General features: G+C 40.7%; 1 protein-coding gene and 1 long non-coding RNA gene across 2 annotated transcripts; one reads left to right on the top strand and one right to left on the bottom strand.

The window, feature by feature from the left end:
* Nucleotides 1-26,351: 26,351 nt before the first annotated feature.
* On the bottom strand, nt 26,352-29,181 carry LOC130737973 (uncharacterized). Its single transcript, XR_009019059.1, has 2 exons — nt 26,611-29,181; nt 26,352-26,529 (listed from the first exon to the last, which is right to left on the bottom strand). It is a non-coding gene; the product is annotated as an uncharacterized LOC130737973 (long non-coding RNA).
* Nucleotides 29,182-48,715: 19,534 nt separating this feature from the next.
* LOC130737972 (5'-adenylylsulfate reductase-like 5) lies at nt 48,716-66,225 on the top strand. The gene is made up of 4 exons (XM_057589849.1): nt 48,716-49,090; nt 64,694-64,875; nt 65,195-65,319; nt 65,449-66,225. Exons 1-4 carry the CDS (start codon nt 48,893-48,895, stop codon nt 65,874-65,876), a joined length of 933 nt encoding a protein of 310 aa, XP_057445832.1. The 5' UTR covers nt 48,716-48,892; the 3' UTR covers nt 65,877-66,225.
* The last annotated feature ends 5,864 nt before the right edge of the window (nt 66,226-72,089 follow it).

Here is a 72,089-nt window from a genome sequence, read left to right as displayed (position 1 = left end):
ATATGACTTTTCATACGTTCCTGGATCGATTCGTCGTGGTGTTTATCGACGATATCTTAATCTACTCGAAGAATGCCGAAGACCACGAGGAGCACTTGCGACAAGTTTTACAAGTGCTGAGGGAGAAGGAGTTGTATGCCAATCCTTCCAAGTGCGAATTTTGGCTCGAAGAGGTAAAATTCTTAGGTCATGTGATCTCTAAGGAGGGAATAGCTGTGGACCCAGCAAAGGTGGAGACCGTATTGTCATGGGAACGGCCGAAGACAGTGACGGAGATCAGAAGTTTTGTCGGTTTGGCGGGATACTATCGCCATTTTATCGAGAATTTCGCGAAGATAGTTGGACCTTTGACTCAACTGACGAGGAAGGACCAACCTTTTGCATGGACTGAAGCGTGCGAGACTAGCTTTCAGACGATGAAGGAACGGTTGACGACGTCACCTGTACTCGTCTTACCGCAACCGGAGGAACCTTATGAGGTATACTGTGATGCTTCATATCAAGGTTTGGGATGTGTGCTGATGCAACATCGGAAGGTGGTTGCTTATGCTTCAAGACAACTGAAGGTGCATGAGAAGAATTATCCAACTCATGACTTGGAACTAGCTGCGATCGTATTTGCACTGAAGATTTGGAGGCATCACTTGTATGGATGCAATTTCACTATATTCAGTGATCATAAGAGCTTGAAGTACTTGTTTGAGCAGAAGGAGCTGAACATGAGGCAGCGTCGGTGGATGGAGTTTCTTAAAGATTACGAGTTCACTCTACAATATCATCCTGGAAAGGCGAACGTTGTTGCTGATGCCTTGAGCAGGAAGATGCACATCTCGTCGATGATGGTGAAGGAGCTGCAGCTGTTAGAGCAATTTCGAGATTTGAGCTTGGATGTGAGATTGTCCGAGGGAGAACTGAAGTTCGGGATGATCAGAATTACCAATGGATTGATGGAAGAAATCCGAGATCAACAGTTACAAGATGAGTTTCTGCTCGGGAAAAGGAATTTGGTAAGTCAAGGTAAAGACCCAGAATTCAAGGTAGGAAGTGACAACATCCTACGGTGCAAGGATAGGGTTTGTGTGCCTAACAACCCTGAATTGAGAAGATTGATTATGGATGAAGGTCACAAGAGCAAGTTAAGCATTCATCCTGGAATGAAGAAGATGTACCAAGACTTGAAGATGAATTTTTGGTGGCCAGGAATGAAAAGACAAGTGGCTGAGTATGTAGCCGCATGTTTGACATGTCAGAAGGCGAAGGTGGAACATCAGAAGTCTTCAGGTATGCTACAAAGCTTGGATGTGCCAGAATGGAAATGGGATAGCATATCGATGGATTTCGTTGTGGCTTTGCCAAGAACTCAGAAGGGATACGATTCTATTTGGGTAATCGTGGATCGACTGACTAAGTCGGCTCATTTCGTACCGGTGAGGACTACGTACAACGTGGAGAAACTATCAGAGTTATATATAGCGGAGATTGTACGACTTCACGGAGTACCGACAAGTATTGTATCCGATCGAGACCCGAAGTTTACATCACATTTTTGGGGAGCTCTTCAAGAGGCTTTGGGAACAAGGCTGAGACTAAGTTCTGCTTATCATCCGCAGACTGATGGACAGACTGAGAGAACTATTCAGTCGTTGGAGGATTTGCTACGCGCTTGCGTTCTGGACAACAAGGGGAGTTGGGATACCTTATTGCCATTGATTGAGTTCACATACAACAACAGTTTTCATACGAGCATTGGTATGGCACCGTATGAGGCTTTGTATGGCCGCAAGTGTAGAACACCTTTGTGTTGGTACCAAAACGGAGAAAATCTGTTGGTAGGACCGGAACTTCTGCAACAGACCACTGAGAAGATCAAGCAGATCAGAGAGAAGATGAGGACTTCTCAGAGTAGACAGAAGAGTTATGCAGATCAGAGGCGCAGAACTCTGGAGTTCGAAGAAGGAGATCATGTATTTCTGCGAGTTACTCAGACGACGGGTGTTGGTCGAGCAATCAAGTCAAAGAAGCTTACGCCCAAGTTCATTGGACCGTATCAGATCACTCGTCGAATTGGACCAGTCGCATATCAGATTGCACTACCTCCATTTCTATCAAACATTCATGACGTATTCCACGTGTCACAACTGAGGAAATATATTGCGGATCCGACACATGTTATCGAGCTGGATGACATTGAGTTGAAGGATGATCTGTCTTTCGAGACACCGCCAATTAGCATTGGTGACACCAGGATAAAACAGTTGAGAGGGAAAGAGATCGAGCTAGTGAAGGTCATTTGGAACAAAGACACTGGTGATGCGACATGGGAGCTGAAGGAGAAGATTCAAGAACAATATCCAGAACTATTTACTAACCCTTAAGTTTCGAGGTCGAAACTTTCTTTTTGGAGGGTAGTAATGTAAGGCCCGAGTTTTAGGCTTATGTTAAGTGAATAAACTTTTTATTCACGATTAGGGTTGATGTAATGTGAAGGGAAACCTGAACGAAAGTTTATTAAATGAAATATATTTATGAAGGAGAAAGTTCAGGAAAAGTTCAAGGATTTCATTATGATCGATAAAAGTTATAGCACGAACGTTTTACGCTTAAACCTAGGTCAGAAACCCTAGTATATAGCTAATTTTCACTTTTAGGCACGCTGGCAGTTAATTCCAAAAATCTTCAGAGAAATGTTAGAATTTCTCTTCTTCCATATATAACAATCGTTTCGAGGCGAAACTCTAGGATCTACGAACGTCCGATTCCAATCATCGGAAGTTTGCCGAAACCGAATCCCTGGTATTTCAAAACCCTAGAATTTCCCGACTTTGAGGACTTTATCTATTCAGAGCTTCAAATGAATATTCCACACGCGTACACCCATTTCTCTTGATGATTTCAATCTTTCTTCAGAAGGAAGTTTTCCATTCCGACATTCGAGGCAAAAAGCAACTTATCGGGTAAAATAGTTTTACACCGACTTTGCACCGACTTTGCATTAGTTGCCAAAAATACAAGGAGACATCTTCTTAGCTTGGGAATTCCTTTGCCAAAACCTATCTTAGAATTCATGGTGAATGACGCCGGAAAAATCGGATTCGCGGAACTTTCATTTTCCCGCGAATTTCCACCTTCTATATATAGCAAACAAAGGAAGAAAAAACACAATTTTCCTCCATTTTCTCTCCTCTAAACCGCGGCCAAGAACAAGGAAGAAGGAAGAAGAGTTTTTCTTCATCGTTTGCTTGATCGTCGATCAATCAGTTGCTACTTCAAAGTTTCGAGGTATAGTCGCTAATCCTTACCTCCGATCGCTTTTTCCATAGCTTTTCTGTAGAGTTTTCTGAGCGGATAGTTTATGGGTTTTTGCAAAACTATCCTGAATCTTTCATTTCTGATTCTAAACCTCTTCTATGTATGCCCAAGATCACTTCTGCCGGATTAGATTTTCCGTTATGTCGCCGGAATTCCGCCGGAATCAATTTGAACCTAAAATACCCATTTTATGTAGTTTTTGAGTAAAGTTCCAACCTCTAGGCTGAAAACTATCGCCTTAGCTTAGTGCTAGTAGGATTAGTTGTCATAAACGTCGTTGGTGACGTCCCTGCAAAATTTTATTTTTGGGATTTCAGTTTTGAAAATCCTAAGTTAAAAATCATGACCAAAATACCCCTGCGACAGTTTTTGATCCGATAATTTTTCCGAGTTCAGAATACCCTTAGTTACGGCTTATGAAAGCATAGGAACCAAGTTTGATCGAAGAAAAATCGAACCCTACAATTACCTATAGTGGCCGAGAGCTATAAGGAGGGAGGAGGAAATTTCCTTTTCCGAAAACTTGTCTTTTCGCGCTAGATTATCGTACCTTAGAGTATAGATTACTTCGAGTAACCTTAGTAAGTATCGATAGCTTAGTTTCCGATAGATTCTGATTGATTTTTGTGGTTTTGTTCTAAAGGTGATTTTGAGGAATTTCCTGAGGATCAACACCTTGCTTGTGAAGAAGAGTTTGAAGTTTTGGCTGGAGAACCTTCAAGTGAGGGCTTCTCACTGAATCTCTAGTTAATGCTTAGGGTCGATATTTCGAAATTGTTTACTGTTTATGCACTGAGATTGTGTGTGATTGAAAATGTTTTCTGAGGCTTCGGCTGACAATGTAGATGATTCATCTACTGAATGTTTTTGAAGATTGACTTACATGCTATGTGCTATGTGGGTAATCTAGGATGTGTGGTGCATGCTTTATATGCTAAGTGCTAAGTGTTTATGATGCGATTTATTGATATATGACATGTTGTTGATTGTGATGATTTAAATATGCTTTACACTGAAAATCTGAGATTCTGAATGGTGAGAATAGCGGGCAGGTCATGCCGATTTTATTTTGAGAGTTTTGAGAAAGTTTGATAGGACGAACGAGGTTCGGGCCTTGTATAAGGTTTATGGATCGAGACATTCTCTGGAGTCATTTGGGGATTCGAAGATCCCGAGAACTTATAGGAATTGCGATAAGACTAAAAAGGATATTATTTTGAAAAGAAAATTCATAAGACATTAAACAACCTCTAAATCTTTAAGTAAGGGTAATAATCTCGAAAGGAGGCTTTGGATGAAAATCATAGTATGGAAAACGAGAAGTGTCGTTGGATCCAAGTGTTGAGTCTGTTGTTGTTGTGCTGTTGGAGCAGCGTTGGTTGTTGTGCTGTTGGAGCAGCGTTGGTTGTTGTGCTGTTGGAGCAGCGATGTTGTTGGGCTATCCTGGGGATAAGTCCGGGGAACCGTTAGTTCCCGAGTATGTGATACTCTTGTGCTGTTGGAGCAGCGATGTTGTTGGGCTATCCTGGGGATAAGTCCGGGGAACCGTTAGTTCCCGAGTATGTAATACTCTTGTGCTGTTGGAGCAGCGATGTGTGTTGTGAAGTGTGTCTTTTGTCGCAGAATCGACTTTGCCTTAGGGTAAGATTTTAGAGACTTTAATTTACCTAGAACACGTGGCGACGTGTCGAGTGAGATCGGAGACGTTGGTTGACTAATCATCCTGCATTCATGCAACATTAATGGGGTATTAACACAGGACGTACTCTGGACCTCGTCGGATTCCAAAATGGTCATAAGACCCGGATTTCCGTGATAGAGCGTCTGTAGACGTCTCTTGTAGCAGACCGAAATGGCAGACCTACGGGTTACGGCTGATCTGACTACCGTTGTTGTTGGAGTAAGAGGCACGCGGGCCGAAATGGCACCACCATGGCTGGTGAAGGGCTGATCCGTTGATGTCCATCCGTTCCGGATTGCATATTGGTTGACTGGGTTAACCTGCATACATATCATGCAACATGCATACTAATTTAGTTGTTGAGTGTGATTGCTATTTGATTATCTTACTTGTAACATGCTAAGTGTTTTTATTGCGTTCATGTTATTGTGGAACATGCAACCCTAGGAATGATATCTTTAGCTATAAGCCTAAGTGGCTATCTATTATTTGTACCTATTGGGTTTATTATCTACATAGTTCTTTAGAGTTGACCCTCGCGTCTTCTGTGTGTGTTTTGGCGGACAACGCCTTTTGTCAGATGAACATTGCGGATTGGTTCGCAATGGTCCACCCTTCGGGGGGGATTAGGTACGAGATGATCGACCAGGACGACCCCGGGTCGTGGGTGGTTGACCCCGCGAGCCACCGAGCGACGTATTCGGGGCGTATCATGGAGGACCACGTGGATAGTGGAGGACTCTTGAGGTCAGGAGTGTTGAGGCGATGCTCTATCAGCTTCAACTTGCCACCGGGCGTTCACTGTGGACCAGGTCTTGGAGGAGCACCGCCGCCACCGTCATCTTCAGAGGAGGAGGATCCCTCAGAGGAGATTCCAGTGGGAGTGCCTTCGGCAGGGTCTAGTGCACCCTCCGTTGCGATCATTGATGATCAGGGTTCGGGCCCTAAGCCCGTGAGTCCAGCATCGGAGAGCGTTGCAGGAGCGAGGGGAGGACGGATAGGGTTGATAGACTTGGTCGTTCTGGATTCTGATTCAGACGACGATCATGCTAGCACATAGTTTTGAGTGTTGGTATGAGCTCCTCGAGTTAGGATTAGTGTAGGAGTAGAGTTTTAGCTCTGACAGTCTTGCTTCATTTGTTACTTAGGGGACAGGGTAGATCCGCCTATAGCTTTTTGTGTGGTTTCCTTACGGGAATCACAGAGAGTTGGTTGGACTTAGGAGGTCTTATTTTCAGGCCATTGGGTCAGCTGATTCTCAGTTTTGAGGGATGGTGTTGCGGGCACTTCACCCTTTTCATTTGGTTTGTATATATTGCCTACGGGCATTGCACTTTTCTTTCCGTCACTGGAGGTTACTCGTGACGAGGTTGTTACTTACAGCTGGGGCTGTTTATATATTGTATATTAGTTTTATTACTTTTCGCATTTGGGTTTTATTTAATTCAGTCTTGTCTTAGTTATTATCAAAAAAAAAAATATTCACGTTTTTCCGCATTAAGTTTACTTTTGGTTACTAAAGTGACGCCACCGAAATCGGGGTGTTACAGCAACAAACCCATGTACCCTCCTCTTCTTCTTCTCATGCTCCATCGTCCTCTTCGCCCTCTTGTTCCTCCTCCGCCAACTCCGGCTTGAGTTTCTCATCTAGTAATTTTTCCCTTTCTTTTCAATTTGATTGTTTTTTTGTTGTATTAATGAATTTGATTGCGATTCTGTCTTTAATTTTTTTTTTTTGGAAAAACCAAACATATATTCGAAAATGCAAAGCCTTGAGGTGAAATACAATTGATGAGTGTGGTAGCAAGACCAGCATAGAGAAAGAAAAAGAACGAGAATAGGAGTAAAAGCACAGTTACAAAAAAACGACAATAAAACTAGAAAAAAGGAAAAATAAAAGCACAGAAACAAAATAGAACACAAACAGATCCGCTCCTTCCAAAAACACAAGACACCACCAGGGAGGGCAGAGAAAGCACACAGGCCTAGGACCAAAACAGTAGCAAGACTAAATTGAGCCTATCCAAGCAAACGGGCAGTTGCCCAATTCTTTGCAAGTTTGTCAGCTCTCTCGATGTATTCTCATAGCTCTAATCTAATCCAATTTTGATACCTGAATGAGAACCACCGCGAGATTAGCTCTCCTTATAGCTTCCAACACCGAGCGACGCTTTTCTCCACCACCCCAGCCTCGAACAATCCAGGATCTCAACTTCCGCTCCAATATCACGATCACGGAGGGAACAAGAGGTTGATTTCGTCCACTAGCCCTGGTTCTGCTTGTGAGTCTGATCCTTCAAATTGGAGACCTAGAAGTTTTCCCAAAGCCCAACGCTCTTGTATCGTAACCTTCAACGCACAAAGAGCTTGCTGAAGAAGAAGAAAAAGGAGACGACCTGACAATGTTTGTTGAGGCTCGGGGAAGGGACAAGGATGAATGTTTTCTTGGCCTCCCTCTACCCCTCTTTGGTACTGTTGTTGTTGAACTCACTACAGGAATATTGTCAAGATTATCACTTGCACAAGGACTTGGTAGGGCCGATAGGGAAGACACTTCATTAAACGTATCCAAGCCCAAAGAGTTAACACGTGGGTCGAAGCCCAATAACTCGACAGCACCACAATAGGTTCCCACCGGAACCCTAAGAAGGGAATTAGACAGCCAACTCAATGTATCAAAATTGGGGCCTACAAACTGCCACCAATTGGTCTGGTTCACAGATAAAAGCATTGACCTCCAAAAGATTACATCACCAACAAACCCACGTGCCCTCCCAAAAAGGATATGCTCCAAAGAAATACTGGCACCAGCATCAACCTTAAACACTTTCACCCTATTGTGGTATACCAAAGCAAAGGTGGGAAAAGCAGGTTCTGCTTTCTTCATTGCAGAAGAAAATTTGAAAACACTTCCGTAATGGGAAATTTGAATCTCCATATCCTTGCACATCGAATCACCTACTAGCTCTGAACCTCTTATTTCTCTCACTACTTGTAGGGGCGGCGATTCATAGCTCGATACGTCAGAAGACAGGTCAACATCTGCTTTACTTGAGAAAGACAGGATCGACTCTGGCACCATCGAATCCCCCGTCGACTCCTCCGGTGTGGAAATTTCCGACGATGAAGTGAACCCGGAAATCAGTTCTTGATCTTCATTGATATGGAGTGAAAAGTCGGGGTCCATTTCCACACCAATGTTTACCACTGAATCATCAAGGCGAACTTTGATGACTTTATTCCGAATGGTTGGAACCGAGGAATTGATTAACACCCGAGCTACGTCAAAGCGACTTCCCAGGCTAGTTTCGTCATCCATCCAGACTAGATTTCCCATAGTAGCTGCAATGCCAGAGAAGAAGTTAACGTTCCAGGCTCCTAATGGCACATTTTTTAGAAGCACCCAAATGAGATGTATTTGGAGTTGGCAGCGTTGAAGCAGGGGAGAAGAGATCAAACTTCTGACCCAGGGACTTCCCAGCTCCATGCATAAAAGTTGTTGCATCAGCAGAGTTGGGGAACTCAAGGACCACCTCCTTTGCTCCTAGAGCTCTCACTGAAATCGAGTCAAACCCCTTTGCTATCAAGAAGTTCTTTATCATGGTTATTCTTTGTTCTCCTCTCAGCGTGGCTACAATCATTCTCCCCACCTGTTCTCTATCACTCTCTGATGTGCGGTAGTAATAAGATACATCGTTTAAATCCACCTGGGTTGCTTGGTTGAGCTGGGTTTGATTGAACTGGAGAGCTTTCTGTCGCCAACCCAATCTCTTAACACTGTTTTAAGTGGATGTGGAATTTGCCCATGATACTGACAAATAATGCCCATTCATCCTCTTCTTATGGAAGAGTCTAATAGCAGTAAGAGCATCCTCCTCCGATGCATATCAAACAAAGCCAAACCTTGATTTACGAAAGCTCTTTCTAAATTTCCGAATAAACACGCTTGTCACTCTGCCAGCACCACTAAAAAGTTTCTTTACTTGGCCGTGGTAGGTGTTATCCGACAGGCCATCCACGAAGAGTGAATAGACATTAGCCTTCTGTCGATTTGTCTTGAGCTTTCCCTTCTCCACACTTTTGGTTGAAAAACGCCTCACCGATTCTCCTCCATTATTCTCTCGTTCAGGTATCATCAATGGTGAGTATAACACCCCGATTTCGGTGGCGTCACTTTAGTAACCAAAAGTAAACTTAATGCGGAAAAACGTGAAATATTTTTTTTTTCGATAATAACTAAGACAAGACTGAATTAAATAAAACCCAAAAGCGAAAAGCAATAGAACTAATATACAATATATAAACAGCCCCCGCTGTAAGTAACAACCTCGTCACGAGTAACCTCCAGTGACGGAAAGAAAAGTGCAACGCCCGTAGGCAATATATACAAACCAAATGAAAAGGGTGAAGTGCCCGCAACACCATCCCTCAAAACTGAGAATCAGCTGACCCAATGGCCTGAAAATAAGACCTCCTAAGTCCAACCAACTCTCTGTGATTCCCGTAACGAAACCACACAAAAAGCTATAGGTGGGAAACTACCCTGTCCCGAATGAAACAAATGATGTTCAGAGCTAAGACTCTACTCCTACACTAATCCCATCTCGAGGAGCTCACACTAACACTCAATCCTACATGCTAGCGTGATCGTCGTCCGAATATGAATCCAGAACGACTAAGTCTAGGTACATCCTCCGTCCTCCGCTCGCTATCGCGATGCGCTCCTGTTCCAGCATCCCAACTCTAGTTTCCCCCGAAGGGTGAACCGTCGTGAACTAGTCCGCCAAAGACATCTGACAAAGGGCGTTTGTTCGCCAAAGCACACACAGAAGACGCGAGGGTCAACTCCAAGGAATTATGTAAATAATAGCAAGGATAGATACAGATAATAGGATAGCCACTTAGGCTTTTAGCTAGGGATAACATCCTAGGGTTGCATATCTCATGATGAATATAAACGACGATAAATCACAGTTAACATGCCTCAAATAGAATTAACAAGTATCAAACACACTCATCACTAAGTCAGTATGCATGTTGCATGAAATGATATGCAGGTTAACCCAGTTAACCACATGCATTCCGGAAAGGGATGGACATCAAACGGATCAGCCCTAACACCAGCCACGGTGGAACCATTTCGGCCCGCGTGCCTCTTACACCACACAAAGGTAGCCAGATCAGCAGTAAACCCGTAGGTCTGCCATTTCGGTCTGCTACAAGAGACGTCTACAAACGCTCTACCACGGCATTCCGGGTCTTATGACCATTTTGGAAACCGACGAGGTCCAGAGTACGTCCTGTGTTAATACCTCATTAATGTTGCATGAATGCAAGATGATTAGTCAATCAACGTCTCCGATCTCACTCGACACGTCGCCACGTGTTCTAGCTAAATTAATGTCTCTAAAAGCTTACCCTAAGGTAAAGTCGATTCTGCGACAAAAGACACACTTCAAAACAACACATAGCTGCTCCAACAGCACAACAACAAACGCTGCTCCAACAGCACAACAACAAACGCTGCTCCAACAGCACAACAAACAAACGCTGCTCCAACAGCACAACAACAAACGCTGCTCCAACAGCACGACAACAAACGCTGCTCCAACAGCACAACAAACAAACGCTGCTCCAACAGCACAACAACAAACGCTACACTTGGATCCGACGACACTCCTCGTTTTTCCAAAACTATGATTTGACTTCCAATGCCTTCCTTCGAGGTTGTTATCATTACTTAAAGATTTTGAGGTTATTTAAGGTCTTATGAATTTTCTTTATAAAATAGATTCCATTTTGTCTTATCGCAAGTCTTATACATTTTCGGGATCTCCCAATCCCAAGTCGCTTCCAGAGGATGTCTCGATCTACTAAACAAAATTAAGGCCCGAACCTCGTTCGTCCTATCAAACTTTCTCAAAACTCTCAAAATAAAATCGGCATGACCTGCCCGCTATTCTCACCATTCAGAATCTCAGATTCCAGTACAGAGCATATTTAAATCATCACAATCAACAACATGTCATATATCAATAAATCGCATCATAAACACTTAGCACTTAGCATATAAAGCATGCACCACACATCCTAGATTACCCACATAGCACATAGCATGTAAGACAATCTCAAAAACATTCAGTAGATGAATCATCTACATTGTCAGCCGAAGCCTCAGAAAACATTTTCCAATCACACACAATCCAGTGCATAAACAGTAAACAATGTCGAAACATCGACCCTAGGCATTAACTAGAGATTCAGTGAGAAGCCCTCACCTGTAGATTCTCCAGGACGATCTCCTAACACTTGTTCACAATCAAAGGCTTGCTCCTCTGGGAATTCCTCAAAATCACCTTTAGAGCAAAACCACAGAAATACTATCAGAATCTATCGAAAACTAAGCTATCGATACTTACTAAGGTTACTCGAAGTAATCTATACTCTAAGGTACGATAATCTAGCGCGAAAAGACAAGTTTTCGGAAAAGGAAATTTCCTCCTCCCCCTTTAATAGGTTCGGCCACTTTAGGTAATTAGGAGACTCGATTTTTCTTCAATCAAACTTGGTTCCTATGCTTTCATATGCCGTAACTAAGGGTATTCTGAACTCGGAAAAATTATCGGATCAAAAACTGTCGCAGGGGTATTTTGGTCATGATTTTTAACTTAGGATTTTTCAAAACTGAAATCCCAAAAATAAAATTCGACAGGGACGTCACCAACGACGTTTATGACAACTAATCCTACTAGCACTAAGCTAAGGCGATAGTTTTCAGCCTAAAGGTTGAAGCTTTACTCCAAAAACTCCAAAAATGGGTATTTTAGGCTCAAATTGATTCCGGCGAAATTCCGGCGACATAACGGAAAATCTAACCCGGCAGAAGTGATCTTGGGCGCATAAGGAAGAGGTTTAGAATCAGAAATGAAATAATCAGGATAGTTTTGCAAAAACCCATAAACTATCCGCTCAGAAAAGTCTACAGAAAAGCTATGGAAAAAGCGATCAGAGGTAAGGATTAGCGACTATACCTCGAAGCCTTGAAGTAGCAACTAACGGATCAACGATCAAGCAAGCGATGAACAAAATTATTCTTCCTTCTTCCTTGTTCTTGGCCGCGGGTTTGAGGAGAGAAAATGGAGGAAAATTTGAGTTTTTCTTCCTTTCTTTGCTATATATAAAGGTTGGAAATTCGCGGGAAAATGAAAGTTTCGCGAATCTGATTTTTCCGGCGTCATTCTCCGTGAATTAATAGATATGTTTTGGCGAAAGAATTCCAAAACTAAAATGAGGTCTCTTTGTAGTTTTGGCAACTAAAGCATAGTCGGTATAAAACTATTTTACCCGATAAGTTGCTTTTTGCATCGGATGTCGGAATGGAAAACTTCCTTCTGAAGAAAGATTGAAATCATCAAGAGAAATGGGTGTACGCGTGTACAATATTCATTTGAAGCTCTGAATAGAAAAAGTCTTCATCGTCGAGAAATTCTAGGGTTTTGAAATACCAGGCATTCGGTTTCGGCAAACTTCCGATGATTGGAATCGGACGTTCGTAGATCCTAGAGTTTCGCCTCGAAACGATTGTGATATATGGAAAAAGAGAAGTTCTAACATTTCTCTGAAGATTTTTGGAATTAACTTCCGTCGTGCCTAAAAGTGAAAATTAGCTATATACTAGGGTTTCTGACCTAGGTTTAAGCGTAAAACGATCGTGCTATAACTTTTATCGACTTCAATACGAACCTCAGACTTTTCCTGAACTTTCTCCTTCATACATTTATTTCATTTACTAAACTCTTGTTCAGGTTTCCCTTCGCCATGCATCAAACCTACTGGTGAATAAGAATTTATTCACTTGGTATAAACTGAAAAACTTGGGCCTTACATTACTACCCTCCAAAAAGAAAGTTTCGTCCTCGAAACTTAAGGGTTAGTAAAAAAATTCTGAATATTGTCCCTTGGTCTTTTCCTCTAACTCCCATATAGCACCGTCTGTGTCTTTGTTCCAAATAACTTGCACTAAAGCACTCTGCTTTCCCCTCGATTGTTTCACTCTTCTAGTCCCAATGCTGACCGACGGCGTCTCAAAAGACATATCGTCCTCTAACTCTCTGTTGTCCGGTTCGACCACTTGAATCGGTTCTCCGTTGGAAATAATATTTGTTGGCATTCGTGCAATCGCACAACCTTAACCACTTGCTCCTCTGCCCTTGTTCGTCCAAAATACTGATTAGGAACTCGGTACATCTCTATGTTCCGGATTGAATGCTCAACTTGAGTCTTACTACCTTGTGCATGACAAGACTCATTCTCCTTAATCATAAATTCATCAACCCCTCATAAGCTAATCATCCTCTTGATATCCAACAATCCATTATTGTCGTCTTTGTCCTCAAAACCTTCCTCACTCAAACCAGTTTACACTTACTGAAATCCCTAACGCTTCGCATCAATCGAGATTTATCCTCTAGAAGATCAAATCATAACTATACCTCAAGGGACTTAACTAGTCATTTCGTCATCCGATCCTCCAACCTTCTGAGGTTTAACTACTATCGTAACTGCTATCACCACTACATCCCTTACTCACACATGATTTCCAACTCCCCAAGTCAATCTTAATCATAGGATTCTTATTCAACTGAGCAAAATTCACTTGCTAACTCTATCAAGCATCACCGAAATCCATAACAAAGTTCCATTCACTATTAGACTCTGAGTAGCTTGTCCAACTATGATAACTTCAAGTATTCATCTTAATACTAACAATTTCCTTCTTGTAACTTGATTACCATCTTGTCGATAAACTTCTTAATCTCCCAATCAAATTATGACAAACTTCAAGTCCTATACACTTATGACAAGAATTAATAGACTTAAAACCTAAACCTTTTCCAAGTTTGGATCTCTGATGCTCTGTAGCTCTCCAACATTTCCTAAAAGAATATTCATCTCTTACAACGACAACTCCTTCCCAAAGAAAATCAATTACTTAACACGAACTTTCCTCCCAAATCCGACTAATCCTCGATCAATTCAAATTCATCTTACACATCCTTCTATCAAAGTCCATATCCAGCTGTGATTCCGAAAATCACCCCCTCAATATTAAGTTGATCAGGCCTAATACATCGAAGGTGAAAATCTAGAAAAAGCCCACTGGAACAGTCAATGAGTTCCTATCATCCAGTGGTCGCAAATACCCTGACGTTAAATCTTCAATGATGTCGCTACGGAACTACACACCCTCGACATCATACGTATACTATCCATAATGAATCTCTATGAAATTCATTCTTCAGCTTCTAGCTTCCTTTTAAACGCATCGGTAGAAGACTACTTTCTAGGCTTAGCGTGTCATTCTAAACCTCGTATAACTTCTATAGCTAAAATACGAGTAACAGTAAAGTAAAGTCATAATAGGCGTAGTAACTATAAGGTCAAAGCGTAAACCATATACGTAAGATAGGTGTGTTTGCACACTCTACAAGAAAAATGGAACATATTATACTAGAATGAGAAAGAATGGTTAGAAAGTTACCATCGTTCTTGCGCTCTCCTCTGACAAACCCCTCAGCTCTCTCACCGTCCATGGTGTAAACTCTTGCTTTAGCCGCAGGACGCTTTCCACGAGCAGTGTTCACGGTTGGCTCCGTCTTGGGTGCTCTGCACTGATCGGCAGTGTGCCCCATTTTGTTACAATTGTAGCATTTGGGCCTCGTGTCGGGACAAGCATTGGCATAGTGCCCCGGCTCCCCACATCTGAAACAGGTCGTCTCCTTCTTCAAAGTCTGATCTCCGGAACCTCCAGCAGCACCCGTCATGGGTCTGTAAGATCCGGAAGTAAATCCTCTTCCAGCAGGACGCTGATATGGCCCCCTGCTCTGAAATTTCTCTCTGCTCTGAAAATTTTGAGAGCCCGACCTCATCGGCCCTCCAGTTCCAGCCCGGTTTAGCCTCCGGTCCTTCATCAGTTCCACTTCCGTGGCCTTCTCCACCAACGACTGGAATCGCATGATTCCCAGTGGCCTCACTGAGTCCTCAATATCCGGCCTCAGTCCATTAACGAAACGCTTGCACATGTAGCGCTCGTTCACATGGTCATGGAAGAATTAGAAATGCTTCGCCAAAGATTCCAGCTTCGAAGCAAATTCCGGTACAGACATACCTCCCTGACGGAGTATCAGAAACTGTGACTCCCGCTCATCCCGAGCACTTGTTGGAAAGTATTTCTCCAAGAATGCGTCCCGGAAAGAGTTCCAGTTAATCTCTTCATGGTTGGCTTCCATGATTCCCTTGTTGCCTTTCCACCAGTACTCAGCATCGCCGAGCAACAGATAAGTCGCCATGCCCACCTTGGCACCCTCAACAGTCTGTAGTACGCCGAATATCTTTTCAACCTCCTGGATCCAGAGATCCGCTTTGTCTGGGTCAGTACCACCAGAGAACTTGGGTGGGTTTTGCCTCCTGAAATCATTGAGGCCTTTATTCTGGTCCAGAGTTACTTCTCTCTGGCGCTGATGTTGTTCACGTGCTTCTTCAGCAGCACGCCTCATGGCATTATCGTTTGCTTGCGCCGTCACAGCTTGGGCCATAGTGGCCATCATCTCAGCTAACTGGTTAGTGTTCACCATGTTCTGTTAAGTTAGACAAACAGTTAGTACTCATCATAAGATAGCATTTCCATAACTATACAATATGATTAAGCAATAACTTCAATCAATTTTTAAGCGAAAAATCGCTTGCAGACAATCAATTTTCACTCTTTGCAGAGTCACACAACCTAGCACAGAAGACCTATTCCCCAACAACTCCCGAAAGACTCAACCATGCTCTGATACCACAATATAACACCCCGATTTCGGTGGCGTCACTTTAGTAACCAAAAGTAAACTTAATGCGGAAAAACGTGAAATATTTTTTTTTCGATAATAACTAAGACAAGACTGAATTAAATAAAACCCAAAAGCGAAAAGCAATAGAACTAATATACAATATATAAACAGCCCCCGCTGTAAGTAACAACCTCGTCACGAGTAACCTCCAGTGACGGAAAGAAAAGTGCAACGCCCGTAGGCAATATATACAAACCAAATGAAAAGGGTGAAGTGCCCGCAACACCATCCCTCAAAACTGAGAATCAGCTGACCCAATGGCCTGAAAATAAGACCTCCTAAGTCCAACCAACTCTCTGTGATTCCCGTAACGAAACCACACAAAAAGCTATAGGTGGGAAACTACCCTGTCCCGAATGAAACAAATGATGTTCAGAGCTAAGACTCTACTCCTACACTAATCCCATCTCGAGGAGCTCACACTAACACTCAATCCTACATGCTAGCGTGATCGTCGTCCGAATATGAATCCAGAACGACTAAGTCTAGGTACATCCTCCGTCCTCCGCTCGCTATCGCGATGCGCTCCTGTTCCAGCATCCCAACTCTAGTTTCCCCCGAAGGGTGAACCGTCGTGAACTAGTCCGCCAAAGACATCTGACAAAGGGCGTTTGTTCGCCAAAGCACACACAGAAGACGCGAGGGTCAACTCCAAGGAATTATGTAAATAATAGCAAGGATAGATACAGATAATAGGATAGCCACTTAGGCTTTTAGCTAGGGATAACATCCTAGGGTTGCATATCTCATGATGAATATAAACGACGATAAATCACAGTTAACATGCCTCAAATAGAATTAACAAGTATCAAACACACTCATCACTAAGTCAGTATGCATGTTGCATGAAATGATATGCAGGTTAACCCAGTTAACCACATGCATTCCGGAAAGGGATGGACATCAAACGGATCAGCCCTAACACCAGCCACGGTGGAACCATTTCGGCCCGCGTGCCTCTTACACCACACAAAGGTAGCCAGATCAGCAGTAAACCCGTAGGTCTGCCATTTCGGTCTGCTACAAGAGACGTCTACAAACGCTCTACCACGGCATTCCGGGTCTTATGACCATTTTGGAAACCGACGAGGTCCAGAGTACGTCCTGTGTTAATACCTCATTAATGTTGCATGAATGCAAGATGATTAGTCAATCAACGTCTCCGATCTCACTCGACACGTCGCCACGTGTTCTAGCTAAATTAATGTCTCTAAAAGCTTACCCTAAGGTAAAGTCGATTCTGCGACAAAAGACACACTTCAAAACAACACATAGCTGCTCCAACAGCACAACAACAAACGCTGCTCCAACAGCACAACAAACAAACGCTGCTCCAACAGCACGACAACAAACGCTGCTCCAACAGTACAACAACAAACGCTACACTTGGATCCGACGACACTCCTCGTTTTTCCAAAACTATGATTTGACTTCCAATGCCTTCCTTCGAGGTTGTTATCATTACTTAAAGATTTTGAGGTTATTTAAGGTCTTATGAATTTTCTTTATAAAATAGATTCCATTTTGTCTTATCGCAAGTCTTATACATTTTCAGGATCTCCCAATCCCAAGTCGCTTCCAGAGGATGTCTCGATCCACTAAACAAAATTAAGGCCCGAACCTCGTTCGTCCTATCAAACTTTCTCAAAACTCTCAAAATAAAATCGGCATGACCTGCCCGCTATTCTCACCATTCAGAATCTCAGATTCCAGTACAGAGCATATTTAAATCATCACAATCAACAACATGTCATATATCAATAAATCGCATCATAAACACTTAGCACTTAGCATATAAAGCATGCACCACACATCCTAGATTACCCACATAGCACATAGCATGTAAGACAATCTCAAAAACATTCAGTAGATGAATCATCTACATTGTCAGCCGAAGCCTCAGAAAACATTTTCCAATCACACACAATCCAGTGCATAAACAGTAAACAATGTCGAAACATCGACCCTAAGCATTAACTAGAGATTCAGTGAGAAGCCCTCACCTGTAGATTCTCCAGGACGATCTCCTAACACTTGTTCACAATCCAAGGCTTGCTCCTCTGGGAATTCCTCAAAATCACCTTTAGAGCAAAACCACAGAAATACTATCAGAATCTATCGAAAACTAAGCTATCGATACTTACTAAGGTTACTCGAAGTAATCTATACTCTAAGGTACGATAATCTAGCGCGAAAAGACAAGTTTTCGGAAAAGGAAATTTCCTCCTCCCCCTTTAATAGGTTCGGCCACTTTAGGTAATTAGGAGACTCGATTTTTCTTCAATCAAACTTGGTTCCTATGCTTTCATAAGCCGTAACTAAGGGTATTCTGAACTCGGAAAAATTATCGGATCAAAAACTGTCGCAGGGGTATTTTGGTCATGATTTTTAACTTAGGATTTTTCAAACTGAAATCCCAAAAATAAAATTCGACAGGGACGTCACCAACGACGTTTATGACAACTATTCCTACTAGCACTAAGCTAAGGCGATAGTTTTCAGCCTAAAGGTTGAAGCTTTACTCCAAAAACTCCAAAAATGGGTATTTTAGGCTCAAATTGATTCCGGCGGAATTCCGGCGACATAACGGAAAATCTAACCCGGCAGAAGTGATCTTGGGCGCATAAGGAAGAGGTTTAGAATCAGAAATGAAATAATCAGGATAGTTTTGCAAAAACCCATAAACTATCCGCTCAGAAAAGTCTACAGAAAAGCTATGGAAAAAGCGATCAGAGGTAAGGATTAGCGACTATACCTTGAAGCCTTGAAGTAGCAACTAACGGATCAACGATCAAGCAAGCGATGAACAAAATTCTTCTTCCTTCTTCCTTGTTCTTGGCCGCGGGTTTGAGGAGAGAAAATGGAGGAAAATTTGAGTTTTTCTTCCTTTCTTTGCTATATATAAAGGTTGGAAATTCGCGGGAAAATGAAAGTTTCGCGAATCTGATTTTTCCGGCGTCATTCTCCGTGAATAAATAGATATGTTTTGGCGAAAGAATTCCAAAACTAAAATGAGGTCTCTTTGTAGTTTTGGCAACTAAAGCATAGTCGGTATAAAACTATTTTACCCGATAAGTTGCTTTTTGCATCGGATGTCGGAATGGAAAACTTCCTTCTGAAGAAAGATTGAAATCATCAAGAGAAATGGGTGTACGCGTGTAGAATATTCATTTGAAGCTCTGAATAGAAAAAGTCTTCATCGTCGAGAAATTCTAGGGTTTTGAAATACTAGGGATTCGGTTTCGGCAAACTTCCGATGATTGGAATCGGACGTTCGTAGATCCTAGAGTTTCGCCTCGAAACGATTGTGATATATGGAAAAAGAGAAGTTCTAACATTTCTCTGAAGATTTTTGGAATTAACTTCCGTCGTGCCTAAAAGTGAAAATTAGCTATATACTAGGGTTTCTGACCTAGGTTTAAGCGTAAAACGATCGTGCTATAACTTTTATCGACTTCAATACGAACCTCAGACTTTTCCTGAACTTTCTCCTTCATACATTTATTTCATTTACTAAACTCTTGTTCAGGTTTCCCTTCGCCATGCATCAAACCTACTGGTGAATAAGAATTTATTCACTTGGTATAAACTGAAAAACTTGGGCCTTACAGTGAGATCCCTCCACCCATTGGTGGGGGACGGGGAAAGGCTCAAAAGCGAGAGAGAAGGGAGACTCTTTTTTGTCTTTAATTGAACCATAGCCTGAAGTAATATTCCATAATTCTATTTGCACCTATAGAACTGGATGAGATCTCGATTCAGGTTTTTGTGGGTGTATAATTTTGACATATATAGCTGGAGTGGTAGATTCATTTATCTTGTTTGAAAGAAACAAAGTTCCAAGCAACTTTTCTTATTTATGTTGAGATTTGATATAATATGTTGTTCATTTCGTTCCATTTTGCGTTTAAGCAACAAATTTATGGTGAATCAGATAATAATTAACAACGTTCTGTTCTTTGTCGTAAGTAATTTTGCTGTAATTGACACCGACGGGAGGAAGAAGAATGAGAGGGGAAAAAGAAGGGGAATCAGATATGAACTCTAATTTGGATGATTGGTGATTTAGGTTAATTGGGGGGAATTGAGATAAGTTTGGGGGGTAAAATAAATTAGTTGATTAGATTAGGGTTATAATTAGGAATATGTTAATTTTATTTAATAAATCTGAGTTGTAATTTTTTTATTTTTCTATTTTTTATTCCACGTCAGCTGACTTAACACAGTCAGCTTGCCATTAGAGCTCTAGCGAGGATTAGCTCCATATGATTTTCAAACATGAGGACCTTTTACAATAATTTTTTCCGGGGAGGGACCTAGATCAGACGGCGACACAATGACAGGGACCAATATGATGCTTAACCCACATTAAAATGATGGATTATTTAATCCACACTATAAATGATAGATAAGGCATGATCAGAGTGTGATGTATAAACTACTTGAATATATTTAATCAACCGCCACCACCACTACCCTCCACTACCACCTCTGCCAACACTACAACCACCATTGCTGCCACTACCGTCACCACTGTCGACGTCACCACCACGGTCACCATTAGGATTAAATGATTATGCATTGGGGGTAGGGATAGCTTGTAACACTCGTGATTTGAATAAGTGAAATAAACTCGGTTAATTTCTCAGTTTGGTGCTTTAATGCTTGCTTAACGTGATCTTTATGTGTGACATTGCATGATGGTGTTAATCTAATGGAAATAATACATTGATTATTAATATCGAAGTTATTTTCCAAGTATTCCATTCTTCGTTCATCGGAGGATTCGTCTGCACTACAGAAAACGGTCGAACTGACCCTTTTTCGCCTAGAGCGCCCTTTCGTCATCGAATTACTATTCGAGTGTGAAATAAATATTTTCCTTATGATTACGATGATCTACGAGTAATTTCGAGAATTTTGACTATAATATCGTTATAGGGTCAAGAAACTCGCTCGATAGTGTTTTCGGCTCAAAAACGAGTCGAGTTCGACTCGTAAACGAGCCAATCACGAAATTGGCCAGCTAATATCTGATTCATGCTCATATTTTGAGTGTTGGAGGGAAAGGCTAATAAGATAGGTTCATGAACCAAGGCTAAAAAGGCTAGTATCATGATGACTTTGCCAAAAGTAGTGTGCATGGGAAAACGGACCAAAAACCACTAGTACAACCCGTCCTTTCACCTTGGGAGCCGTCCATCATCTTGTCATAAGGGCTTTCCATCAGATTTCTGAATCATAAGGGAAGAAAGGTGAGGGTTATAGAGAGAAGAGTAGGAGAGAAGTGAGAGAGAGTAAACATCATCTTCATCTTTTCTTACCAAAAACTGAACTTGATATGCATCATCTCTAAACACCATGAAGAAATCATTTTTGTCTTCCATTTCTTCACAAAAGAGTTAGCATTCAAGGTAAGCTTCATGGTGATGGTTTCTTTTTCCTAAAGGGAGTAATCTTTCCCTTCTTAGTTGTTCAAAAGGTTATGTTGGTTTTGTTAATGTTGTTGAGCTTCATCTTGGCTTTATGGAAATGAAAATGGTTTTGGAAAAGGTTGAAATTTTGATGTTAGTACATTTTGAACTTGAGCTTTGATGAAAGTGTTTTTGTACAAGTTGTAGCCCATGAAAAGAGCTTTCAAACCATGTATTTAGCTTTCAAAAAGGTAGAGTCTTGATTTTGAAGAGTTAACAAAGTTTGGGTTTTGGTGTTTAAGCTTTGATAATGTTGTTGTCGGGCTAATGAACTCTCTTAAAGTGTGTTTAAAGTTAAGAAAAACCTAAGTTTGAAATAAGGTTTAAAGAGTAGAAGGGATGGTATCAGAGTTTTATGAAAACTTATTTCCACTAAAAGAACTTAAGGAAAATTGAAGAGGCTTTAAAGAAAGAGTTTTACTCCACTAAGAGTTTTAAAGATTTGGTTTTGGGTAAGTGTTTTCAATCAAGATGTTATCTTCAGTTTAGACTCTCTAATCTTGAAGCTTGTCATTCTTAGAATTAAGACCTTGAGACCAACCGTCGACCTAGAGCCTTGTTGTTGCCAGAAACCTTGTGTAGTTACTAAGTATGGTCAATAATATGTATATGTATGAGAATATTGATTGAATGGGTGATTATTGTGAAGGTGAATAACTCCTTGTTGATTTATTTACAAAGTGCTAAAGCTAGGAAAGAAAACGTTCGAGGTAATGGCACTTTGGGTCTTGGACTTTAGCGTGCAAAATTGCTTGCTAGGAAATGCATGAGACTTGTGTGATGATGATGAACATGTTAAGACCTTGAAGGATTAATGTAAATGACCTTGATATGATACATGAACTTTATAACCATGTTAGGAAACTAAAAGGTTAATACTTGGACAAAAAGAAATGAATGAAGTTTGGAATGTTTAGAGGAACCTTGATATGGCCGAGTAAGCCCTGACAGCCTGTACTGTTTTGGGCATAACTCCTTGGATATGAGTCCAAATTGGGTGAAACAAATTTTATTTGAAAACTAACTTAAATTTCTTCAATCTTTGAAAAATTTACGATTTTTATATTGCTCGTTTAATACAGTTTTTAATTTTAATTCTCCTTTTTTTTGCTGTCTTGTTGCCTTGAATAATATGCATGATATTGGTGAGATTTATGAGTTAAGAATGCGTGATTGACATGATAAATAGATTATGATCATGATGAGAATAACATGAATGTGAATAATGAAATGCTAAATGCCTTGATGTTTGAGAATATGAATACTTGTTGAGAACATGATGAATGATAACATGCCTAAATGTCTTGAAGTTTGAGAACATGAATACTTGTTGAGAACATGATTACTCGTTGAACATTATATGATAAACCCTTAGGATATCTATGATGAGTATATGCTTTACTTATGTTCACATGTTGATTGATAAAGTATGCTTGATATTTATCAATTAGTATGCGATGTATGGGTGATGTTGATCGATTGAGAATCGAAGGTGGAACCTAAGATGGTTGGGCTACCGTGGCGACGGATAGCTGGTGACACCTATGAGTTGGTGATCCCGACCACTCATGTCAAGGTGTGGTGAAGTCGTCATCGAACGACAGAAGACTATAACTACGTTGTATGACTAACAATGGAGCATATCCTTGAATTTACTGAGGGTGTCGCTTGGAAAAGGGCACTACGAGGTGTTGACTAATGACTGCATGGTGAAGGGTCTTTGTCCCGCCTGCCTTGTATGGATTTGGCGTTTATCCGGATCATGGTGTGCATTGAGCATCGAGCATATTGCATACGCTAACAATATAGAGACACGTAGGTTCCCTTGAATGTCGTGGACGTTAGAACATTGGTTGTTGTCTTGTGACTTGTATTTGACGATTGAATGCCCTATAAGGTGCGACGTGTGGTTATGGGCCTTGTGCCTTGCTTGTTGGAGTGTTTTCCTTATCCTAAGTTACATCTAGAATTCCTTAGGGATGTATTAGTATGCCGTTTGCTAAGAATCTTGCTAGGTGTTTATATCTGTGAATATGCATGCTTCTACTTGCTTGTATGTGTGCACGTCCTAATTATGGTCTTGTGGTATAAGAATTTGACCCTTGCATCTTTTCTCTCTTATGAATTTTCAACGACGCCGCTCTAAAGGATGAGCAAGAGACCGTTAGATGCAGGAGAGGAGACTTTGTCGAGAAATGGTGTGACGATGAGCTACTTATTCAGAGATTAGTCGTGTGGAGATTGCGGGGAGCTCGATGGGCATAGGAGGCTTTCATTTTATATTCCTTTTGGAGTATATGTTGTGATTATATTCGTTGATGTAAGGGTATTTATTATGTTCGGTATTCTGTATGCATATGTTAGAGCATGTTTATGATTTCGAAAGTTCATTAACATGATTAATTTACTTTTGGATCACTAAGTAACCCTTGAAAATCGAGGCATTACATAGCTCACTTGATTAAACTAAGGAAATGAAGGGTGTTGAAAGGAGAAATGTCGGGGTTCAAACGCTAGGGTGAAGGAACTAATTTACTCATAATTAACAACTAACATTTGCTTATTAAAAACGATTATGCATTGACAGTATAAACTTTATTTACACATGCATACAATTTATTTTCGTCAAATCATAAATTATACCTTTATTTTAATTAAAATTAAAAAGGCTTAATTCCACTTTTCATCCCTAATTTATCAGGATTATGAAATTTTGGTCCCACTATTTAAAAAACGAGCAATTTGCATCCTCATGTTTGTCCCATCAACAGTTTTGGTCATTCTGTTAAAACACTAACATAATACATTTATAAGGCATTCATTAAATGATGTGTATTCCCACTTGTGCGCCATGTAAATCCACATTATAATTGTTAAAAAAGAATTAGGTTTAATAAAAAAGGAAAACCATTATAAAAAAGCAATCCCTAACCCTCTTCATCACATAAAATCGAGAAAGAAGAAAAAAAACCTCCATTGCTTCATCATTTGTGGGTTTTCATATTCTTCATCCTTCTCTCCTTCAAAAATTCTTTCTGTCATGATATATACCCAACATCATGCCAGAATTTACTAAGAGGTGAGATCCCCTCCACCTTGAGAACATAGTGTCGCCGCCCATAGAAGTGGGAATAGGAGAGAATGAGGTCAGAGAGAGAGAGAGGGATCGCGTATTTGAAGAGGCGAGAGGGTTGTACCTCACAGTGTTATGGTACAGAGGCGCGAGAGGGTTGTACCTCACAATGTTCTAGTGATGGAACTCCGACGACGTGGTGGCTCTGAGGCTGACGCCAAGGAGATCGCGAGAGGGTTGTACCTCACAGTGTTCAGGTACGGAGGCGAGAGATCAAGTGGTGGATGTTGCAGTGTGCGGCTGACATCGGCGCGGTGCGGTAGGGTGTATTTGCTCTCCTATTAATGGAGCAAGAGGAGATAGTAGGTAAAGGGGTTTGGGTTTGCCGGTGGAAGGTGCGATGAGATTGAGGTCACCGGCGACAAAGGTGGTTTTAAGGTGTGGGTTCAAGCTAGATCTTGGGTTTGCTGAGTGGAAAAAGGATTTTTATTTTTGCTTTGATTTTCTATTTCATCTTTCATTTAATCGGGAACTTCCTATTGTCTGAACTCTGAACTGAAGGTTGCAGAAGGTACTAAAGGCTGAAGGATATGGTTTAGTGGAACATTGGGTTTGTGTATTTTGATTTGTTCTTTCCGCTTACTACGTGTTCACTTCACAACCACAATAGCACTGTAACACCCCAACTTTCAGGGGGTCACAATTAATAACCCATCATTCAAAATAGCATTAAAGTCACCACCAACCACCACCCTTGTAACTACATCGTCAAGCTCAACACCCATCTCTGTTAACATCCTCCCACGCCCCCTTATATCCTGGGGACCATATACATTACATATCACCACTAGTTCCTGGGTTTGCACCACACGCAGGCTCACTAATAGAAAACCTTCGCCTAAGACAAAGGACTCACAACTGTACACAGCCTTTATCCACATCGTCAAAATCCCTCCAGCAGCATGCACCACTGGGACATAGCACAAATCCATGGCATTCTGCCACCAGCCACGCAGCGATTCACAACGCTCAACATTTAATTTAGTCTCTTGCCGTAATATCACATCAGGTCTCACCCTCTCCAATGATAACCAAACATATTTTCTTTTCTCCATGAGTCCAAGCCCTCGGAAATTCCATGTCACCCACGACCCCACCATTCCCTACCGCCTGCAACTGCTAGAAATTTCACGAACAAGTCCTTGAATTTAGCTTAAGCCTTGATTTTGAATGTTTGTTTTCTTGAAACAAAGATACGTCGAAGTAGTAATAAGGAAAGAGGAAAATAAAAAGACAATTAAGAAAATAACATGCTTTGGTTTCTTGTTCAACTAGTCAATTCAAGCACATCATTCTAAGCACATGAACTCATGAATCTCTCCTTGATGCTATAGCCTAAGCAGCTACCTATCGATGCCTCGCATAGATAATTCTTTCAAACCAAAAGATAAGTCCAATTCCTTGTGTACTTAAACATTTGTTTGAAGCATAAAGATTGCAAAGTTCAGGCCAACAAACCCCGACCCTTCGTCTATTCCTAGTAGCAAGCATAGAACGGGTAATCTCAAATCGGTTCCCTAATCTCACTACACCAGAAAAAGGCTTTAACAGCGGTTAAAAAAGGCCTTTTACAGCGGTTCCGAACCGCTGTAGATCTTGCCGCTATAAAAGACTACACAGCGGTTCGAACCGCTGTAAAAGATAACTTATTTACAGCGGTTCTTCAGTTTAACCGCTGTAAATACAGTCCTACAACAGCGGTTTTTTTATGCAACGCTGTACGTGGATCCTCTTTTACAGCGGTTTCTGACGTTTAAACGCTGTAATTGAGTCCACTATTGCAGTTCTTTTTTCAGCCCCTGAATTACCCCCACCTATTCAGCCATAAGCATATCAATACCAATAAATATATATATATATATATAAATAAAATATCAAAAGCTTCATAATTCTGAAACAATTTCTAAAGTGCATGATATCAACATCTAATATATTAACTACTAAATATTTGTTAACTACATAATAAGCAGCCCACTCATCTTTAACTTCACGCAATTGCTCTTCATTATGGGAAATGAACTGACAATCTTCGAAATACTACAAAACAAAATAAAAATAGAGTTAAGTAACAATTGGAGCTTTTAAAATCCAATGCAAACGCAGATCAAAGTTTCTTACCCTCATTGGATCACAAGTTGATGGTGAGTAATGATATCTTTCATTAACTTCATCACATAATATCCACAATCAACACTATTAGTCTGACAAGGGGCACTACAAAAGCCAAAGAATAAAGACGACTAAATGGATGCCGTAAACTCAGATATCTCTGTTCTATAGAAAACTTATGTAAATAAATAGACATGTTTATAAACAGATCAAAAGTACAATTTATAAATATGATTTGATATGTATATAAATCAAGTCCAATGATAACATCAAGAGGATATAGAAAGCAATCACATGCAAGTTTTCTTATCTCATAGAAAACATGCATCTCAGATATAGCAGTTCAAGAAGACTCACAAGCAGGGATTTTTCATAGCACTCACTAGAATGGGCTTGTTCTTTCAAATCATTCAGGGAAAATAACAAATAGAAAAACTACGGAAAATAAAAAGGAAGATGCACTAAGTAATGGGAAACTTATAACTTAAATTTCACATTTGGAAAATCAAAGGCCAGCTAAAAATGGAAAAAGGAATGCAGCTAAAACATGTCCAAATCTACGAATAATAACCTGAGGATCAGCTGATTAAAACAACTACAAGAGCCCACTACTCCAAACAGGCAGCAATTAGTCCACTATAAGCCTACCCAGACAATTATCTACATTGACTGAACAATAGTAATGAAGCTGGAAAGAAAAAGGATATCCCTTAAAAGCGTGACACAACAGCAGAAGGCAAGAAGCATATCTTAGTGAAGGAATCATATCCAACCAGAAGACAGACCAAGTAAATTGCTCCACACACAACAACCACTGCAGAAGTGAGGAATGAAATGCTTTCCCACTATTGATTCACCCTAGTAGACACCCCATGCAAGGAAAATGAAACAAAAGCCAGTCCTAAAAGACAATCAGAAAAACCATCCCCATATTGGTAGACATGAAGCTAGCAAATTTATGCAAAATAGAAATAACAAGTGAATTAGAGAATAACTCAGTAGAAGTAAAATCTCCTTGGATGATGATATCATATTGTAATTGGTGCATGAATCATTTAACAATAGAACTTTATAAGTGAAAAAAACTAAATGATACAGACCCACACTCTAGGATTGAGTTAGAGTGAGGCATTTGGGTAGTTTGCATGAGGTCATACTCATGGGTTCATACCTCAATAGAGTGTAAGAAATATCAATTATATTACTCTCTAGGTATTGGTTCTAGTATCAATAAATTAAACAAGAATGTCAAAGGTTCATTAACATATAAAATTAAGGTTATTACCAAGGTTGACAGCAACAAAGACATGATTCTCTGCAAAGTTGTAGTGTACATAAGAAAACTTACCAGCTTAAAGTAACCCAAAGATATATAGCCCCACATGTCTCTTCAAAGTCAATTAATATATTGTTGAATTGGATGAATGAATGAAAAAGATTGCCATGTAGTCATGATTTCAATCGGTTAACAAGTGGAGTGAGGAAGGCATCATGTTTGATAAAATTTCCAGGCAGAGGAAGGATGTTTACTAAGTTATTTTAATTTAGATTAATCCCAAGCTCCAAACCATTAACTGTGAGGAGGGAGCTGTAGAGAACGGAATTGAAACTGGACGAATCACTTGTTAATTGTGTTCATTAGTTAATAAGGAAAAACTTGAATGGAAGAACACATTTGCTTACTTTCATGCCAACAAAGGAAGAGGATAAAACTACATATCATATAGCAGTTTAAAAGTAAATTCTTTTAAGTCTATGTTGCATATAAGAGTCATTCATCTTCTGCATAAAATGCTATAACTTACAGGCATAACACCGCTAGTACAAATCTTCTCCTTCAATCCAAGTCCAAACAAAGGCAAGCAAAACACTTGTTGATACCATTTTGCAACCGCAATGCACTTTTTAGCAACTAAAATTGACAAAATTCTGTGTATTTAAACAACAACAAAAAACTAGCAAAAATGCCCATCAATTATCGAAATTATTAAATGCTGCAGTTGAGTTATCTCTTTTGGAAGCAGAAAATTCTCAGTTTATTGTTCCATCATTACACTTAAGTGGTTAATTTCACAAAGCAAGTTGGAGTTAAACTACACAAAACCAGAATCAGGTTAGGAATTTATCAGCATAGAGAATTAAACTGAAGGATCAACGAAGAAACACACAATTCTTTCCGGATCTGATTCAATAACTCATTCCGCTGAAAACGACAGAGGGAACAAGCGAGCGAATAACAGCGTACCTTGTGAGATAGAGATTGTTGAGAAAGCAGAGGGTACGGATGATCTCGTGGTCGCTGCCGCAAAATCACAACCTCGCCTAGGCTGCACAGCTCATCTTCGAGATCTTAAGCCTCTGCAACGGGTACGATTTGTCGGCATCGATGCCGTCGACGAGGAGCTCCGATGGGTGACAAAAAGTGGGGACCAGTTGAGGAGCAAAGCTACGAAGATTAAAGGTTTTGAGGTGGAAGGGTTGGATCGGTGTGACGGTTTGTATGTTGGTGAAGGAGTGGAGGCGGAAGATGATCTAGGAGTGGAAAGAAACCAACTCCCCATTTTTCTTTTCTTGCAATTTTGACACAATAAAAAAATAGCCCTCACTAGATTTTTTATTATTGGACAGTTATTACTTACAGCGGTTCCTTCCATATCGCTGTAAAAAAGCACGCTCTTCCTATTTACAGCGGCTAATTATTCTAACCGCTATTAATAGATTCATTTTATATAGCGGTTAAGTTATTCAACCGCTGTAAGGTCAAAAAATACCGCTCCGTGTCATTTTTAACTGCGGTTCCGTTTTAAATCGCTATAAAAGGGGCGCTGTTAAAGCCCTTTTCTGGCGTAGTGTCTATAACAAACTTCCGTTTTGATTATAGAAAAGCATAAATCAAGCATGCATACAAGCTTAGATTGATATTCAGAAAATGGGATTCAAGGAAAGAAGAAGATCATGTGGGAAAGCACTTAAGATTATAACTTAAACATGAAAAGTCTTACATAAAAACCAAAGCATAAGAAGAGAGATAGCCATGCTTGGCTAAGAACTTGAATTACAAGCTTGGAAGTCTTCTCTCACTCTCCTAGATGTTCCTCTCCTTCTAAACTTATGTAAAACTGGAATAGATATCCAAGATTACAAAAAAAAACCACTAAAAACCTATTTATAGGCAAAAGAAATGAGTCTGGGCGCTCAGGCACCAATTAAGCACACCTGAGCGCCAATTCCACCCAAAAACACAGCCTCTGGAAGGCAATTGGCGCCTAGGCGCCAATTAAGCATGCCTAGGCGCCAATTCCAAAATCCTGGAAATAGCAATTGGCGCCTAGGCGCCAATGGAGCACACCTAGGCGCTCCAAGCTCATTGGAAAGTCCCTTGATCTTCATTTTAACTCCTCTTTACTTCACTTTAAGCCTCCATTCAATTCTCCAAGCCTCTAGACCTTCCCTCTTCAGCTGATTCAACCTAAAAACTTGATGAACAAGCTTGGAAAACATCGTAAAACTTAAAGGTCAGTTTTGCACAAAGGCCCTCAAAACAAATGGAACTTTCAATAACCTCTTAAACTAACCTAAAATGCAACTAAAACCCCTAATAAACTATGAAAATACATAAATGAAGTAAAGACACAAATAAAGATAAAAATGCATGAGAATGCATGAAACACTACATGAGACTCAACAAAAAGACTCAAAAGAAGCAAGGAAATGACCCTAAAAACAAGACTAAATCCCGGTCATCAATGCACAATAATATCAAGTCTTCAAAGCCTATTCAGATGAGGAAGCAATGAAAGCCCAAGGGCGAAGTCAGATGTCAGGTAGCCTACACATCTTTCAGAGCATCATCAAAGAAAGATTGGTATTTTGATAGTGGCTGCTCAAAGCACATGACAGGGAACAAGAGCTTCTTACAAGACATCAGAAGTCACTCCACCAACTATGTTACTTTTGGAGATGGAGCTAAAGGAAAGATTAAGGGAGTAGGAAAGCTTGTTAGCACATAATCTCCTAACTTGAATAATGTGTTACTTGTCAATGGTTTAACTGCAAATCTGATCAGCATAAGCCAACTTTGTGACCAAATGTTTGATGTGAAGTTCAATAAAATAGAATGTGTTGTGACCACTGATGATGACAAAATTATGATGAGAGGAGTCAGATCAAAAGATAATTGTTACATGTGGACATCAGAGGAAAGAACTCATGTTTCTAGATGTTTGATAACCAAGGAAGATGAGGTGAATGTATGACATCAAAGACTAGGACATCTCAACTACAGGAGCATGCAAAAGGTTATTGCTGATGAAGCAATAAGAGGTTTGACCAAACTGAGCTTGGGAGAAGGAAAGCTTTATGGAGAATGTCAGATTGGAAAACAAACAAAAGTGTCACACAAGCTACTCCAGCATCAGACCACGATAAAGGTTCTGGAATTGCTTCACATTGATCTTATGGGTCCCATGCAGGTTGAAAGCTTGGGAGGAAAAAGGTATATGTTTGTCTGTGTAGATGATTTTTCAAGGTATACATGGGTTGAATTTATGAGAGAAAAATCAGAGACTTTTGAAATATTCAAGAACTTATGCTTGAGACTTCAGAATGAGAAGAACTGTGTGATTGTGAGAATCAGAAGTGATCATGGAAGGGAGTTTGAGAACTCAAAATTTTTGGAGTTCTGTGGAACAGAAGGTATCAGTCATGAGTTTTCTGCCCCCATCACTCCACAGCAGAATGGAATTGTTGAAAGAAAAAATAGGACTCTCCAGGAATCAGCAAGAGTAATGTTACATGCTAAGAAGATTCCACACTAGTTCTGGGCTGAAGCTATGAGTACCATTAGGGCAGGGACATCCTCTGCACAGTATGAGCTATGGAAAGGTAGAAAGCCTTTTGTAAAATACTTTCACATATTTGGAAGTAAATGCTATATTCTTGCAGATTGTGATCCTAGGAGGAAGCTAGATCCAAGGAGTGATGAAGGGATTTTCATGGGGTATTCTATGAACAGCAAATCTTATAGAGTTTTTAATTCGCACAAGGACCATGATGGAATCAGTGAATGTGACTGTGGATGATGAACCAAGTAAGAAGGAAGAAACAAATTTGAATGAAGATGATGATGGTGCAGATGTTCCAGCCGATGCTCCAACAACCGTCCTCGACAATGATTCTGAGACAAGTGTAGATGAACAAGAAGACAAAGAGATCACATCAAACAAAGCTCCATCAATCAGGGGTTTAGAAAAATCATCCTCAAGAAAACATCATTGGTAATCTTCAAGAAGGGGTGACTACCAGATCCAGAAGTCTTATTGCTCATGGTTGTTTCATCTCTAAGATAGAACCCAAGAATGTCAATGAAGCTCTCACTGATGAATACTGGATAAATGCTATGCAAGAAGAGCTAGAGCAGTTCAGGAGAAATGAAGTGTGGGATTTAGTGCCTAGACCTGAAGAAGTAAACATCATTGGCACCAAGTGGATCTTCAAGAACAAATCAGATGAAACTGGAACAGTCACAAGGAACAAAGCAAGTCTAGTTGCTTAAGGATATACTCAGATAGAAGGAGTTGATTTTGATGAGACCTTTGCTCCAGTAGCTAGACTAGAATCTATAAGGCTCTTGTTAGTTGTTGCTTGTCTTTTGAAGTTCAGACTCTATCAGATGGATGTGAAGAGTGCTTTTCTGAATGGGTATTTGAGTGAAGAAGTCTATGTTGAGCAACCTAAAGGATTCATAGATCCACATCATCCAGACTATGTGTACAAACTGAGGAAAGCCTTGTATGGGTTGAAGTAAGCACCTAGGGCTTGGTATGAAAGGTTAACTGAGTTTCTTGTAAGCAATGGTTACTGTAAGGAGTGATGAAGGGATTTTCATGGGGTATTCTATGAACAGCAAAGCTTATAGAGTTTTTAATTCGCATAAGGACCATGATGGAATCTGTGAATGTGACTGTGGATGATGAACCAAGTAAGAAGGAAGAAACAAATTTGAATGAAGATGATGATGGTGCAGATGTTCCAGCCGATGCTCCAACAACCGTCCTCGATAATGATTCTGAGACAAGTGTAGGTGAACAAGAAGACAAAGAGATCACATCAAACAAAGCTCCATCAATCAGGGGTTTAGAAAAATCATCCTCAAGAAAACATCATTGGTAATCTTCAAGAAGGGGTGACTACCAGATCCAGAAGTCTTATTGCTCATGGTTGTTTCATCTCTAAGATAGAACCCAAGAATGTCAATGAAGCTCTCACTGATGAATACTGGATAAATGCTATGCAAGAAGAGCTAGAGCAGTTCAGGAGAAATGAAGTGTGAGATTTAGTGCGTAGACCTGAAGAAGTAAACATCATTGGCACCAAGTGGATCTTCAAGAACAAATCAGATGAAACTGGAACAGTCACAAGGAGCAAAGCAAGGCTAGTTGCTCAAGGATATACTCAGATAGAAGGAGTTGATTTTGATGAGACCTTTGCTCCAGTAGCTAGACTGGAATCTATAAGGCTCTTGTTAGGTGTTGCTTGTCTTTTGAAGTTCAGACTCTATCAGATGGATGTGAAGAGTGCTTTTCTGAATGGGTATTTGAGTGAAGAAGTCTATGTTGAGCAACCTAAAGGATTCATAGATCCACATCATCCAGACTATGTGTACAAATTGAGGAAAGCCTTGTATGGGTTGAAGCAAGCACCTAGGGCTTGGTATGAAAGGTTAACTGAGTTTTTTGTAAGCAATGGTTACTCTAAGGGTGGAATTGATAAAATTCTGTTTGTGGAGAATGACAAAGGAAAGCTCATGATAACACAGATTTATGTGGATGACATTGTGTTTGGAGGAATGTTGAACTCGATGGTGGAGCATTTCGTCCGACAAATGAAATCTGAATTTGAGATGAGCTTAGTTGGTGAATTGAATTATTTCCTAGGTCTACAGGTCAAACAAATGGAGGATTCTATGTTCATATCACAGAGTAAGTATGCTAAAGGCTTAGTCAAGAAGTTTGGCCTTGAAAAGGCTGGTCACAAGAAAACTCCTACTGCTACACACATCAAATTGACCAAGGATGAGCAAGGAGAAGATGTTGATCAAAGTCTCTATAGAAGCATGATTGGAAACTTGTTGTACCTTACTGCTAGCAGACCAGATATCACCTTTGTTGTTGGTGTGTGTGCAAGATATCAAGCAGCTCCTAAGGCAAGTCATCTACTACAAGTCAAGAGAATTATCAAGTACATCAGTGACACAAGTGACTATGGTATTCTCTATACTCATGATACAAATTCCTCCTTAGTTGGATTCTGTGATGCAGATTGGGCAGGTAGTGCAGATGATAGAAAGAGCACATCTGGTGGGTGTTTCTTCTTAGGAAATAACTTGATTTCATGGTTTAGCAAAAAGCAGAATTGTGTCTCCTTGTCTACAACTGAAGCAGAATATATTGCAGCCGGAAGTAGTTGTACTCAACTTATGTGGATGAAGCAGATGCTGAAGGAGTATGATGTTGAACAGGATGTCATGACATTGTACTGTGACAATCTCAGTGCAATCAATATTTCCAAAAATCCTATACAACATAGCAGGACCAAACATATTGATATTAGACATCATTTTATTAGAGACTTGGTGGAGCATGTTACAACTAACAAGCAATTGACTGATATTTTCACAAAACCCCTTGATGCAAGGACTTTTGAAAAATTAAGAGGAAGTCTAGGGATTTGCCTTTTTGAGGCATAGCAATTATCGTGCCACATTGTGTTAACGGCTAGTTTATTTTTGATCATCATTAACTGCCGTTGTGACATCAGCAGAGAGAAGATTACTTTTTCATTCACTCATCCTATAACTACCTCCAACGGGCAAATAGGGTTTCCTCAACCGCTAGTGAATTCATCTTATACTAGTCTCATTGTCTCTCAATTTCAATTCTCTTTCAACATTCTGTGCTCTGTTTGTGTTTGCTCTCGTTTCATCATGTCTCAAAGTTCAGGAAAGAATGATTCTGTCAAGGCAAAAATTGAAAGAACTGCTAAAGAAGTCAAATGCATGGGTTTGAAGAGTGGTTCCTCTCAACCATCCTCTGTGTCAAAGAAAGCTCATAGGAAGACGAAGACAAGAAACCCAACAAGAAAGACCTACATGTCCAAGGTTCAGAACAAAGAACCCACCAATGTCCCTCACTGTGAGAATGTTACTGATGAAGAGGAAATTAATGATGGAGGTTCTCCTATGAAATCTTCTTCTAATGTTGTGCCCGATGTTGAGACATATGTGTCTCAGGAAATTTCTGATCAAGAAAATCCTGGAAAGGATTCCACTTCTCTTGAAGATTCAGGCAATGCTACCCAGCCTGATGTCTCTGTGTCGTCCTCTTCGAAGGATGCTGATCCAAAGAATGGAAATTCTGAGGATACCAATACTGAAGAGCCAATCCAGGCTCCAGCCCCGGTTCAGGACATCTCTAATGATGATTCTGATGATGTTCTTCTGACTAAGTCCATACCTGATAGCGTTGCTACCAGGATGAAAAGAAAAAAGAAGGGTCTCTACTCCTGAAGTCACTCCTACTCCACCAAAGAGATCCAAATCCTCTCATGTAACCTACAAGTCTAGACAAGCAAGTGTGAAGGATAAGGGAAAGCAAAAGGCTGTCAAGACTCCCAGTGAGAAGAAGGAAAGGAAGATTCCAGTTGATGTTGAAGACTCTGAGTCAGATGTTGAAGCCGATGTCTCGAACATTCGACCTTCTGAGAAAAAGAAATATTCTGGTAAACGTATTCCTCAAAATGTTCCTGCTGTTCCTATTGATAAAGTGTCTTTTCACTTAGAAAGAGTGTTCAGAAGTGGAAGTTTGTTTGCAAGAGAAGAATGGCCAAGGAAAGGGAAGTTGGCCCTGATGTTCTTGAGTGCAAAGATGTTATTGATCTTATTGAGAAGGCAGGTCTGATGAAGACAATCCAGCATGTTGGGAGGTGCTATGGGAAGCTTGTGAGAGAATTCTTGGTGAATCTCTCTGTTGATGTTGGACTTCCTGAGAGTGATGAATTCAGGAAAGTCTTTGTGAGGGCTGAATGTGTTGTGTTCTCACCTGCTGTAATCAATCAAGCACTTGGAAGGAGTGCTATTGAATTTGCTGATGAAGAAGTGTCCATGGATGCTATTGCCAAGGAACTTACTGCTAGTCATGTGAAGAAGTGGCCTCACAAGAAATTGTTATCCACTGGGAATCTCAGTGTGAAATATGCAATTGTCAACAGGGTTGGTGCTGTGAATTGGGTTCCTACTCAGCATACCTCTGGTGTTTCTGCTACCCTTGCCAAATTGATCTATAGGATTGACAAATCAATTACTTTTGATTTTGGTGCTTTTGTTTTTTAGCAGACATTGAAGCATGCTGATACTTGTGCTGTGAAGCTGCCTGTTTCATTTCCCTCACTACTTACTGAGATCATTCTCAAGCAGCATCCTCAGATACTCAGGGCTGATGAAGTAGCTATGTCTCGTGGAGTTCCAATCACCTTGGATCAACGCTTGTTTATGGAGCCACATGTCCTAGACATTGTCATGCCAACCAGCAGAACATCTGCCCCTCCTGTGACTAAATCTGGCACTCAGACCATCATTACTGAATTACAGGAAGTCTCCAAGGCTTTGCAGGAGACAATTAGGGTGAGCACTGCCATGAAGCTCAAGGTTGATGCTTTGCTTCTCAAGCTGCAAGAAGAAGAACGCCAAGGAGGTGAGCAAAGTGCTGCTGCTACTGCTGCTTAGGATGGGAGCAAGGAAGAGGAGGAAGGGTATGATGAGAGTGAAGAGGAGAGTGCAGAAGAATCTGGAGAGGAATCCAGTTCTGAAGACTAGCCTGTTATGTTATTTTGCTACTTTCTTTTGTCTTTGGATGTATTTGTGCACCCTTTGCCAAATTTGGCTAAAAAGGGGGAGTAGTTTGAAGACTCTATCTGCTATGGTTTGACTCTATCTGCTATGGTTTGTAATAATTTGTGCTGGTACTGTGAAGACCTATGTTGCTACTGTGAAGACTGTGTTTTGTTAGTGTTAGCTTTGGTCTGTTTAATTTGAAAACAAGTTCAAGACAATGACTATGTTTGTTTCAAGTTGCATCTTCTGCTTTTTATGTGGATAACTTATGTGCAAGTAGCTCCTGATAGTGGTCATTGTTCTGTACTAGGGCAAGCTTACGTAAGAGAAAGACAAAAAGTAAACCCTAGCAGAGCACTAAAATAGCAAAACTACCATAAAAGGAATATTCTCATTAATGCTGAAAAAGTTGGTTTCGTACAAGTGGATGACCTCCCCTTTTATAGAGGGGGTGGTCATGATATGAACCTTTCCTATATTTGGGCCTGACAATCAGGGCCCAAATCCCTGTACATATAAGACAAATCCAAAGGAATCTTCCAGCTGGCTTGTGGGTCCATCATCTAAGGGAGGGCAATGAAGTTCGTCGTGTCGCCTTTCCCGCCATGGCTATCTTCAATGGTTATTTGTTCATTTTGGGCGGGACATAATCTTCTTTATGTCCCGCCCAGTCCACATGCCCCCAAGACATGAGACTCGAGTAATTGAGTCGAAATGTCTTCATCATGTTACCCAGTAGTTCGCCTCTATTGTTTATTCATTCATCGCCATTTTACTTTCGTTGTTACATCGCCATTTTCACGCTTCGCCACCTTTGTTGCCGTTTCAAAGATATGTCGCCATTAATCATAACCGTCAATCACGTCTTTTCAACTGACGCACGTATCCTTGTTTTCCGGGATTTCGTCATCATTTGTTATAAATGCAATTTTCAGTTGTGCGTCTCGAGGAGTAATGTCTTTTCGCTTCCTACCTTTTCGAATTTCAAATCCCACAATCCCACGATCTTCCCCCACTCATTCTCTCTCCTCCTTTCTCTCTATAAAAACCCCTTTTTACTTTTCATTTTTCACTTTCTTAAAACTTTTGTTCTGAAAACCTTTTCACCGCAGCTTTCATTCTCTTCTTTGAACTCCGGTGAACCTTTTCTTCCTCCGGCCGTCGTCATTGCGCGGTGCTCTCCTATCGCCGACGTTCTCCTTTCTCAAATCCACAGTTCTTCCCCTGGTTAGTTTTTCTCTTTCTTGAGATTCTTCGTTTACTTCTTTTTTCTCTGACTCTGTTCATCTTCTTTCTTCTTTTGACTCTGTTCATCTTCTTTTTACTTTTAGTTTGTTCATCTTCTTTCTTCTTTTTATGAAACTGCCTCGCATGTCTTTACCAAACGCTAGCCTTTCTTCCCTAGAACTTTCTTCACCCTCCACGGAGGAGGAAGTTGTCGCCCCCTCTATAATTGAAATTCACTCCTCGCCTTCTACCCATGATGATTCCGGTCCCGCCGGCTCTGTAGACTCAATTCTCTCCTCTAATGGAGATTTGTCTTCACCTGAATGGCGCTCTGACGTGCATTTAGTTGAAGATAAATGTCTGTTGCATTCTATCTGGAGCAGCGTTGGGAGCATTAGTTCGCTTCGAATATCTGCTCAAGGGTTCACGAAGATAAATCCCGCCACCTCGAATAATGAAGATCATCTGTTGAATGTCCTCCCATGTGGCGAAGATGACTGTGTTCTGTTGCGTAAAGAACCAGCCGATGAATCGCCCGATTTTTTCTTTGTTTATGGCTATTTCTTCTTAGACTTGAACATCAAACTTCCTTTCTCGCCGTTTATATGTCACGTTCTTTCTTTTCTGAATGTGGCGCCTTGCCAACTCCAGCCCAACGCCTGGGGTTTTCTCCGCTGCTTTGAAATTCTTTGTGAACACTTGAGTTTCACTCCAACCTATCCTTTGTTCTTCCTTTTCTATAAATCAGTCACCACTAAACCTACTTCTGTGAAATGGGTTCCACTATTAGCCCGTAAGAACATGAGTCGATTCACCGCCCTTAAAAGCCATTACAAAGTATGGCAGAAGAAATACTTTAAAGTTATGGAGTCGCCCGAAATAAAGAACTTGTTCCGAGATTCCGACAATAACCCTCTCTTCCCTTTTTACTGGACAAAGAACCCTCGCCGAAAAATATCCGTTTCATACGACGCCTTGGATGAATCTGAACAAGGCGTCGCCGATTACCTCCGCACACTACCAGTAATTTCTGGTCACGACTTGATTGAGGCGTCGAAATCCGACACTTTAAATCAATTTTTTAGTAAGTTTATAATCTTTGTACGTAACTTCTTTTTCTTTTTGTTCATGTATCTCGTCTAATTGGTGTTTTCCATACAGCTACGATGGGAAAAGGCAAGGTTGATGCGAACCCAATCAAGATGAAGGAATACCTCGCCCAGTCTGCTGCGGCGGCGAAGAAGAGGGCCGCCAAAACTGAGCAGAAGAAGAAGAATGAAGGTACTTTGGGTTCTGACAACGTCAGGGACCCTAAACGTCAAAAAACTTCAGGTGCTGCTGGTGGTAAGCCTCTCCACCAATCGACTCTCGATCCAAAAAGTCATCCAGCTGAGAAAAAGAAGGGACATGACAATGTCCCGCCCCCTCAACAAGATTCAAGCGCGCTGACCAACCGCCCACCAACTCCATTTAACCAAGCTGGCCCTAGTTCAGCCATTGGTGGCGAGGCTCCTCCCCCCTTGCTGAACTTGTCGGATCCCCACTTCAATGGGCTGGAATTCATGACCCGTACTTTTGACAACCGGATTCACAAGGACATTTCCGGTCAAGGCCCCCCCAACATTGCTTCCATGGCGATCCATCACGCGCTTTCTGCCGCCAGTACTGTGGCGGGAATGGCTCAGTGCGTGAAGGAGTTGATCTCAGCCAAGAACCGTTTTGAGAAGAAGGCAGCTGATTACAAGACAGCCTATGAGCGGGCTAAAACTGATGCTGAGACTGCCAACAAAAAGCTGAAATCTGCTGAGGAGAAGTGTGCTAAGTTAACTGAAGACTTGGCTGCTTCGGACCTGCTTCTTCAAAAGACCAAGTCTCTTAAAGAAGCCATAAATGACAAGCACACTGCCATTCAAGCCAAATATCAGAAGTTGGAAAAGAAATATGATCGCCTGAATGCTTCCATCATAGGGCGTGCTTCTTTCCAATATGCTCAAGGCTTTCTGGCGGCCAAAGAGCAGATCAGTGTAGTTGAGCCGGGCTTTGATCTTTCCCGCATTGGGTGGCTGAAGGAGATCAAGGATGGTCAAGTAGTTGGTGATGATGACATTAGCCTCGACCTCCTTCCCCAATTCGATGATGAGAGTGAGCCTGAAGAAGATGGCGAGGATGGGAATGAGCAGCACAGGAATGAGGATCAAGAGAAGGAAGATCCTCAAGCTGGGACAAGCCAGGGCAACAACGCCAACAACGAGAACCTGGCTTGAATTTGTTTTTATTTTATGAAGTTGAAATTTTTCTTTGGGCATTGCCCTGTCTTTTATTTTCATTCCCAATCATGTATGGGTGTCGCCCCCTTTTCTCTACTTTAAATGGATATCATCTTAAGTTCATTCGTTGTTTTAGTTGTTTCCAAATTTCGTTGTTACTTTGGTTTACATACCTTAGCCGATTTTTCGACGAGGCTTGGTTTCTAGTGGCCACTAGAATTGCCAAGGCTTTTAACTTTTGAAGGCGATACTCTCTTATTCCGAAAGGTTTACTCGCGGTATTGCATACCTTGATATGATTTGCATTGCATGAACTCGTAATATAAAAAAAATATATGCGATTCTGTTGAAATGATCTTTTCATTAATTTTCTTTCGTATGGGAACAATTGTCCCTTCATTACAAATGTCGCCTCATTAAAAACCTTTCCAAAGAAAGGGAAAAAGAGTGCGACTTCATTTACATTTGTTGTTTCTATTAACTAAAATACTGCTTTAGATGAGAGGCGTTCCATGTTCGTGGAACCTTTTGACCGCTTAGTTGTTCCAACTTATAAGCTCCTCCTCCAACATCGCCTATAATCCTGTAAGGCCCGCCCCAGTTGGGTGAAAGTTTGTTGTGTTTATCGGGTATTGTATTTTTTCGGAGCACTAAGTCTCCTACCCTCATTTTTCTTGGCACTACTTTCGTTGAGAACTTTCTTGCCACCTTCACTTTTCCCGCCTCATTTCTTATGTGAGCCTCTCGTTGTTCCTCGGGCAGCATGATTAGATTTGCTATTAAGTTTTCTCCGTTGTCATTTTCATTAAACCGAGCCACTCGCCAACTTTGGTTTTCAATTTCCACTGGGAGCATGGCGTCAGTTCCATAAGTTAGACGATACGGGGTTTCCTTTGTGCTTGACTGTTCCGTGGTGTTGTATGCCCAAAGAACGCCTGGTAGTTCCTCCGCCCAAAGCCCTTTTGCTTCATCCAGTTTCTTTTTTAAACCTTTCAGGATAACCTTGTTAGCCGACTCAGCCTGCCCGTTGGTTTGTGGATGTTCTACAGAGGCAAATCGCATCTCGATTCCCATTTCTGCACAAAATTCCTGGGTAACACTACTTGTGAATTGGGTTCCATTATCCATTACTAACGCCATGGGGACCCCAAATCTACAAACAATCCTTCGCCACAGGAAGTTCCTGACCTTGGCGGCTGTGATAGTCGCCACCGCCTCGGCTTCTATCCACTTAGTGAAGTAATCAACCGCCACGATGATGTACTTCATTTGTGCCTTCGCTACAGGGAATGGTCCTAAGATATCAGTCCCCCACATGGCGAACGGCCAGGGCGCCATCATGGTTGTTAATTCTTCTGGTGGAGCCTTGTGCAAATCAGAAAAGACTTGACATTTTTCACATTTCTTCACATACTCCAAACAATCCTTCTTCATGGTTGGCCAATAGAATCCTGCTCTTATCACTTTTATTGCCAAGGATCGCCCGCCGATATGACTAGAACACACACCTTCGTGGACTTCCGCCATTATTCCGAGGGCGTCCTTGGTATCGACACATTTGAGCATAGGAGACATGATTCCCCGCCGATACAACTCACCATCCACCAGTGTGTAGAAACTGGCTTCCCTGCGTTTTGTTCTCGTGTTCAAATCATCCTCCTTTGGTGGATTCTCTAAGAAGGTCTTAATCGATTCCATCCAAGGTAGCTCGCCCTCACTGACTGACTTTACAGCTTTCAACTTTATTTCTACCAAATCAATGCTCGGGCGAGGCAGGGTTTCTTGAATGACTGTTTGGTAGTTGCCCAATCTCCCTGTGCTTGCCAACTTCGCCAACACATCAGCCCTCTCATTTTGTCCCCTCGGGACATGTTCTATTTTGATTTCTTTGACCTCCATCATCAATCTGCGCACCACTTCCAAATATTTGGATAGTTGCGGATCCTTCACCTGGTACTCGCCTTTCACTTGCTTAACCACTAACTGCGAATCTCCTTTGATAAATAACTTCTGGACTCCCAGCTCAATGGCCAACCTTAAGCCGGCAATCAGAGCCTCGTACTCAGATTGATTATTGCTCGCCTTGAACTCGAACTTGAGAGACTGTTCAATGATCATTTTATCTGGACTTTCGATTGTTATTCCCGCCCCACTTCCAGTGTTATTAGAGGATCCATCCACAGACAGGACCCATTCTCCTTGAGTCTTCTCTCCTTCAGTGGGTGTTAATTCCGCGACGAAGTCAATTAAACTCTGGACTGTGACTTGGCCCCTTGGCTCATATTGTATGTCATATTCTGATAGCTCAACTGACCAGCTAACCAATCGCCCTGATAAATCAGGCTTCTGAAGTACTTGCCTTAAGGGAACATCAGTTTTAACTTTGACTTGGAAACTTTGGAAGTAAGGTCTGAGGCGCCTTGCAGTTTTCAGAATCGCCAAAGCCGCCTTTTCAATTTTTTGGTACCGCAATTCTGCCCCCTGTAAAGTATGGCTCACGAAATATATAACTTTCTGCTTTTTTCCTTCTTCCTGGAGCAACACCGTACTTACCGCCTTGTCAGTAACCGCTAAATAGAGCACTAATGGAACGCCTGGTGTTGGCTTGGAGAGTACTGGTAATGTGGCCAATGTTTCTTTCAATTTGGTAAAAGCTTGTTCGCATTCCTCTGTCCACTGAAACTTTGAATTCTTTTTTAAACATGTGAAGAACGGGGCCGCTTTGTCACCCGCCATTGGCAAGAAACGTGACAAGGCGGCCATTCGCCCTGTCAAACGCTGAACCTCCTTTACACTTGTTGGGCTTTTCATCTCCAAGATCGCCCTTCCCTTATCAGGGTTCACTTCTATTCCTCTTGATGTTAACATAAATCCCAAGAACTTTCCTCCCTGGATCCCAAAAGAACACTTCTCAGGATTCAACTTCATTTGATATGTTCTTAACTGAGTAAACGCTTCTTTGAGATCGCCCCCATGATCACTAGCCCTGGCGGACTTTACGATCATGTCGTCCACATACACCTCCATATTCCTGCCTACTTGTTTTGAAAAAATTTTGTCCATAAGCCGTTGGTACGTAGCTCCTGCATTCTTCAAACCAAAAGGCATTGTCTTGTAACAATAGTTCGCCTGATTGGTCATAAATGTTGTACTTTCCTCATCCGAGGGATGCATCATAATCTGATTATAGCCCGAATAAGCGTCCATGAGACTTAAAAGTTCATTCCCTGAAGCTCCATCCACAAGCTTATCAACATTGGGAAGTGGGTACGAATCTTTGGGACACACTTTGTTCAAGCTTGTGTAGTCCGTACACATCCGCCATTTCCCATTGGCCTTTTTGACCATCACAACATTGGCGAGCCACGTTGGGTACTGTACCTCACGGATGAAGCGAGCCTTGATTAACTTTTCAGTCTCTAATTGTACAGCCTTGTTCTTTTCTTCACTCATTCTTCGCCTTGGTTGGATGACTGGGGTCGCCCCTGGTCGTATGGCTAGTTTGTGAGTGATCACCTTGGGATCAATCCCTGGTACATCATTGATGGTCCATGCGAAGAGATCTAGATTATCACCCAGAAGGGTGATTAGTCTGTCCTCTTGACCTGTTGTCAAACCACTGCCAATCTTTAGAAACTTATCCTTGACTTGCACCTGCTTGGTTTCTTCCAGAGGTTGTGGGCGAAAATCATCAGCATCATCTCTTGGGTCCAAGCTAAATCCTTCTTGTGGGAAGATTTCTGTAATTCGATGGCTCTCCTTGGCGGCTTTTCGCCCATAGAGCGCCACGCTTCTCAAATAGCATTCCCTTGCTGCATTCTGGTCTACACGCAATATCCCGACCTTCCCGTTGCAGGCGGGATATTTAACAGTTAAATGAGCAGTTGAGATGACCGCGCAGACCTTGTTGAGGGTGTCTCGCCCCAAGAGTACATTGTAATTGGCTCTACATGCCAATACTAAGTACTTTACTTGAAATTTCTTGACAAACTCTCCTTCTCCAAAGGCAGTCGGAATTTCGACGTATCCCCGCACACTAACACGGTCCCCTGTGAATCCCACCAAAGTTCCCCTGTATGGTTTCAAATCTGATTCCTTTAGTCCCAAGCGATCAAAGGCGTCTCCATAGATGATATCCGCCGAAGATCCCTGGTCTAAGAATACTTTCTTTGTCACATAATTGTTAACCCTAATTGTTACCACAATTGGATCGTTGTCATGGGGAATTACATGCGTGAAATCCTGAGGGGTAAATATAATAGGGGAATGATTCACCCAACACTCTCCTTCGTTCGACTCCTGTACTGAGTGTATTGCCGCCACGTAGCGTTTTCTAGCCTTACTTGAAATTGCACCCCCGCCAAATCCTCCTGCAATAGATGAGCATTCCCCAACAGGATCGCCCAACTCTTCAACTATCTCTTTACCTTTGCCTTTGTCCCCTTGAGTGATCTTAGCTACCTCCGGCGCTGCTGTGTCTTTAACAAAGTTTGCCAAATGGCCAGCTTTAATCAAGCGATCAATTTCCCGCCTTAAATTCCAACAATTATCTGTCGTATGCCCCAACGCCTTGTGGTACTCGCACCACCTATTGGTGTCCACATTAGCTGGCGGCCGCCGTGGGGGTGGTGGGTACTGCACAACGTTGGTCTGCCCAACCGCCCTTAAAATGGTACTTAAGGGTGCATTCAACTTAGTAAGTGGGACTGGCGTTGGCAAAGCACCAGGCTGACCAGCTGTGGCAGCAGTGGGACCTTGTGAATTTCTGTGCCATGTATTTTGAAAGCCAGGTTTAGAGTTTTGGTATGGTCCCGGTCTTGGTACACGGGGGGTTTGCGCTATCCTGGTTTCCTTCCCCGCCTTGGATTTGTCCTGTGAAACACCGCCAGATTGAGACTGCTTGCGTCCTTCCTCTCTTTCTTGTTTCTTCTGATCATCTTGCTCGATCAATATGAACTCTTGAACACGAGCGCGAAGATCCATCATATCCTTCGCCGGTCGCCTTGTTAAGTCTCTATTCAAATCTCCCGCCCGAAGGCCATATTTGAATGACGCCAAACAGACATCTGGATTTTCATCCTCCAACTGCACCGCCATCTTGCTGAAGCGTGCCATGTAGGTTTTTAATTTCTCGCCTGGTTGCTGATGTATGCTGATAAGATCAAACATTGTTGCCTTTGTGGTTTTATTGGCGGAAAATTGAGTCAGAAACTTAGTGGACAGATCAGTGAAATTATCAATGGAGAAGGGCGGTTGTCGAATGAACCACTGCATCGCCATGCCCTTGAACGTGGAAGGCAATAATCGACATTTTACCGCATCCGTCGCCCCGCCGATCACCATTTTGGTATTGAAATATCTAAGATGCTCCATAGGATCAGATTCGCCCGAAAAGGCGTCTAATGCCATGGTTTGCAGGTGCTTTGGAATGTCCACCCTAGTGATGGCTGGAACAAAAGGTTGAAATTCAACTACATCCTCCGCCTCCAGGCGTTGTTCTTGCTTAAAATCCTGCCGCTGAGTAAGATACTCAACTTGGGCTTGCAACTGCTCGTTTTGGGACTGCACCTTCTGCAAGGTATCTAACATTTGTTGCAAAGCCGCAGGCGTGATACCTGTCACTGCCTCTTGCGCTCTCCGTGGAGCAGTGGTTTTAAGATCTTCCAAATTCACGTAGTTAGGCGGCGTTGAACGCCGCCGCACACCTGGATCTGATTTAGCAATCAGATCTGAAGGTCTTCCCGGAGCTGCATTCACCAATGACGCTGGCGACGGCGCCACTGAGTGGACCCCCTCCGAGGAAGCTTCCTGCTCTTGCTCGTCCAGTAGGGGACGGTTGGTGTTCCGTCCGCCGCCGCGACCGCCGTGTCGACCACCACCGCGCCGGCGATGATCGCGTCGACCCACGCCACATGAACGAGTCTCCATGGCTCGTAATTCCTCCTTCTGTCACCGGAAGAGCTAAGTCAGAGCCACAGACGGTGCCAATGTTCTGTACTAGGGCAAGCTTACGTAAGAGAAAGACAAAAAGTAAACCCTAGCAGAGCACTAAAATAGCAAAACTACCATAAAAGGAATATTCTCATTAATGCTGAAAAAGTTGGTTTCGTACAAGTGGATGACCTCCCCTTTTATAGAGGGGGTGGTCATGATATGGACCTTTCCTATATTTGGGCCTGACAATCAGGGCCCAAATCCCTGTACATATAAGACAAATCCAAAGGAATCTTCCAGCTGGCTTGTGGGTCCATCATCTAAGGGAGGGCAATGAAGCTCGTCGTGTCGCCTTTCCCGCCATGACTATCTTCAATGGTTATTTGTTCATTTTGGGCGGGACATAATCTTCTTTATGTCCCGCCCAGTCCAGTCATCATATGCTAAGTTCTGATAGTACTTTTGTTTGTGTGTTTTTGCTGCTAAGTGTTATGTTCCAACTATGCTAGTTGTTGGTATGGATGCATCATTTGAGGGGGAGCTCTGCTTAAGATGTTATATTTACCCTCTCTGGTTTGTGTGTTGTTTTAGACAAAATTTTACAAAGGGGGAGATTGTTGGTCCATGTTGTCTTGCATTTTGTCAAAACAACCAATTGTCGAAGCAGATGTCGTGGCATCTGATTCTGCGAAGCTAGGACATCAATCCTCAGCTTGAGTTTCTGTTGTGGGCCCTTTGAAGATTATTTGAAGATATGTTTTCCGTGTTACTTGAGGGTCAAGTAGCTATTCCAGAAGGGTTTTATTTATGAGTTGTTATTTGTTGAAACAATCTTTGTTAAAAGATTGATTTCTATCTTTTCTTGTGCAATAAGTATCAAGATCTATCAAGATTGCGTTTTGAATTGCTGTTGCTGCAATCTGTCACTTCAGCCCATGCTAACCCTAGAGCCCATGCTACCGCTGCTGAAGTCTATAAAAGGATGAAGACCTAAAACTTGAAGACCACCGAAGCTATAGAGAGAGATCAAGTGTTTTAGGATTTGTGATTGTGCTTTGTCCTTTGTTAGTTGTGAATCCTCTTTGCTCACTGATTCTATAAAGCAAAGAAGGGTTCTGTGTGTTTGATAGCCTTCAAACTCTGATTGTTGATTGTGTTCACCAATCATTGTGGCAGTGATTGAGAGAAAGTGAGAGGAGCTCTCATACTTAGGTTGAGATACTAAGTAGAAATACACTGGGTAGATTAGAAAGTGAACTATGAACTGTTGTGTTCATGAGTGTTTGTAATTCCTGAATCTTGAGATAGTGGATTTCCTTTCTTTGGGTGCAAACCCTCCAGACGTAGGTGAAAGTTTTTCACTGAACTGGGTTAACAATTCCTGTGTTTTGTTATTTCTGTTTTAAGTTACTGTTTTACTGTTAAGCGATTGTCGAACCTATTGTCCCAGCATCGTGCAGGACATTCATTCTACAGGGAACCTGAATTACAAAAATGTCCACATTTGAAATGATAAATGGCTTCAGGGTGGCTCCCCTATTATTTATAGGCAAGATTTGGTTGATCATTGGAGGGAAACTAAATGAATCGGGAGTGCCATGTGGTATAGACCTTCTAGAAAAAAAACCTTATTTTCGTGTCTATATTATATATATAGGGAGCATATCAAGTGAGAAGAGTGGTTTATGGTGAGAGATGATAGCATTAATTACTATCCATTGGATCAAAATGAATGGTCCTAATTTGAACCCTCTTTTAAAATTGCACGTGACTTGTTGTGCGTTCCTTTTTCTCTACTTCTGCTTATCAAATTAAAAAAAAAAATTCATCTTCATCCTTATTTCTCCCCTCCAACGGTAAATCGTCTTTCTCCCTCAATCCCACCTTCCCCATTCTTATCCTTGCTCCCCCTTCGACCGTTTCCTCATAAAAACCGCTGATGGCAAGATTTGGCACAGGCCCACCATCTGTTTAGGGATTTGGGTTTGGCACCCCACCCTTTAGGCTACGCGCCCCAGCATTTTTTTTTATTCCAAAACTACCCATCGGTAAATGATTTGCCGATGTCAAAATAACAATCGGTAAATGATTTACCGTTATTGTTCCTCAGTATGAACACCTTTATCCCATTACCCAGAACACGAAGAACAATATCGGTTAATCATTAACCGATTGTTATATTGATATCGGTATATCATTTACTGATTGGTAATCTGGCAGTTTGATCACCTTTTCACCATTACTCCTCCCTCCACCAACCCCTCCACCATTACTCCTCCCTCCAACAACCCCCCACCAGCCCCCCATAACTCGCCCAAACTACCTTATTCTACCATTACTCCACTCCTCCCTCACATTTCACCTTCCCACCACCACCACCATCTCCACATTTCCACCACCACCACCACCACCACCAAGGGAAAACTTTTAACTTCTGGTAAGTGGTGTTAGCTTTGGTACCTTATTTATAGTTAGTTTAAGTACTTTGTGGGAGCTTTGATGATGATTAGAACCGACCTTTGAGATGATTGAAGTGGTGGAACCGAGCTTTGAGAGAGGATGCGATTGAGGGAGGGAAATTTGGGTTTTGAAATAATGGGTTTCAAAACCCAAACTGTCGTGTTTATATGTTTTAAACACGATCGGTAAATGATTACCCGTTATAGAGTCGGGTAATCATTTACCGTTTTTAACCAACTGGTTTTCTGGTAATTTCGCCCCCCAAGGTGGGGCGGGGGGCCTAATGGGTGGGGTGTTAAACCCAAACCCCTTTTGTTTAGCATCAAATCACCTAACCAAACCAAATCGAACCCAACAACCCACCGCCGTAGAGGCACAGCCAAGTAGAACCGAAGAGATACAGCGGAAGACGCCAATAAGGCCACAAGTCCAGAAACCCTCTTTGAATTCTCTGCGCTTTCCCATTATACCCTCCGGTTTTTCTTGTATTTATCCTTTATACCCTTCTTCAGACATGGCTGCATTTTGTTCTTCTTTTCCTCCTCCATACATGGCTGCTTCGCTTCTTCTCCTATGCATGGCATCGTTTTCTCTCCTTCAATCCGCGTCTGGGTCTTCTTCTTCAACATCGTGCATCCCCGAGCCTCCTTCGTTTCTCTATAATCTTCAATCTCAGTGCCCCGTGTTGGTTCAATCGAATCCGCCACTTCAGGTACCTCTTTTCTTTCTTCGCTGTTCTTCTCTCATTTGAAATTTTTTCCCTTTTCGAATTCATTCGCAGGTTTAATTTTTTTTAATTTCTTGATATCTAGGTTTTTGTTTTCACTACCATTTCTAGGTTCTCGATGCCGTGTCAATTGATTTTTGTTAGTTTGAATATCTGGGTTGCGATTAGATTCTGTGAATTTGGGGGAATCACTTAGCTGGGAACCCTTTATTTTAGTGGAAGCATTTATTTAGGGAGGCTAGTTCAGTGGCGGATTCCTTTGCAAAGAATGGATTGAGGATGCTAAATCACTAAATCAGTATAGATCATTTGAGCCTCTTCCGATAGTTCTTTTATGTTTGATTATTGTAGTACTTTGTACTTTTTTTGAAATGCTAGTACTTTGTACTTGAGAACCTAGTTCCTTTGTTTTTGGGTTTTTAGCCCCATTTTATCAGAAAAAGGAAGGAACGCTTTATTTATTTATATCTTAAATTTCCTGCTTTTTAAAGATTGGCAATAATAAATATAATTAAGGAAAGGCATGTTGGGGTGATTTTCCGTAATTTCCTGTTTTTTCGTTGATTTCTTTTAGAACTTCTTTTCAATTTTATATCAAACAATTGAATTTATTCTAATGTCTAGGACTCTAGGACCTTGAGGATTTATTGCTAGTTTGCTACCATTTTAGAGGAGGATAGCCTTACTTTGCTTTATTTGTGTGGAACACTATTCATTAAATATTGTACTATTTGTGTTTCTTGGATGAATTTGTATTTCAGTGTCAGTTTTCTTAGACCCCCATTAAACCAGAAATCGGCTAGTTTAAGAAATGCTTTTGGAGATTTTAATTTTTTCTTTTAGGCGAAGTTTGAGGGTTTAATTGAAGCCTTCCTTGGAACTGTTTTGTTGTCATATCCCTAGTATTGTGGTTTGTATTGTATCATTTATGGTTTGCTGAGAACTAGTTAATTATTTTTACATGGTGCCGTGGTCCTATTGGTTTAACAATGAAGTACCTCCATTTGATGTCCTCTGATAACCATTTAGCATCTGATTATTTTTCCCCATGTATGCAACAGGCCAGAAGCAACAAATCGTTGCTTCTCACGAAACTTGGCTAGCTTTGGAAGTCATGTACAATATGTTCAATATGCACAGAAACACACTATTAGAGAGTGATGATTAATATCGTCAAGATATTACTTTTGATGAATTATTGAAATAAATGATAGCTTTGATTCCTGAGGGGATTGCATATATTTCTCCTTTTTAACATTTCACATGAAATGTTTTATAGATGATAAGATGGCCAATATGATACTGTTAACTTACATGATCTTCTCATGCATCTTCTGAATCTGAACCCACTTAATCAGTGGCGGATGCAGGATTCTAACTTCGGGGGACCAACTTGCATTTGATTTCTAAGAAAATTTAAATTTTAACATGCATAATTTGTGCAACTAATATAATATATAATTAACATCTTTATAAGAATAAGAAATATACAAGAAGAATGAACATAATAGATATTTACTGGTATATAAGCGTCACTAGACCGGCAACATACCAACAAGTGGGCCAGAGGAAGAAATATGTGCCGCAAGAAAACTATCGAACAATAACGCACAAAAAAAAAAACCAAAATGTGCTCTGTCATTTTTTCTTCCGAAGTTAAAATGAAGGGACATAAACTTGTCAAAAAAGCTATGTGTAAGGGTTAAACTTGAACTTGTAAAACATTAAAATTAAAATAATATAAAGAAGTTTGAAAGTGTATCACATCAGTAGAAACAAGAAAAGGTGAAATATGTCCAGGGTCATTTGGTGAGTTTCATATCTAAAAGTGTAAAAGAAAGTTATGACATTGACATATAATAGTTTTCTAATATTATGTGGTACCATATAATTTTTTTCCTAGTATAAGCAGGGGAAAAACTCCTGTGAAATCTTTTGAATGATTATGTTTTCCTTTAGAACATAGATAACATTTTCATAATATCAATCAAATAGCTGTAGTCCCTAATAATGTCTTCAATTCAGATCTTCTTGTTGTTCAACCATTAGTTTAATGTTACATAATCCATCAACTAAAACATGTTGTTTACAGTCTGGAAAACAGATGATCTGTGTAATAAGTCAGTTATACCTCAAGTGCTCTCTTACATAATTTCTTCAATGTAATTTCCATTTATTGAACCTTTACGATCGATTGAAAAATCTATTAATTTCAAACTCATACTTTGTTTATTACATATAGTTAATCAAGTTTATCAGAATCTCAAAGTACCAAAATACGTATTAAAATTTTCACAGTACCCAAGATATACTGTTTGATCTAGAGTAGATTTCTCTAGCTGATATGTGATCACTGGTACTCTGAATTTCTGCTCATCTTTCTTTTTAACTGGGTTGTAGCTCATTTGGTTGTTTATCATTTTTAATATGCCTTTGTTCTAGAATGTTAGAGAAGCAATGCATCAAACTGAGCATTTTGATCAAATGTTAGCAAAGGGTTATTATTGATTTGCAACTAAAAGCTTTGTGATAGGTCTAGGGTTAAACCAGCTCTTAAACATGTGTATTTAAGGAAGAGGACTAGAGCTGTATAATGAAATAATTCAAGGACTGATGAGTAATAAACCTATTAGGCCAGTTAATACACAGCTGGCGGTTAGAGTTTGTTAGCTGGCAGTTAGAGTTTGTTAGTTCAGTTAGGCTATATATAGCTATAGCTTGCAGAGGAAGTTATCTTTGGTGAAGTAGAATTTGGAACTGGTTGTGGAATCAGATGCTGATCATTGGGAATTAGTTGTAACCCTAATTCGATGTTCTTCCCCAAATTGTCAATACAATTTTTCTCTCTAGCTTAGAATCTCATTGATTCTGGGTTAGGTTCCAGTTTCTATTCTTCTTTCAATCTTCAATTTCTGCCAGTGTTAACACTGGTATCAGAGCACCGTCCTGGTGCCTGAATATCCATCAATCTGCAACTCTGTATGGTCAAGACCAGGAGAATGGCAAGAAGCGAAACCAGCTAGAATCAAGAAAGGGTCGCGACAGGAAAGAGAGGAATTACACACCAGATTGGAGTTGAATGAAGCTCGAACGAAGAAGGCAGAGGATCTCATCGCTGCACTCAAAGCCAGGTTGGGTGATTGGAGAAGGGAACTTTCAGATGAAGAAGGTAGCGAGATTGGAAGGGATCGTGAGATTCGCCAGAGAATTCCGACCAAGAATCGATGGAGGAAATTGGAAATTTCAATCTTCTCAGGAGACGATGCTCTCGGTTGGACACAAAGGCTCGAGAGGTATTTTTCACTGAGAGAAGTTTCAGAGGATGAAAGGATGCAAGCTACCGTGGTTGCCTTAGAAGGTCGTGTTCTCAGCTTGTTCCAGTGGTGGGAACGCTGCAATTCTTCACCAACATGGGAAAGCTTCAAGCTTGCTGTGGTAAGGAGATTCCAACCTTCAATGATCCAGAATCCTTTTGAATTGTTGTTGTCTTTAAAACAATTGAGTACTGTAGATGTGTATGTTGAGGAATTTGAGAGATATGCTGGGGCTTTGTAAGAAACTGACATGATTTCGTTAGGGGAATTTCTCTGAATGGGTTGAAAGAAGAGATTAAGGCTAAAGTAAGACTATTTGAGTTGCACACTTTTGCTGAAGTAATCCTGAAGGCTATACTCATTGAGCAAAAGAATTTGGTAGTCACTAGGAAGGGAGGGACTGGATTTACCAGATCCACCAGCAACTATAGGAACAGTAGCTATAACAAGGTTGTAACAGTAGAACCACAGGCTAACACTAGCACTGATCATAAGAATGAAGGTTCAACTGTAGGAAGTGTGACTGCACCTTCCAGGAACAGTGCAGGGGTTGAAAATGCCAGGAACAGAGGGGGTGAGTTTAAGCATCTAACTGGAGCAGAAATGAGGGAGAAAAGGGAGAAAAACTTATGTTTCAGATGTGATGAACCCTATAGCAGGGATCACAATTCACAAGTGTAGGAATAAGCAATTGAGGATGATAATCATGGAAGAGGAAGAAGAAGAAGGGGAAGGGGGTGAATTCTTGGATGCCCTCTCTTGAGTATTCAATTCACTCCAATTATCCCTGTGTTCTATGACTGGCCTCACCTCTACCAAATCTTGGAAATGAAAGGTGAATTGGGCAAGCATACAGTTGTGGTACTCATAGACTGTGGAGCATCTCACAACTTCATTTCCAGGAAGTTGGTGGATGAACTCCAGCTGCTGGTAGAAGAGACTCCAACTTATTCTGTTGAAGTTGGAGATGGCCATAAAGTTAGATGCAGAGGTAAGTGTTCAAAGCTGAAGTTAATGGTACAAGCTGTAGAAGTAGTTCATAATTTTATCTGTTTGGCCTCAGTAGTGTTGATGTGGTATTAGGCCTTGATTGGCTGGCCAGTCTAGGGGCAGTTAAGGCTGATTTTGGTAAAATGGAGCTCACCTTGAGGAAGGGGACAGAACTGGTAACACTAACTGGCGATCCTTCATTAACCAATACTGAGTTATCATTTGGTGCTTTTATGCAAGTTTTACTTAAGGAAGGAGAAGGACTTTTGGTTCATTGTGATACTAGAAATCTGGAACAGAAAACAGAAAGGGAAATACCAACAGAAGTAACAGAGGTGCTGCTGCAGTTTGGCACTGTTTTTCAGGATCCTCAAGGACTACCTCCCAAAAGAAGGCATGATCATTCCATAAACTTGAAGGAGGGATCTGAAATCCCCAATCTGAGGCCATATAAGTGCCCTTATTACCAAAAGACTGAGAGTGAAAGCTAGTGGCTGAGATGTTGGAAGCTGGGGTAATAAGACCAAGTATTAGTCTCTATTCAAGTCCAATCATCTTAGTTAAGATAAAGGATTGGGGGTGGCGATTTTGTGTAGATTATAGAGCCCTCAACAGGATTACTGTCCCCAACAAATTTCCTATTCCCATAATTGAGGAGTTGCTGGATGAATTGGGTGGTGCTAGGGTATTTTCCAAATTAGACTTGAAATCTGGATATCACCAGATCCGGATGAAGGAAGAAGGCATTGAAAAGACAGCCTTTAGAACTCATGAGGGACACTATGAGTTTCTTGTGATGCCCTTTGGGCTCACTAATACCCCATCGACTTTTCAAGCTCTTATGAATGAGGTTCTCAAGCCTTACTTGAGGAAGTGTGCCTTAGTTTTCTTTGATGACATTCTGGTGTATAGTCCAGACATGACCAGCCACTGCATTCATTTACAACAAGTGCTGCAACTATTGGAACACCATTCACTTAAGGCCAATAGGAAAAAGTGCAGCTTTGGACAGTCTAACTTGGAGTATCTGGGCCATATTATATCTGGAAATGGAGTAGCTGCTGACCAAACAAAGATAGCAGCAATGAAAGACTGGCCAATGCCTAAGGACATCAAGGGGTTAAGAGGATTCCTAAGGCTGACGGGATATTACATATGTTTGTCAAGGACTACGGAAAAATTGCCAAACAACTTCTCAAGAAGGAAGGGTTCAACTGGGAGGAGTCTGCCACAAAAGCTTTTGAATGGTTGAAATCTGCCATGATTAACCTCCCAATGCTGGCAGTACCAGATTTTTCTAAGCAATTTGTAGTGGAGACAGATACCTCAAGCAAGGGATTAGGGGCTGTCCTCATGCAAGAGGGTAAATCCCTAGCTTTTTGGAGCCAAGGAGCTCTTAGAGCTCAACAAAAGTCTGTTTATGAAAGGGAATTGATGGCTTTGGTACAAGCAATTCAGAAATGGAGACATTACTTGATGGGAAGACACTTCATCATAAAGAGCCTGAAATTTTTAACTGACCAAAGGCTATTTTCTGATGAACAATTCAGATGGGCAGTGAAGCTTGTGGGCTTGGATTTTGAAATCCAATACAAGCCAAGAAGTGAAAACACTGTGGCTGATGCCTTGTCCAGAAAAATGATGTACTCAGCAATCTCTATATTGACTTCAGAAGAGAAAGAAGCTTGGAATTCAGAGTTACAGCAGGAGCCTAAATGGGTTAAGGTGATTCAAGACCTCCTCATTTCACCCATATCCCATGTTATCTTTGGTGAAGTAGAATTTGGAACTGGTTTTTGAACCAGATGCTGATCATTGGGAATCAGTTGTAGGTGTTCTTCCCCAAATTGTCAATACAATCTTTCTCTCTAGCAGTCTAGCTTAGAATCTCATTGATTCTGGGTTAGGTTCCCGTTTCTATTCGTCTTTCTATCTTCAATTTCTGCCAGAGTTAACACTTTGGCTCTCCAGAACTTTGTTATTTAGATTCAATACTGATTATTAATGAGCTAGTAATAGGAAAACCAGAGAAAGAGAAAAAGATTTGCATATGAAATATTCACTATGAATTGTTAACCGATACAATGAGGATTGAATCCTTATATAGGATTGAAGAAGCTTGCTCTACAAGCTAAACTAACAGCTAAGCTAACTCTAACTGAATGGTAACAACCTCTAACAGAATTGACAGCTGTTCCTCTAACAGAATTGACAGCTGTTCAAAACAGAATTAACAACTGTGTCCAGCTGGCATTCCAGCTGGCACACACACACTAAGCATAACCAATATTTTCATATCACCTATATACTCTAATACACCCCCTCAAACTGAAGGAGGTGACAAAAGCTGAAGCTTGTCAACTACATTCAGTTTGTCCTTGAGCTGTAGAAACCTTGTTGGGGAGAGAGCTTTGGTGAAGATGTCAGCTTTTTGATGTTCAGAGGGCACATGCTGAACAAGGAGACTCTTGTCCTGAACGTTCTCTCTTACAAAAAATATATCCATTTCCATATGCTTAGTTCTGGTGTGCAAAATAGGATTGTGAGTCAGCAACACTGTGCTCATGTTGTCACAATAAACTGTAGGAGTAGTAAAGGGAATTTTCAGTTCTGTGAGTAAAGATTGCACCCATAACAGTTCTGCAGTAGTATTTGCTAGACTCCTATACTCTGCCTCAGTGCTTGACCTTGCAACCAGAGTCTGCTTCTTAGCTGTCCAAGAAATAAGATTGGAACCAAGAAAAACACATGAGCCTGATGTGGACCTGCGATCATCAGGGTCAGATCCCCAATCAGCATCACAGTAGGCAATCAAAGGGAGAGGCCTGGTCATGGAACATGGTTGAAGAAGTACACCGTGAGTAAGAGTGCCCTTTAGGTATCTTAGAATCCTTTTGACAGCTTTCCAATGCTCCTCATGAGGTTGTGCCAGAAATTGGCACACCTTGTTGACTGCAAATGAGATTTCTGGGCGAGTAATGGTTGCATATTGAAGTGCACCAACTACACTTCTATACTCAGTAGGATCCTTTAGAACAGAACCTTCATGTTTGGAGAGTTTGACGCCACATTGCATAGGAGTGGAAATAGCTGCAGCATCAAGCATGTTGACTTTGGTGAGAAGGTCTGAAATATACTTAGTTTGATTCAGCAGCAAGCTTCCACTAGTCAAATGAGTGACTTGAACACCCAAAAAATAGTCAAGTTGACCAAGCTGTTTTAGAGCAAAAATAGAATGAAGTTGAGTTGTAAGTTGTTGAATGAGAGTCATAGAAGCCCCAGTGATGATGATATCATCCACATAAACAAGCATGTAAATGCAGCCTTGTGAGGAATAGTAGGTGAATAAGGAGGGATCACACTTGCTGGCTTGGAAACCAAACTTGATGAGAGCCTCTTTCAGCCTATGAAACCAAGCTCTTGGAGCTTGTTTGAGGCCATAAAGGGCCTTTTGCAACTTGCAGACCAGATTCTTGTCCTTGTGCTCAAAACCAGGAGGTTGTACCATGTACACCTCTTCTTCCAACACACCATTAAGAAAAGCATTGTTGACATCCAGCTGTTGTAGTGGCCAGCCTCTTGAAATAGCAAGTGAAAGGATAAGTCTCACTGTAATAGGCTTCACTACTGGGGAAAAGGTCTCAGAATAATCAAACCCTTGGACTTGACTATAGCCTTTAGCCACCAGCCGTGCTTTGTACTTGTTGATAGAGCCATCAGGATTCTCTTTGATTCTGAAAATCCACTTACACCCCACCGCTGTTCTGTTAGTTGGTAGAGGAACAAGAGTCCATGTACCATTGTTCATAAGAGCTGTGTACTCTTCTTGCATTGCCTTATACCACTTAGCATCCTTCATAGCTTGCTTGACAGAAGTTGGTTCCATGTGAGTAAGTAACAGAGTGGGTTGTAACCTTGGCTTGACAATTCCTGATTTGGCTCTAGTTTGCATAGGATGACTGTTAACAGCCACTGGAGGAGCTGCAACAGCCACTGAAACAGGAGTATCAGCTGGCTGATCATGAGCAGAAGATAATGCTGGGGAAGTATCTGCAGAAACTAATGAAGAAGGAACATCTGCTGAAACAGTAACACCACAATTCCCAGATTGACCAGAATTGGTACTGGAATTAGCATGAGGACTAACTCCTGAGGGACGCGACCAACAAGAAGCTGCATCATGGCCCCATTTGTTGCAGTAAGTGCACTGGACATTGCGTCCTCTTCCGCGCCCGCGTCCTCTGCCATAGTTTCCAGAATTGAGATTTTGATCATCGCGATTCCCATAACCAGAGTCAACAGCAGCATCGACTGGCTGGAAAGGAGCGACAGCTGTCGCTGGAGGTTGCGTCGCTGGTGGCGGCGGCGCCGGAGCAGGCTGAGTCCACAAAGCTTGTGGCGGCGGCGCCGGTGTTGTAGAAGACGCAGACGGCGCTGTCGCTTGCGTCAGAAACACCGAAGGAGTGGTTTCTGCGAGTTGCTTCTTCCGCATCCTGTCAAACCGCGCTTCATGAGAGATCACCATGGCTTCCACTTCAGAGATTGTGTAATAGGTGGTTTGATTGTAGATAACAGTCATCAAAGCACTGTATTCTTCTGAGAGACCATCGAAAATCGCTTCTAGATGATCACGAAAGGTGACAGGTTCTCCAATTGAAGCAAGAGTATTCACAATTGTCTTGATTCTTTGCAGAAACTCAGAAGCAGTTTTTGTACCTTTTGTGATGTTCTTCAGTTCATTCCTCAACTGTGTTGACTGAGCACGTGATTTTGCATTGAAGAATGAGTGAATTTCTTCCCAAATCTGCCAGGAGTGCACACACTGAATCACATTTGGAAGAATTGAAGGTGAAAGAGTAGAGAGAAGCCATGTGAAGAGGAGTGAATCTTGTTGCTCCCAATCTGAGAATGCAGGATTCACATTCTCTGTGATCCTATCTGCATCAGTCAAGAACTTCTCAGGAATCAGAGGTGGATCTTGCACAAATTTCTGAAGCTTGTGTGATCTGATGACCCCTTCCACTTGTTGTTTCCATGAATAGAAATTGGAGTCATCGAGCTTGATGCTCAATTTGTGAGAAAACGCTTGAGAGAGAGTGTTTGTAGAAGAAGAAGAAGAAGGTAAGGAAGGAGATGAAGCATCCATAGCCATGGATCTTAGGCTCTTGATACCATAATAGGAAAACCAGAGAAAGAGAAAAAGATTTGCATATGAAATATTCACTATGAATTGTTAACCGATACAATGAGGATTGAATCCTTATATAGGATTGAAGAAGCTTGCTCTACAAGCTAAACTAACAGCTAAGCTAACTCTAACTGAATGGTAACAACCTCTAACAGAATTGACAGCTGTTCCTCTAACAGAATTGACAGCTGTTCAAAACAGAATTAACAACTGTGTCCAGCTGGCATTCCAGCTGGCACACACACACTAAGCATAACCAATATTTTCATATCACCTATATACTCTAATAGCTAGAATTGATTAGTCTAACATTGCATGTTTGGTATTTTTATTAGTGGTCCAGAAGCACTGATAGTATGCCATCTGTGCGTATGTGAAATCGTTCTGGTTCTTCCTGTGTGCGTGTGACTATTTCCCCCATCCTCTTTTAATGAAATGGCAAATCTAAGAGAAAACATCTGATATAATAAACTGGCATGATCTGACTGATAAAGGAAGCTTTTTCTCGGCCATTTGTATATTATCGATTGCTTCCCCTATTTTCTCTGATTTCTCCTTCTCAGCCCCTAAAAAGACTCCCATATGGATACCAAATAAACTACATTTTTTTTTTAATTTTTCCTCTTCCACCCTCTTTTCTTCTCTGATCTGCTCTCCTTCCTCACTCACAACACGCTCTTAACACCTGGTCCGTATCCACGGTTAACTATAATTTGTTTGTACTGCAATACTTGTAACTGACCGAGAGAAGCTCACCTAAAATTTCACCAAAATCCAAATATAATTCAATAATATTTCTTGTTACTCTCAGTTTACAAAAATAATTTATTGTTTGTGTAAAGTCACCTCTGCTCCAGTGCCATTTTTGTTGTTGATCTTGAATACTAAAATGATAAGGATAATGAATAGGGAGTAGGGGTTATAGCATCTTGCAAATAAGGTTGATATCTCTATTAGGATATACTTTGTTAATTCTATCTATTAAGATATAGTTTGTTAAGATTAGATTTATATTAATATTATTTTATTATGATAGATTATAGTTATAATATGTTATATTATTCTGTTATAGTCGATTAGGATAAGATAGATTTTATTCTTTAGATTTAGTGGTTGACTAGGAAGCATCTAGAAATCTAGTCTATAAATATTATACTTCTGAATCAATTATCAATAAACTATTCATAGTACTTTCAGTTTAAAGAAATAGATAGAAATGCTTTCCCTGATATCTGATTTCCTAAGACCATTAATCCAAAGAATACAGTTGTATAAAACTGCCGCTACTGCTATTCTGCTTTTTTCTCTTCATTTGGTTTTTTTTAGCCTTTTTCTCTTCATTTGGTAGTTGACTGTTTGGCAACCCCTTGGTTAGAGTAGTTAGTTAAGATTAGTGGACTGAGATATTTATAGTTGCAGGCTATATTGTATAAAGATAGTAGGAAGGGATGAGAGGGTTAATGAATATCTTTTCATTTGAGAGGAAATTTGAACCTTAGGGCAGGGAGGTGCAGACCCTCGGAAATCTGCAGTGCTGTAATCTGGGGAGACTTTCCCTAATGTTAACACTAACATATCCAAATGTGATGCATTTCCTTCCTAGGGAAACTGTGTATCAACCACTCATTACCCACACACTTCTTACTTCTTAGTTCATACCACATTGGGCATTGTTATTTTTTTGTTGTCATTTTCTCGACATGGAAAATTATTGTTGTCGTTTATTTTTAGTAGTTGTTGTATTAAACACCTAGTGCTACACTTGTAGACTTGTAGTAAAGCTTTTACATTTTCCCTCTCTTTTTGTGAGTATGGTTACTGCATGCGTTAGGTATATCTATATTTGTCAAAAGTACTCTTCTGCCCTCCCTTTATTCGCATGATTTTCATCTTGGTGTGGCTCTTGTATGTGCTAGCATGAGTTGATAGTTTGTGATGGTCATTCTCACTAGAAGTCACTAGAGAGAATAGGGCCTTTGAGCACTGGGAGGTTTGCAAACCCTCAAAGTTCTGCTGTTCGTATCTAGATGAAGCTCGTTTTCCCTATTTCAAGCAATGGAGATACCGGTTCCTATCAGCTGAAGCTTTATTTTGATTGATAGGGATAAAGAGAGAACTGAGATGAAGGAGAGAGAGAGAGCTATATAGGAAGACTGAGTGATTAATGAAGAAAGAAAGAGACATGAGGGGGGCTAGTCAATTTGGGTGCGCATGTTGAGTGAAGGTGTCTAGTAAAAAGTACATGAGCAGCTGATATTAAGAGAAACCAACCCAAAATTTAACTTAGTTAAGCCAAAAGTGACAATAAAACTGCCTTGCCCGAATGAAATTAAGAGAAAATTCAATGTGATACTAAATATTACAATTAATAGCTGTTCAATACCCAAATCCTTACCCCAAAACACCCATTGCCTCATTACAAAATACAGTACTTTTATCCTAACTATTGAATGAACAGACATATGTAAGTTCCTTGTAAGATGTAAGGTTGTACTGCAGATTTATCATTTTAGGTCTCATGTTGGTTCTAGCCCAACAATAAATGTGGGTTTGACATCACATCTTGATTTAAAATGGTTATTGGTCATTTCACTTTGGTCCTTAATTAATCCATTATTTTCCAAAAGAGCCTCTGAAGAAGTTAATCAGAAAAGGAAAAGGTTGGCTTAAATTTTATTCATGGGGTGGGGATTCGAGTTTGTAATTGTTACCTTGTATTCTTTGTTGCAAATTAATTTGGCTTGATATAGAAGGATTTAAAACTTCCCTCAAAATGTTGATCTTTTTCATTTTAAAATCCATTAAATTTTGTTGAATATCTATTAAGATTTAGTTTATTATTAGTCTTATTTCATAGAGATATAGTTAAGATTTGTTTATATATTTTAGATTAGTATCTATTTAAATAGAGATGATATCTATTTAAATAGAGATATGTTTAGATAGATTTAATTTCTTTTGATCTCTTTGTTAGTCTATATATATTGTAGTCTTTAGTCACGTATTATCAATGAAATACGAGTATTATTTTATCAAATTCAAGTTGGTATCAGAGCAAGTTTCGATCCTACCGCTGTGAGGGGGCTCTTCCCCCGTGAGCCCCCTCATGGTGACTTTCCAAATCTCTTTGGATTTATTTTTCGTACTTTGCTTCCGTTGGTTAGTTCTAGCCGTTTTCTTACGGCCTCTTTTCTTTCTGATTATGGCTCCCTTTCTCTTGGAACCTAGTGATCCTTGTCACGTTCTTGGCAGTCACCATTGACGTTCAACACTGTCAACGTCCCTTCACTCACGGCTTCCCTCCTGGCGCGTGATGTTAACGCGCCGCCCTCCAAGCATCCTTTCGCTGTCGTGATTGCACAGGCAAGGTCGTCTTCCCCTCCTGGTGCTATTCCAGGGCTCTTTTTGCCCAGATCCAGAGTATTGTTTGCTGTTCTTGGAGGCCTACTTCAGATTTTTCTATTTATGTGCAAATGTGGACTTACTTTATTTCTAAGTGGTGGTAAAGCTTCAGAAGAGGTTTTTGTTGGAGCTTTCCTTTCTATTTCATCAACAACAGTGGTATTAAAGTTTTTGATGGAAAAGAACGCTACTAATGCCCTTCATCTTGTGATTCTCTTATGATTTCTTCGTCAATTTCCTTCTTTGCCAATTCATATACTGAATATTCGGTGTAGAAACCACAAAAAAAGATCATTGATCATTACATCTGTGGCGATTTCTCAAAATCAGTTTTTCATAAATTAATGTGTTAACAGTGATAAAGTGTTCGACCAACATCATTACAATTCTGGTTCATGACAAGGTTGAGATTTTCTTGATGCAACAGTTTAAGCGATTTCAGATTTCACAGATTCACTCTCTTTTTTCCTACTGTGCGAAAGGGGCAAAGTCTTTACCTACTCATTGGAAGTAGGCGCTGAAGGGAAATTTCAAGCCTCAACAACTTCTGATTACTGCATTTGTTTGTGTTTGTCTTTAATGGTACATAAAAGTTTTCATGTTGCTTTAAGCAGTGGTGATATTAGAAGTTTCTGATGGTGCCAGAATGAAGCACCACGTGGCTCTTTGGTCCAGTCCAGTTCTCAATTAGTGTGTTGGGTTGCTCTTGGTTTCTTGGTTTTGGTTGGCACAGTTGTGGTTTTAGAGTTGGAAAAGATTTTTGGATTGTTTTTGGGAATTTCTCTCTCCGGCAGCAGCGGCTTCTCAAGTTAATTATTTTTGTTACAAGCTATGCATATGATATATATGCTCTAGCTTGAGGGGAAGTGTTGTGTGAATTTCTCTCTCCGGCAGCAGCAGCTTCTCGAGTTAATAATATTTGTTACAAGCTATGCATATGACATATATGCTTTAGCTTGAGGGGAAGTGTTAGATATTGTTAAATATCTTAGAGACTACAGTCAGCCACCGCCGCCGGATTCCAAGCCACACACCTCCCATCTCTCTGCGTGTGAAGTCCACGCACCACTCTCTCTGCTGCTTTGTTCACGCTGGTCCACTTTGTGTATCAGCCAGGTTGCGCCGCTCTCTCCGCTGCTTTGTTCTCGCTGGTCCTCTTTGTGTATCAGCCAGGTTTGGTTTTAAGGATCCTCTGTTTTGACGTGTGTTGTGCCTTTACAATTGTGATCATCCGATCTTCCTCTCCCTGTTTGGTTTGTGGGTCAGCTGTTTTACCCTGTTTGGACGTTTCTCGTTCCATATCTCACTGTTGGCCAAGTTTGGTTTGGTTTGGTTTAGAGTTTTAACTCTGTTTTGACGCTCAGGTCCACATTGGTTTTTGAGATTTGAGTTGTTGTTTGCGTCTCATGGTTCGAGATGCTATTATTATATTGATCTTGGCTGACTTTATGCAATTTGGTTTGGTTTGGTTTTGAAGGTGATAGTGTCACCTTCGTTTGTTTTGTCTCGATTGTTTGGTTTTCTGGTTTCAGGGCTTCAGCTGCGAGTTGCGCTGGCCCACTCTCTAGTCGAGAGTTATTGGTTCTGGTTTTAGGGCTTCAGCTGCGAGTTGCGCTGACCCACTCTCTAATGTTTGAGAGTTGTCTGTGTCAAAGTTGACACCATTGTTTGTCTTAGAAGCCATCAATCGATCGACCTCAAGTATGTTTTATTTCTGTGTGGTTGTTGTTGGTGAGTTGTTGCTTCAGCCTTGTTTTGTTTTCGGGCGTATTGTTGCTGGTTTTTTCCGCCCTTGTATGCTGACTCAGCTATCCTACGACACTCCAGAAGAATTGGTTTTTGTCTTGCATCAGTTTCAACCAGATCAAGTATGAAAAATTGTCTTTTGCCTGCCCATGGATTTAGCAGAAGTTTGAAAGATTATTCAATTCAGAGATTCGCCAAGACTGTCATTATTAGGGGGGAGATATCTATTAAAATAATTTTCTTCTTGGGTTCAATTTGTTACAAGCTTAAAGCTAAGTAAGCTTTAGCTTGAGGGGGAGTGTTGAATATCTATTAAGATTTAGTTTATTATTAGTCTTATTTCATAGAGATATAGTTAAGATTTGTTTATCTATTTTAGATTAGTATCTATTTAAATAGAGATATGTTTAGATAGATTTAGTTTCTTTTGATCTCTTTGTTAGTCTATATATACTGTAGTCTTTAGTCACGTATTATCAATGAAATACGAGTATTATTTTATCAAATTCAAGTAATTTTAAGCTAATTCCCTTTTTATGGGCTTCAATTAATGTTCTCGTTTTTCAGACTGATGTTTAAAAGTATGAGAAATTTTGTATGGAACAGTGTATTTTTCACTCATTTTAATAGTATAAATCGAAGATGATGAGCTTAGCAGTTTTTTTTCCTTTAAATGTACAATGCTTGCTTTTCTCATTTTTACATAATTTCTCTCTCCATTGCATTTTTTTTATTTCGAGTTTCCAAAAAAATGTTTATTTGTAGGTACATAATTTTAATGATTTGATTATGGTCAGCTGACATGACTTGTACAAATTTGCTTATTCTGATGACATGTATTTGTCAAGTAACCAATTATCCCAAAAGCTTAAGCTGTTGGTTAAGGGCCAAATGAATGGTTTTATATTATATTCTAAAAGTATTTAATTTTTCTTCTTATTTGTATAGGTTGATGGAAATGTTATAGAAGAAGTTCTGTCTGGCAGAAAGAGAATTGAGTATATTTCTATGCTCTTCTATGCTTCATGGTGCCCATTTTCACAAAGGATGCTTTCTAAATTCGAAAGCCTTAGTTCCATGTTTCCTCAAATTGAGCATTTGGTTCTTGAGCAATCATCAGCTTGGCCAAGGTTTTGAAACTACTTTGCTTCCTTTAGAAGTTTCTGGATAATGATGAACTTAATGTCCTGTGCTGTATGCTCTATTTGGTTGGTTAGAACATAGCATACAGGTTGCAGACTTGCAGTAGTTAAGTCTGTTCCTAGTTCAGCAATATATAAGTTTCCTATTGATTAGGCTAATGTCATTAAGTAATGTTAAACACATTCCTTCCTTTTATACTTTATATTTTGTAAGTGAATTTTAAATTCCACAGAGTATGGCACTACTCAGTTTGCTACCTGTATTATATGAATGTCTGTTGATGTCTACATTTGTTTCACTTTGCAGCTTATATTCAAAATACGGAATACATAGCTTGCCTGCCATATTACTTGTGAACCAGACCTCAAGGTTGAGATATCATGGTCCAAAATATCTCCTCTCACTTTTGGAGTTTTATGAGAGAAATACGAGTAAGTATACACTGATTCTTATTTTTTAGTTGATTAACAACTCACTTGAAGTCTAAGCAACTACAATGACTGATAACAGTAGCCTTATCATGTAACTTATACCTCCATTTATCTGTGTGCCGATCTTAGGATTTGAAGCGAGCAATAATGTCATTGTAAGCAGCATGATGAGTGATGAAAAATTAAATATGAAGTCGTTGCTGGGTTTGTCGCTTAAAGAAATATCAAGTAGGGAACCTTACTTAGTATGCTCTATTCTGTTTCTCTGTTTGAGGATACTTCTTTTTGTATTCCCTAAGATTGTGTTGCGTCTTCGAGCATTCTGGGTTTTCTGCATTCCTCATCTTAACATGCAAATATTTGGCGAGACGAGCCAAGTGATGGGACGTGTGCTTCAAGTGATTGATGTGAGGAGGGTTTGGAACAAGCTTAGACTATGCAAGACCAGGATTTTTCATGTAAGGGTGAGGAGTGCTCGGGTTTGGGCTTCATCTCTAGCTTCTGTTTCTCTAGGCGAGTCACCGTCTGCTAGGTTATCATCCCAAGGTTTGAACTAACAACCGTATGAGTCTTTTGGACGGTAGTTAAGAGTTTGTTTTATCAGATAATATCCTCAAGCTGCAATGATGGTTGGCAGCACTTAGTGTTCTCTCTCCTTCTAATTTTATTGTTAGTCCTAATAGGAAGATGGTAATTTTATGTTAAAGTTATGTTTTTGGAGGAAGCTAGCGGGCATGTAAATTTGAGAAGCTGTTTTCCTTTCGTGTAAATTAGAAGTTTCTGAATGAAGTCATACACATGTTGCTGTAAATTAAGTATCCTTCCCAATCCCCCCCTCCCTCCACCTTCTTTTCTCTCAAACACACCAACACCATTATTTTCGTCTATCTATATGCTTAAGTCAAATGCGCAAGTGTGTCTTTCTGAGTTACTTTTAAGTTGAAAGTACTCAACCCTATGAAAGAAATTTTTGCTTCTACTTTCTGTGCTTTGGAATGAGTGGAAAGCTGGTTAACTTTTAAGTTGAATTAGTCCTTAAAAAGATATAGCGTCGGTCATATTATTAGTCTTTTAATATTATGTTTAAATAAGCATTACTTGTCATATTAGTTCTAATGGTTAAATTAGTGACCAAAATTTAAAGCGTTAAAACTAGCTTGACCGAATAAATGAACATTGAGGAATTAGGCTTAACTAGTAATCATTTTAGGGCTAATGATACTGCTTTAGGATTAATTTAATGATTTACACTGTAAAGATCCACACCGTTTCCGGTAAGGTTTTAGTCCTGAACATGGTTCACGTGTTTGCCTTTGAACTACAATAAATAGCAATGGCTTTTAGGTTTGTCTTTGAACTACTAGCAATGGCTTTTAGGCTTTGAGCTACTCGTTCGTTGTATATCTTCGTTGTAAATGCTATGTTTGGATTTCATGTTATGACATATAGATAGGGGTGGAAATAGATCAGGCCTGACTTTATAATGTTGAGGCCCAAGCCTGACCTATGGCCTGTCATAGGCCAAATTTTAAGGCCTAACCTGGTCTTGTTTCTAGCTTGACCTAGCCTACCAGCCAGTTTATTGGTCTAATTAACATAGTCTGATTTCTTAATTTGCAATGAATCACACATTGATTGAGAACTAAAATACAAATATCCGAATGGAAAATGAGAGAAATAAAATAAATTGCTATCCTTCACCATTACCATCAACAATAATAGTTCAAACTCAAACCATACAAATTTCCCAACTGTGCAGCAAGCAACCAAGCAAAATAATTTATTTTCTTCTAAAGGTTGTACAGAATGAGTCCAACATCTTCAAGGATTATAGTTGTGCTCCTCTCAGTATGTACTTGTGGTATATACCTGTAGTCAATAAGGTTGTCAATCTCTAGAGATTACCTAATATCGTGGAGAAGAAGTAACCTCGTAACGTAATATCGTAACGTAGTCTTGTAAGAGATTACCTCGTGCAAAAATAACATTTTAAAGTCATAATAATGGTGAGGTCACATTAATCATAGTAAAATCAGGCTTAATTCCATTTTGGGCCCCTGATGTTTCAAAAATGAGCGATCGGGACCCCCTGTGTTTAAACGTAGCGGTCAAGCACCCCAACGTTTCAAAAAGTGCGTTCCAGACCCTTATGTTAAGTACCGTTAGTTTGACCAAACGGAGCCAGTGACATGGAATTTCTTTTTCATTTTAACATTATATTTTTTACCAAAAAATTCCCCCCCCCAATTCACGAACCCGATTCCTCCCAATTTTAACCCTAATTTCATCCTAATTTAGCAAACCATGGAATCTTCACCTCTCACCCTCAACTCTCTGAACAACTTCTTCAGCAAAACCAACAAGCTTTAACTGAGTTTAATCATTTCATGGAGATTCAGCAAAGTGTGAAGTTGATGGTCCACAAGAAATGGGGTTCACCAAAAGCAGCAAAAGAGTCTGGAAAATTCCCAGAACCAATCACTACCCCAAGGCTGAAATGGAAGAAGCTCTTCTTCCACAGCATCAACCCTTCAAAACCCAATAGCAACAACAAAACCCAGAACCCTCCAGAAGAGTTCCTCTGCCCCATTTCAGGTTCCATCATGACAGACCCTGTCATCGTCTCCTCCGGCCACTCCTTCGACCGTGCCTCCGTCCAAGCCTGCAAGGATCTCAACTTCACCCCTCAACTTCCTGATGGTAACACCCCTGATTTCTCCGCCGTCATTCCCAACCTTACCCTCAAATCCTCCATTCTCAAATGGTGCCAAACCCAAACCACCACCGCACCCAACACCGCCACCACAGAGAACCTCGTTCGCACACTAATGGCTTCCAAGCCGCCACCACCAAAAGACCCACCTGTGAATCTCTTCACCCGCGCAGAAACCCAAGTCCCTCTGCGACCAACCCACCTCTACACGAGCTCCGAGGAATCCATAGCCACTTCAACTTCATCATCAACCCCGCCACTGCAATTCTCAACGCAACCCAGTTGCTGCTACTCTTCCCCTTCCTCATGTGTTTTGAACATCCACTATCAAAATACCAGTCTTCTCTGGCTGAAGCACGCAGGGATGTATGAGCAATAAGTGCAGTAGGTACAACTCTAGGTTTCCATTCACTCTTGGCTTTAACCTGCCCCTTGGTTTCCTCAGTCTTGGATTGATCATCTTCTTTAGGATATCCATATAACTTGAAGCAATAAGGCCTAATATGACCAAGTCTACCACAGTGATGACACCTCCAGGTTAAGTTTTGATAGTTCCTGACTTGTGGATACTGATGTCGTACCCATTGTCGTGACTTCTGGTTAGACACCTGGTAGCCATATTGTTTGCTCACAGCTTCGTGTTCATTTGACATATTCTTGCTTCCTTTATTCAACGAGGCATAATTGAATACTATCCCAGTTTTATCCCCATCACTCCTTCCAGCAAAAAGAATCTCATCAAGAACATCTGAGCTTGTGTTCATCATCCGAATGGACTTTGTCATGTTTTCCATCTTGGAAGTTAACACTCCAACTTCACCAGCTAGCTTATTTCTTTCAGTTTGGAGCTCAGACTCAAGTCTCCTTTGCTGCTGACCATAGATGCAAGCCTCTTTCCATTTGATGTATAATAATTTGTACGCTTCAGCCAACTCCTCATCTGTGATCTCTTCATCACTAACACCATTATCCGATTCACATTTCCCTAAGAATGACATCACAATATTAGAAGTTTCATTCTCATTCTCACTTTCAGAATCCGCATCTGACCATGTGGTGATCATTCCCTTCTTTTGCTTCTTCAGAAAAGTAGGACATTCAGACATGATATGCCCAAAACCTTCACACTCATGACATTGTATCCCTTTGCTTTTGACACCTCTATCTTCTTCCTTTCCCTTACGCTGAAATCCAGAGTTTTTGACATTGTCGGACCGGGTGTCCTGGACATTGAATTTAGGTCGCCTATCCAGTCTTCTCAGAACTTTGTTGAATTTTCTGGCAAGAAGACCTATGGCTTCTGAAATAGTTTCACCATTTTCACCTTCATCCTAATCATCTTCTTCTTCAGCGTTGGAAACAAAGGCAATGCTCTTGTTCTTCTTTTCAGGTCTGTCATTCAAGGTCATCTCATAAGTCATAAGTGATCTAATGAGTTCATCAACTTTGACACTGCTTATATCTTGAGCCTCTTTGGGAAGAGACATGAGAATCTTTCTTACAAGCTTTTCTTCAGACATTAGCTCACCCAATGAAAATGAATTATTAGCTAAGTCACGAACCCTCATATGAAACTTGGTAATGGTCTCATCCTCCTTCATCCTCAGATTTTCAAACGGAGTGATTAAGATTTGGAGCCTTAACATGCGTACTCTAGAGGTTCCCTCATGAGCAGTCTTGAGAATCTCTCAAGCATCTTTGGTCGTAGTGCCCATGTTGATTATTTTGAACATATTCTTGTCCACACAATGAAAGATTGCATTCAGGGCCTTAGAGTTTCCCAGAGCCTCATCATCTTCTTCTTTAGTCTAGTAAGCTTCTGGCTTCAACTCTGTAGTTGACGTTCCTTCTTTAGGTGCAAGAACTGGATGAGTCCATCCTTTAATAACAGCCTTCCATGTCTTGCTATCAATGGATTTGAGATAGGCAACCATACGTGCCTTCTAGTAGTCGTAACCTTCTAGTAGTCGTAATTTGTGCCATCAAGAATTGGTGGCCTGTAAGCAAAACCAACATCCTTCGAACCGTCCATCGAACTTGAATTTGTCCTCCCTGGTCTCATCCAAACAGAACAAGGTGCCTGCTCTGATGCCAATTGAAATTCTAGTTCATCTCAGACAGATGTGATACACAATGGGTCCAAGACATTGTGTAGAACATGCACAAAATAAAATACAGCGTTAAAACTAAACACAAGTAACAACAACTGAAAAAGTAAATAACACAAGAGTTGTTAACCCAGTTCGGTGGAATGTCACCTACATCTGGAGGGCTTCAGCCCGAGAAAGATAATCCACTATTATAGAGAATCAAGTACATCAAGGTCTTAGTTGAATATCCCCTGTTCACAGCCTTCCTACTTATTCCTACCAATGGATTATTACTTAGAACTACCCCTAAGTATGAGACCCCTGTCACTTTCTCTCACACTCACTGCCTCAGTGACTTTATCAAATCTCTCTCGTGATCAGCTAGGGTTTCTTCAACACCTTAAATAGATGCTCCACCGGTGAGGTCTTCAATGGGCTTGAGCATCAAGGAGTCCATGTAGCAAAGTGGCAGTGAATCTTCAAAAGATCTTCTCCACAAATAAGACCAAATCAACATTTAAGTTGGTCTAAACTAATTAACCTTATTTCCCTAAATAGGTTAATTCCATAAACACAGAAGACACATCCAGCTAACGAAGCCGTGTGCAGCACCGACGAATCTTCACAATTAAAATCAAAACGTGAACCACGTAAAACAACTTCCAGCATCCTTAAGAACAATGTCCTACCAGATGCTCCGGACATGAGGTTGCACAAAAGACACTGTAAGGCCCAAGTTTTAACGCTTTGGATAAGTGAATAAAATAAAAGAGTTATTTGATTAAGATAAATTTGGGAAGGAAAGAGGTTCAGGAAAAGTCCAAGAATGTATCGAAAAACCGAAAGAGTTATAGCACAACTAACATACGCTTAATCCTAGGTCGAAGGTATTAGTGAATAGTTAATTTACGCTTTAGGACACGATGGAAACTAATTCCAAAAATCCTCAGAGAAATGTTAGAACTTCTCTTTTCCGTCCTTAAACAACCATTTCGATGCGAAATCCTGGAAAGTACGAACGTCAAATTCCAATTCTCGGGAGTTTGCCGAAACGGAATCCCTGATAGTTCGAAAAACCTAAGATTGACAGACGATGAAGACTTTTTCTATCCGGAAACTCAAATGAAGATTCCACCCGCGTTCTCCTACTTCTCTCATCATTCCTAATCTTTCTTCAGAAGGAAGTTTTCTCATCCGACGATCATTGCAAAAAGTAGTTTTTCGGGATAAACCGACTTACACCGACTTATGCCGATTTTGGATCTTTTGGTTTAATTCCAAGAATCCTGTTTTGAGTTCTGGAATTCTGTCGCCAGAACCTATCTTAGAATGCGCAGAGGAACGCGCAGGAAAAATCGGAATCGCAAAAAAATCATTTTTCCGTTTTTTTCCAAAACCTATAAATAACTTGAAAATTAGATTTTTTGCAAAAAAACCCATTTTCCCCACCCCCAAACCGCGAGTTCCTAGAGAGAGAGAGAGATCCGGATCTTCGTCGTTTCTTGCCCGTTTGCTTCACCGATCGTCACTAATCGAAGACCTCGAGGTAGGTAATCTATACTCTCCTTCGAATCGTCGTTTCTGTCCATTTCTCCTGCGACTTTCTGAGTTCAAAATTTTGAGGTTTTTGAAAAACTGTTCAAATCAGCTGATTTCAGCGTCTAAACTTCTTCCCTGCATGCTCCTGAGCGTGTTCTGCGGATTAGATTTTGTCAAATGTCGACGAAATGCCGCCGGGATCAATTTCTACCCTAAATACCCATTTTTCGGCAAAGTCGCAACCTTTACGCTCTAATCTATCGACTTGGCTTAGTGCTAGTAGGATTTGTCGTCATAAACGTCGTTGTGGACGTCCCCATCCAATTTGTTTTTCAAAAATCCAATTTTGAAATTCTGAGCTAAAAATAATGACCAAACTGCCCCTATATCAGTTTTCGATCCGAAAATTTTTCCGAGCCTAGAACCGT

The sequence above is a fragment of the Lotus japonicus genome, chromosome 2 (assembly GCF_012489685.1).
Source record: "Lotus japonicus ecotype B-129 chromosome 2, LjGifu_v1.2".
Taxonomy (NCBI): domain Eukaryota; kingdom Viridiplantae; phylum Streptophyta; class Magnoliopsida; order Fabales; family Fabaceae; genus Lotus; species Lotus japonicus.
This window is presented reverse-complemented; position numbering and strand designations above follow the sequence as displayed.

Coding starts and splice junctions, on each gene's coding strand:
- LOC130737972 (XM_057589849.1), top strand. CDS start 48,893: ATGGCTGCATTTTGTTCTTCTTTTCCTCCTCCATACATGGCTGCTTCG. Junction 64,876..65,194: donor CAATCATCAGCTTGGCCAAG/GTTTTGAAACTA, acceptor TTCACTTTGCAG/CTTATATTCAAAATACGGAA. Junction 65,320..65,448: donor GTTTTATGAGAGAAATACGA/GTAAGTATACAC, acceptor TGCCGATCTTAG/GATTTGAAGCGAGCAATAAT.